The sequence below is a fragment of the Carica papaya genome, chromosome 2 (assembly GCF_054855325.1).
Source record: "Carica papaya isolate Zhongbai chromosome 2, ASM5485532v1, whole genome shotgun sequence".
NCBI lineage: Eukaryota > Viridiplantae > Streptophyta > Magnoliopsida > Brassicales > Caricaceae > Carica > Carica papaya.
The window spans coordinates 32,175,497-32,226,159 of record NC_142310.1 but is presented as its reverse complement, the minus strand read 5'-3'; the positions used below and the strand labels follow the sequence as shown (position 1 = coordinate 32,226,159).

Below are 50,663 nucleotides of genomic sequence, written 5' to 3'. Positions count from 1 at the left end.
AACGGAAAGAACCATCCAAACATTAGAAGATATGCATAGGGCTTGTGCATTAGAGATGAGAGGAAATTGGAACGACCATCTATCATTGATTGAATTCACCTATAAAAATAGCTATCAGTCTAGTATTAGTGCAGCTTCATATGAAGTACTTTATGACAGACTCTGTAGATCTCCTATGTGTTGGGAAAAAATTGGGGACAAAAAAATTTATTGGACCTGAATTAATTGAAGAAACTACCTCCAAGATTATCCTGATTAAGAAAAATCTTTAAACTGTCCAAAATAGACAGAAAAGTTATGCGGATAACCGTAGAAGGAGTTTGGAATTTGAAACAGGGGATCATGTATTCTTAAAAGTGTCGCCAATGAGGGCCTTATAAGATTTGGAAAGAAAGACAAATTGAGTCCTCGTTTCATTAGACCATTTGAAATACTGGAGATAATTGGATCTACTGCTTATCGATTGGTATTGCCACCAGAATTGGCTAACATTTATGATGTATTTTATATGTCCATGTTACGTAAATACTATCCTGATCCATCACATATAATTCAATATGATGAGATTCTTATTGAAGAAGATATGTTTTATCAGAAAATACCCATAAAAATATTGAACAAACATGAGCAAGTATTGAGGAATAAGACTATTCTGATAGTTAAGGTACTCTAGCGACACCATTCGCCAGCGGAAGCTATTTAGGAAACTGAAGATTCGATACGAGCTCGATTTCCTCACCTACTGTAAAGACATATCAAATTTGGAGGACCAAATTTTTATAAGAAGTAGAGAATTATAATATCAACTCAAGATAAAAAAATATAAAAAAATAAACTTTGGAGTTTGGATGTAAATGAAAGAAAATTTTAAAATTTGAGGCTTTTAATTAATTTCAGGGACCTAAATAAAAGTGACTAAAAAAAGGGAGCAAAAACATAAATAAGCAGAAGTGGAACGGGGTAAAGAAAATTAGGAGAATGGACGGCCCAGATCGGACTGCTTGAGGAGACCGGATTGAGGAGATTTAAAAGAAAACGAACGGCCCAGATTGAGTCATGAAGATTTAATGGTTGAGGAAACGGATAGAAAATGGGAAGAGATTAGGGTTTTTATTCATTTTGACAGGAGAAACCAAAAAGAGGAAGGGAGAAAGAGAGAGAGAGGCAATTGGGGAGAGAAGGAAGAAGACGATCGTGCGGGGAAGTCGAGAGAGAATAAAGAAAGAGAGAAAAGAAAGAGGGAGACCGGAGAAGGAGAAAAAGAAGGAGAAAAAAAGGAAGTGGTCGAGCGGAAAGAAGGGCAGCCGAGAACAGTTACGCAAGGGGAGAAGAGAGAGATAAAATTGCGAAAAAGAAAGAAGAAGAAAGGGAATCGCGACCGAGGAGCACCGTGTGACAGTAGAATCCTAACCCAAGGCTATTCAGGTTTTCGAGCACCGCACCCAAGTTAGGTACGTTCTTTTTCTTCTTTCAATTTGTGTTTTTGACCAAACGAGTGTTCATGTGTGTGTGTGTGTGTGTGTGCAGGTTTAGGAGCTAAAAGACTGCAGGGTGATCGAGATAAGGCAACGGGGAGCCAAGCCGAGGCCAAATCGCCCACGCTGAAAGGTAAAATGATTTTTTTCAAGTTTTGGGGTGGTTGAGCGGCGGTGGAATGGGGCTGGTGTCAGGCTGGCCACATGAGCTCGGCCGAGCCACCCACCCCCATAAGAACCGAGGAGGCTTCCTCGGGAATATGAAAAGCTGACCCATTCAGGAAGCTAAAGGGTCTTCCTCAATCATGGGAGCCCGGTCCACCATTTTGGGGTTTCAATTTATTGTCCGAAAAGTTGAAAAGTCTTTCTTGAAAAACAAGAATCTGATTTGCTATCCGGGAAGCTGAAAAACCTTTCTCAGAAAATGGAAATTTGATTCGCCGAACAGAGAGCTGAAAGATTTTTCGGGTACGGATCTTGATAATTTTGAATATTTTGTTGGGTGGTCGTTGAAACTTGTAATTTGATTAAATTAATTTTTAGTATTTTAAAGTATTTTAATTAATTATGTCGTGTGTATAGAAAGATTTGGACATTCAAGAGGACACGTAGGAGAGTAAGTATTTCTAAATTTCAACGGGGTTTGAATTTCAAAAAGTGCATTCATTTCATTAAATTATGAATTTTAAAATTTGAATGGATATTGACCTAATTTTTAATGAAAAATAGAACCCAAACTATGATAGTAAATCTAATCAATTAGAACCCTATAAGGAGACGAAACTAGAAAGCAGACCCAATGGACTAAGAGTTATTTGAACTGATAAAATATGAAATTAAAAAGAAAAATTCTCAATTAAGGAAAAATTTAAAAGGAAAAAGAAATAAAATAAAAAGGTAAAAATAGAAGAAAAAAAAAATTGAGGTTAAGAAATGATCATTTAAATAAATTAAAAATTTTGGAATGAGAGGATAGAAGTGAATAGGGTAAGGACCCTAAATACCTTCTCGTTTAATCTGAATCGATGAGAGAAATGTGTGTGTATGGCTGAAGTTCAGTGGGTATGGTGAACCTGCACATGGATAGAGTTTAAAATCTAATCCAAATGTGGATAAGCATTTGTATGAATATGGGTCACTTAGCAAATGTACCTACTATGGTCATTGTGTGATTTGTGTGTGTGTGCTATCAATGCGATAGGGGATCCATTTCGTCTTTCCTCGATTATGACATAAACTGTATCGCGTGATGAAGCCATAGAAATGATCTTTCGAGTCTATCTGTGATCGTTTGTGTGTATGTGATTATATTTCGAGACGATGAATAATATTCGAGTATATCTATATTTTTTCGAGAGTATGATAATATATATTTGAGATTTGTATATAATATTCGAGAGAATTCATCAGATCGATCAGGAACGTACAAAATAGTAAAAATAAGAACATAAATTTTTCGCTGAAAAATTTTTACTGTTTTTGTTTCTTACCGTGTGTTTTGCATGAAATTTTATCTGAGTTGAGAGAACGGGAATACTTATTGAGTTGGTGAAACTTATTAAATTTCACCTTGATATTTTTCAGAGGAGAATGAAGTGGCAGCACCACTGTCAGACGAGTAGAATCTGTAAAATGGTTCTTGTTTTGATATATTTTGTGCATATTCGAAAAGTTTTATTTTGTTATATTAGACTATAAATTCTGATATCATGTTTTGTATATACAGTTACTGTACATATGATATAGGAGGGTAGATTGTATTATAAATTTTTTATCTACGCATGTATATATTTTATGGGTCCATTACATAAAATAATATGAGTAAAAATTTTACCTTATATCTAGTATTGAGGCGTAAAAAAAAAATAATAGTATTTTTTATTATATTTTTATTTTTAGCGGTAAATCATCTAATTATTAAAATATATAAAAAAAATTAAAAAAAAAACTTCGTATTTAAAAATTTTATTAACTTAACAATCAATAACATGTAAATTACACATTTCTTTTAGAATATTTTAGACTAAAAATAAATATATATTTTCTTGTTTATTTTTATTTTTCCTAATAAAAATTTTTAAAAAATAATAAAAAAATTTTAAAAAAAAATACATAAGAAACCTATCAATTCCGTCCTTTTACCCTGTTTGTTTTTTGCACACCAATAACACCATTAGTTTTCAACTTTTTTTCATGTTAGATTTACCCATACCAAGAGTTACGTGTCTCATAGGAGATCACAAAACAAAAGTTACAAACAGAGACTGATTTAACATTACGTGATAGCCCCCAGATAAACATGACAGACTTAATATAAATATAAATTTTTTTTTTTAGATATTCCAATGTAAGTTCATAACTTAAATTGTAGATATTACAATCTCCTAATCGTAAAATAATAATATAAAAATTAAATGGAAATTATAGCAACTGAAATGTGGCGCATGAGAATACAGTAGGCTTAATTATGGGTTGAATTGTCGCAGATGTTACGCGCATCTGCTGTCACGTTGTTCTGCGGGAACAAGTAGGCAAATACACTTGGAGACAGTTGAAAGTTTCATTACAAATCTGAGACAACAAAAGAATGTTTATGCTCGATGCATGACACAACATAAAATCAAGAGACGTTCACATCAGATAAACAAAATGCTTGTATGTGATAAGAAAAATTCCCCCCCCGCTCCCCCCCGCCCTCCTTCAAAAGTTTAGTTGGATCCTGCTCTATGACTCTTATGAATTCTACCTGGCAAGTAACTTCTGATTAGGCCCTCTTCAACCATATTGAATTCCAGATGATTTTTTGCCTCAGCGAATCATGACTTCGACAACAATTAATTAAACCACCAAAGCCAAAACAAGAATTCGTGAAGCTGAAGCAGCACAGCGGTCACTTGCCCATGAGAGCTCTTGAATCTGCATGGAATGTGGTGTATCAAATGTTCAAGGATTTAGATGGACCTCTCATCTGAATCACCACTAACTGCAAATAATCAGATAACCTGGTTTTGGCCTTGTTCTCTATTGACCAATTAAAGAGCAGAAGATCCAAGTAAAAAGTGGCCCTCTTATTATTTCGTCAAATTACCGAGGGGATATCAGCACCCTTCAAGGTTGAGATGTAAACAGAGTTTAAAAAAAGCAACCATCGAATGGGGAGCTTTTCCAATTGCCAGATGAGGAGGTTTTTGTGAATAAAAAATACAAGAATTTTAATCCTCAGGTGCACTTCATTACTTTATTATTGATTTATGACAGATGCAACACTGGTTCTATCATGGCGTATATCCTTCCACGACTTCCAAGCATTCCGGACCTCATCCAATTCCACATCTGGGATTCCAGTATTCTCATCCAATTGCTCAACCCATTCCTTCCAAGGAGATTCCAGAGGATCCAAAAATTTTGAAACCTGAGGCAGCATAACTGATGCGTAGAATTCATCTACTGCCCTCAGAATTTCTTCTGATTCTACCATGGTCTGCATTTCGGGCCTTGTTACAGTGCCAGGTAGCTTTCTTATTTGAAAACTGTTTCCCCTCAAAATCAGTACTTCAGATGGAGCAAGCGGTAGGACAATCCGTGAGAACTTAATTAGTGACAATGTCAAAATATCCCTCGGGAGTAACTTGCGTTTTATTGCTACAGCAGTCCCCACCATTTTGCGGATCTGATTAAGACCAAAATAATTATTGTAACAAACTTTGTTAAAATCAGTGGCAAAGCATCAAGAGGGAATAATCATTTTTCATTGAATTTGTTTCTGGTGATGGAATAAGCAAAATGGCAGCAAGCAACAATCCGCAGTGACTTCTTGTCTGTAAGAAATAGACTATAGCTCAAGATAATTGTTAATTATTTTATGTGAGAACAGGATTTGGTAGTAATAAACTTCAGTTTCACAGATTTCAAGATGATCAAACATCAGATTTAGTGTTATAAATACTAGAAGGATGGTCACCGTTAAGTTCTAGTTTTCAACTCGATAAAGCTGCTAGAATTGCATGATTGCTTATCTATAACATTTTCACCAGTGAAAAGGGAGGAATATGTGATGTAATGGGAATACAAATTATGGGGATTTAGTTTCATTACTGGAACAAATTAATATTTAAAATGCCGTAGGAGTACGTCATTTTATTTGGATTCCCTCAGTGCAGATTGAGAATGAAGCAAACACAAAGTAGGCTATCTGTAGAAATATATATTTGGATGAGAAGGTCAACAAGCCAGTGAGAGTAACTGTCTAAGAAGTAGGTAATTTTATTTGGATTTCCTGTGAGCAGACAGAGAATCAAGCAAACACAAACTGGCGATCTCTATGTATTTGCATGAGAAGGTCAGCAAGCCCGTGAGAGTAACTACGAGAGAGATAGACAATGCCTGTAGATATCTCTACGTCAAGTATAACTAAAGTGCATGTTATAAAGGCTATGCAGTATGCCCATACTTTCTTTTGCCTGTGCATCTAAAATTAGATTTCTCAAATGGAACGTACAACAGAAAGTATACCACGTGAACTGAGTTCTCAAGCAAACAGAAAAGAGAATATGCACAACAGAATAAAAAAAACAGATAGTTATCAAACTGCTTTAAGATATTTACCTGATGTAACATAAAAGACTCTCCCCATATAGAGATTTCAACATAACTAAATCCAAGTGATTTCTGCAGCTTTCCAGAAGAACAGCGAAAAATCTTTCTGAAGTGGGAAGCAGTTATTCTGTCTGTTTCATCAGGTTCATATAGCCATCTTGCATGAAAAACTAAACTGGAACTCTGAACCTTGAAGCTATTTCCATGCTGGTCAAGAGCATGAGTAGTATGTTCATCAAAATCACTAGAGTATGTAGAATCTTGATTTACTTCTCCATCATCTAGTGCAACAACCACATCATTGCCTGAATCTTCTTCCTTATCACTTTCCTCAAACTCAGAGATCCGTGCTTGAGATGACTTTGCTCTTCTTGATAATTGTCTTGGAGAAACTTTTCTTCTGTACTTGGACCGTTGTGTATAATTATGGAAAGGGTGTTCTCCCTATAACACGATTTTAACATTGAAACTTAACAATTACATCAGACCTCATACGCTATAACCTAAAAAAATTATTGGCCACGTTCTCCAAAAAGGGCAAAAAAAAAATTACCACCATTATAAACTAGCACTCAAAAAGAGCGCATAAATCTCCCATATCAATTGCAAAATAAACCTCATCACAAAGGTGCTGATAGTTATTTTTCTCAGCTCAAGGTAACTTCAATTCCCGCCCAAAACTGGGGGGGAGACCGAAGAAAAAGACAAAATCTAAGGAAAAACCTCGTTTCCATTCTATATAGTAAAAACAAGGATTTAAAAAAGGATAACACCTAAAAAGGAATATATGTGACATGTCAACTGAAGACTATCTAAAATTCACATTGTCTCCAATCATCGCAGTTAGATACCAGCAAGAATTGACACCAATAACCAGAGATGAAAGGAAAACAAAATTCAGTCAAAATAAGAGGATAAACAGAGAAAAGAATGCCACACCTCAAATGAATTTAATATATCATTGAAGTCTGAAATATGATAATCAACTTCAGCTGCAGTAAAGTGACTTTTGATACCAATGACATCAACCGGAAGGAGGTAGGAATATTTCCGTAGAGTACACTCCCTTCTGGGATCAAAGCTCCTAAGAAAAGGTTACAATTGAAGGGGAAAAGAAATGTTATAAACCAGAATTGGCCAGTCAATCTCTGAAATTTCACATAAAGTGCACAAAACTTTTTGAGAAAAAAGTGTCCCTATACTCACTTTTGTGAAGGCAAAATAGTGAAAACCCTGATATTTTCTGGAAGATAAGAAGTTATGCATTTGGCAAGAGCAGTGCCATTAGGGTCTTCTTTCCATGCATTTTCAGGAATTTCCATTTTCAAGGATATCATTGTTGCCAATGAATGAACCTAAAAAATTGAGTTAGATGAAAATGTTAATTCGTACAAGTGTGTAAATCATCAAACACAAGCATCATTGTTAATTTAACTAGCAGAGAAGACTCATAGTGCAATTAATTAACTCACTCCTTTATCAGTCCGACTACTTCTTGCCCATGCAATTTTGTGTAAATTCCCATAGTTACTATCACGGATTCCACCAGCCTTATATATAGCAGTCTCCAGTTCACCTTCAATAGCTACATTTCAAAATTGTAACCCTTTAGCTACTTCCCATCCATGCTAGCTACATTGATTGAAATCCGTAAAGTAGTCAAATTTCTATAAAGATCCAATAAAACTAAATTAATTATCTCAATTCACAAAGAGCATCTTCCTCAAATATAAACTAACCACTGAATGTTATTTATTTTGGCTTGATAGCATCTATATAAGTTGATAAATTTACTGTAAACAACTTTACTTGAGAATTTTTTAAAAAGATTGCAGCATAATCTTCCAAAAGAATCTCGTATTAGTGCATTAATTAAACTGCAAACATCAAATTAAACCAACTTCGGGCTCTTACTTGATAACGCGTGCTCATCTCGTTGCATTTGCAAACCTGAAAATTGAAAAAGAAAAAAAAAAAAGAGAGAGAGAGAGAAAATTGCAAAAATAAATATACTTTTCAAAAAAAGAAAAAGAGATGAAAGATAAAATTGGTGAAAACAGACCTCTATAGTCGGAGCCGACATACCCGACCCGCATAACAACTTTCTTCTTTCGAAACGGATACCATTTTTCGGCGGATAAATGAACGGACGGGTTTGAAGAGGGAGTAGAGGCATGAGAAACGGACGGTGGAGATGGTGAGGGAGAGCAGCAAAGTAGCCTGAGAGGTACTGAAGGGACTGAGAACGTGAATAAAGGAGTTGATGCTTTGAAGAGATGTGGAGAAAGCGGGAATCGCAGAGAAGAAATCGCCATGGCTTACGATTATGTGCGCAAAATGTTGGATGCTAAACCAGGGAACTTGATGGATGGTGCTGAATAACGCCGTTTAGTAATAAGAATTTTAACAGTAAATAAATTAATTGTTATGAAATTTTACATAAAAAATTTAAATATAAAACAACTAATTATAACGTGAGTTTAAAATACGTATTTTACTTTTTATTAACTTAATATGTCGAAAACAAGATTGTAACAAATATGTATTGAAAATATAATATAGTATTTTAATTTCATAGTATTAATATTCGCGTCTATATGAAAGTTATTTTTTATAATAAGTTCTGTAAAATACTATATAATTTTTAACTTAAAATTGCTCTCATTAAATATTATTTTTACAATATTTTTCACATATCACTACACAAATGCTAATAAGACACATATACATACTATTTATTTTAATTATAATAAATAATTTTGGTTATACGTAATCAGGCTATATTATTCCATAATATTTGTATAGAAATTATACTGGTACCTAAAGTTATATGAAAAACTTGTAAAATTCTAGCATCACCTTCACAATATGCTCTATATTGTACTTATTCTTGGGTTTTTTAGTGTAATTAATTATTAGTTTATATACACATAATAATAAGATCATGACTATATTGGTAAAGTAAATGATTACCGTTATATTAAATTTTAAATAAAATAAACTATTGTCATATTTTTTATTTATGAAATAATCATGGACATGTAAAGTAAGTAATATATTGATATAGTGTAACGACTCTGGAAATTCAAAAGAAAATATATAATAACTTAAGTGCGGAAGTAAAATAAAATAATTAAGGTTTACATTCCTTACACAATAACTTGATAATACTAAACAGTATTACGAAATTCATTTTTTGAAAGAAATACGAAAAATAAGGAAACAAATGGAAAATAGAAAAATATCTAACATCTACTCGCAATCTTCTTGCAGATCGAATTCTAGAACCTGGTCTTATTGATATGAAATTATTAAATAAATAATGAGTTACACTAGTCCAGTAAGGATATCACACTATTTCACTGACACATAAGTAAATATTGGTATAAAATCGAAAACCACTAATTGAGCATTAAATTTAGCAAATTCATTTATCAATCATAAAATCATTTCTCGTTTACTTACCATAGTGGAATTGATGAAAACAATCTGTAAAAATAATAATATCATACAAACCAATATATCATGCATAATCAGCCATCGTAGTACATATTATAAATCTATATCCATTATCAATAATCCCAACAATAACTACCACTCTTTTCACCAGCCTGCTGGTATTCATGGGGGTTCATAGGGATGACCTCGCTACATGTGAACTCTCTCATTTATCATTCTCAATTATGGGTTGTCCTCATACCTCGTCCGGTATGAGCGCCAATTTACCAAACCTCAATACCCCGTCCGGTATGATGGTGAAGCGAGCCGTCCCTATACCCCATCCGGTATGAGTGTCAAATTATCATGTCTCCATACCCAGTTTAGTATGAGACAATGTTCATAGTAGGGTTCCCTATGTACCCGATCCGTCCACCATCTCTCAGTATATCCAGTAAGACTATCGTTTCATCTAATTATTTAATCACACAATTTCTGAACCGTTAAAACTTATTTTTTTCTGATTCAGCAGTAAACACATAAAATAAACCATACATGCGTTCTAAGCCATAAAATAAATAAATAAGATACCATCATGCAGGTAAATTGTAAAAAAAATCAACAACAACAGTGGATAATTTCCGGTTCTAGCTCCATTAGCAATCCGTAATTAAGTATGCATGTTTGCTAAAATCGCATAAAATACCGTATTATTAGTTATTTAAACTTCAGTTCTATGATAGAGAATAGAGTGAGGGATCCTTACTCAATTTGACGCCCGAAAAGTTAAACTGTTTACTGCGCCTACATGCGATCCCTAAGTTCCCTGAATTTTTCTCCGGGAACTGAAACGCGCTAATAGTACTTACAAATGTTTTAAATAAACCCAAAATCAGTCCCAATACCCACTCGGTCAATTTCAAAATTTTGGCATGGCTTCGCCGCCCGCGGTGGTGGTCTACCTTGGGTCGGCTGTTTTCGGCCGATTTTGTATCGATTCCTATGAGAAAACATGTTAAAGGGTATCAATTGGCCCAAAAAATACGAAAAATTAAAACTCATCGGCGGCAGGACTCTCTGGTGCGGCGGCTCCTCCGGCTCATGTTGCAATTGGGTGTTTTGCTTCGGTCAATCTATAGAGAAGAAAACGGTGATCACAACGGTGGAAAAATTACGTGAAACAAGAATCAGGAAGGACATCATCGGAGGCATTTTGTGAAATTTCTCATTGCGGTGTCGTCGGGCTTCGCTTGTGTTTTCCGGCCATTGGTCAGTCTTTTTGCTCCGATTTGGCCATGAGTGAGCTTAAAGTTGAATTTCGTGCAAAATGGAAAGTTTTTACATTTTTTGGCAATCGGAAAGGGTTCTGGTGTAGCGGCGAGTGGCGGCAGTCGGCTCCCTGGTGATTGGGTCGTCTTCTCCGGCGAGGGGTTCTGACGGTTAGGGTTCGGGTCTGGTGCGGATGGAGGGTTATTTATATCCATCCGCTTTTGATCTGAGCCGTCCATCGTGTTTGATGTGAACCGTCCAATCGCGATTAAATAGAGAGTATATCTGAACTGTTCATCGCAATCCAATCTGTGTCATCCATCGCGATTCACTTTATATCGTCCAATCGCATTTGAATCTGGCTGTTGGATCGCGTTTGGGAGGGAGCGCATCCAGGTCGTCCGTGCGCGCGGGAACAAATCTCAGTCGTTCGATCGCAGGTACGCGGATCGCCCACGTAGCCTCCCGTGTGGCCTCCCGCGTCAGCGTCTCTGCCACTTTGCACGTCCTGGTTGGTTAGAGCTGCTGACCGAGAGTCTGACGTGGTAAAATTTCTCAAAATTACGTTTTTGCCCCTGTTTTCTGAATTTTTTTTCAAAAATACTTCAAGAACCCAAATTTTAACTCATTTTCCGCAAAATTGTTTTCAATTAAATCCCACATCAATTTTATTTCATTTTTTTACTCTAAATAAAAATAAAAATTGAAAAATTATTTTATTACATTTAGAATAAAATCCTAAATTACAAAAAAAAATTCGGGTGTTACATATAGTATTTACTAAAATTTATAATAAGAAAGCACGTACTTTATTTTAAAAGTTAATCTATATCAAGTAAAAAAAGAAAAATAAAAAACTCACGAATCTCTTAAAAATACAATTGAGAAACCAATAGGCAAATAGCTTTTCTAGATAAGCCATTGGTTACAAAATTATAGCTTATAAGTTTCCAAACTAATTGAAAATAAATAAATTGATAATAAATATTATTAAATTACATCAATTAATAGGAAATAGGATATTGCTAAATTAATAATAAATATTGAAATAATAAAAAATCACACGCGAACATAAAAATAATAATTATTATAATTACTAAAATAATATTAATTAATTTGTTTAAAAAATATTATAATAATTTAAATTATTTACTTTAATCTAATTGTTCTATTTATTATGCAAATACAAATATAATCTCAAATCGTCATTATTTCATTATTGAAGAATTTTAAATAATGATAAATATAAACTATTATTATATCATATTTTTAAATATTAAATTATTAGATTAATAAAACATAAAGTAATATATATTTATTAAAAACATAATTAAACACCTGCAATATAAACTATATATTAGAACGATATATTTTAAATTTTTAATTTCATATTTATCAAATTTTAAAAACATATTAGACTTTTATTTTGAAAATATTTGTAATATTTAATGCAAAGACCCAAAATTTAATTGAATAAAAATGTTGAATTAATAAAATATAAGCGGAAGTAATTAAAAATTTAGAGTTTACATTTCTTATACAATTAAATCAGAATGTCTAATAGAGTTATGTAAATATCTCTTAAAGGATATTAAAATAATATAAATAAAATGTGACTAGAAACCATATGGTCGACCTCCACAGTACAACTGGTAGAAAATCGGAGACAACCTTTAATCGCTAACTTTATTGATGTTCATGTAAAGGCCCCAGAAATTCAAAAGGAAATATATATAATAATATGAGTGCGGAAGCGAAATAAAATATTAAGATTAACATCCCTTACACAATAACTTAAAAGTACTAAACAATATCACGGAATAAGTTCTCTAAAAGAAATACGAGAAATGAGAAAAATAAAGAAAACTATAAAGCATCTAGCATCTACTCGCCGTCTTCTTGTGGATCGGGCTCGGGAACTAGGTTCTCATGATCTGAAATAGTTAAATAAGGAATGAACTACACTAACCCAATAAGGACATCACACTATATCACCGTCACAGAAATAAAGGTTGGTAGAAAACTAAAAACAACCAATGGAGCACAAATTTTAAACCAATACAATTATTTAAAATAAAACCACTTACCTTTTTTCTTACCATTGAAGAACCTGTGAAAACAACCTATAAAGACAATAATATCATACAGATAATAATTTCATGCATAATCAGTAACATAAAACATATCATAAATTCGTATTCATTAACAATAATTGATTATCACCGTTTCTCGTTTTTACCAGCCCACTAATATCCATAGGGATCCATAGGGGTGTCCCCGCTACACGTGAACCCTTCTTCTTAACAGTCTTAATTCTAAGGCCGTCCCCATACCCCGTCCAGTATGAGTACCAAGACATTAAACATCAATACTTCGTACGGTATGAGGGTGAAGCAGGTCGTCCCCATACCTCGTCTGGTATGAGCGCCAAATGACCAAGTCTCCATACCCCGTCCGGTATGAGACGACGTTTACGGTAGGGTTCCCTATGAACCCAGTCCGTCCACCATCTCCCAAGATATCTAGTGAGGTTGTTACCTTATCTGTTTTCCCTTAGTCTTCGTTACCAAGTTGAACATAATCATATAAATAATAAACATGCACCCGGTAATACAATCATATCTTAAATTCTAAAATCACACAGTGGTCAAGTGAGACAGTAACACATGCATTTAAAACTATAGAATAGATAGACCAGATACCATAATGTATTTAAACTGTAAAATAAATCAATCAGGAATCGACAGAGAATAATGTCCGGTTCGGACTCCATTAGTAACCCTAATTAATTATGCATATCTATTTAATTTGTACAGAATTCAGTATTATCATTTATTCAAACTTCAATTCCATGATAGAAAATAGGGTGATGGGTTCTTACTTGATTTGACGCCGAAAACTAGATTGTTACTGCACCTACGGGCGGTCCTTAAGCTTCCTGAATTTTTTATTGGGAACTAAAACGCACTTATAGTACCTACACATGTTTTAAATAACCCAAAATTCAGACCCAGGGCCTACTCGGCCAATTTAAGAATTCTGGCACGACAGTTTTGCTGTGCTCCGGCGACGGCGCCGCTGCTCACGATGGTGATCCGCCTTGGGTTGGCTATTATCGGTCGTTTTTGGCTGAATTCAGCCAAACTTGCATCGATTCCTGTGAGAAAACACACTTAGGGCCCTCGGTAGGTTGAAAAACGTAGAAAACTGAAACTCACCGGCGGTGGGGCTCTTTGGTGCGGGGCTCCTCCGACTCACATTGCGGTTGAGTATTTTGCTACAGTCAACCTGTAGAGGAGGAAACAGTAATCACAAAGGTGGAAAAATCACATCGAACGGGAATCGGGAAGGGCCTCATCGGAGGCAAAACTCGAAACACCCCGCGACGGTGCCACTAAGTTTTGGCGGCGTTTTTCGGTCAATTGGCTGGTGATTTTGCTCTGATTTAGCCATAGGTGGGTTTAGAATCAAATTCTGAGCAAATAGTAGAATTTTTACGTCATTTAGCAACCGAAAATTGCTCCGGTACAGCGGCAGGTGGCGGCGGTTGTCTCCCCGGCTGCTGGGCTGTCTTCTCTGACGAGGGGCTCTGGCGACTAGGGTTAGGGTTTGGGTGCGGATGAGGATATTTATACCCATCCACTTTTGATCTGAGCCGTCAATTGCTTTTAATCTGAACCGTCTGATTGCAATTAAATAAGGAGTGAAACTGGACCGTTCATCGCAATTCAATCTAGGCCGTCCGTGCGTGATTCGATCTGAGCCGTCTGTGCGCGATGCAATCTGGGCCATCCATGCGCATTTTTGATCTGGGTTGTCCATGCACGCGGGAACAGATCTTAGCCGTTCGATCACGCGCACGCAGATCGCCCACGTGGCTCATTCCTACGTGGCCTCCCGCATCAGCATCTCTGCCACCTGGCACGTCTTGGTTGGTCGGGGCTGCTGATCGGGCAGCTAACATGGCACAACTTTTTTAAATTACGTTTTGACTCCCTGGTTTCTGATTTTTCTTTCAAAAATACCCCCAAAACTTAAATTTTCACCCATTTTTTTCAAAGTTATTTTCAATTAAATTCCTAAACAAGTTTTACCTCTTTTTATTATTATTTTCATTAAAATAAATTAAATTCAATTCAATTCAATTAATACATATTTTATATTTATATAAAATTAATAAAAATAAAATAAAAATAATGAAAATAGTTAGATGTTATAACTCTCCCCCCTTAAAAAGAAACTTGGTCCCTCAAATTTGCCTTTTACTCTCGATCGAACAAGTGGGGGTACTGGGCTCTAAAGTTTGATTCTAGCTCTCATGTAGCCCTTGGTGTGTGGTTCTGCCATATAACTCTTACAAATAATATTTTCTGGTTGCGGAATCTTTCGATCCGTAATGTCGACTGGTACTTCCTCGTAGGATAAATCCTCCTAGAGTGGGAGAGGTTCGTAGGCCAAGACATGAGAGGGGTCTGGATTGTACTTGCATAGCATGGACACATAAAACACATTGTGGACCTTATAAAGCTTTAGAGACAGTGCTAGTCTGTAGGCGGTGGTACTAATTTTGTTTAAGACTTCAAATGGTCCAATAAATCGGGAGTTCAATTTTTCCCTCATGGCGAACCTATTAATTCTCTTGAAAGGAGTGACCTTAAGGAACACCCGGTCGCCTTTCTTAAACGGTAAATCTTTCCTCCGGGTGTCCGCATAACTCTTCTGTCTGCTCTGAGCTGTCTGAATGTTATTACTGTATTAACTATCTTAGATGTAGTCTCCTCTACCAGCTCCAGGACGAACAAATTTTCTATCGCCTATTTCTTCCCAACAAATCGGCGATTTGCATGGGCGCCCATATAACGCCTCATATGGAGCCATGCCAATGCTCGCTTGATAGCTGTTGTTGTAGGCAAACTCTATATGGGGTAGATGGTCGTTCCAATGGCCCCCAGAGTTAAGGACACAAGCTCGGAGCATATCCTCAAGTGTACGGATTGTCTTTTCTAACTGTCCATCAGTCTGAGGGTGGAAGGCAGTACTGAGGGACAGCTTCGTTTCTATAGCTTGCTGAAAACTATTCCAAAACCGAGAATTGAACTTGGGGTCCCTATCGGACACCACTGTCACTGGGACTCTATGCAATCTGACTATTTTCTGGGTATACATTCTTGTCAACTTGTCCAATGGATCAGTCATCTAATGGCTAAGAAGTGGAAAGACTTGGTAAACCGATCAACAACTACCCAGATGGCATCATGTCCTAAGCGTGCCTTAGGTAACCCTGTCACGAAATCAATGGTGATATGTTCCCACTTCCACTCTGGAATCGGTAAAGTCTGAAGTAACCCGCCTGGGCGCTGATGTTCTGCCTTAACCTATTGACATACCAAGGATTTAGATACAAAGTCAGCTATGTCTCTTTTCATCCCATTCCATCAAAATCAGGATCACATGCTTTGGTACATTTTAGTGCTTCCGGGATGCATTGCAAACTTTGAGCTATGGGCCTCTATCATGATGTCTCTCTTTAACTTGCTGTCACCTGGAATACACACCCTGTTTTGAAATTGGAGTAATCCATCAGCGGAGACTCGGAATTCTGAGCTAACTCCTTCTTCTGCATTGTTCTTGAGGGCTACTAAGGCAGCATCAGCTGACTGAGTTTCCCTTATTCTCTATATTAACTCAGGCTGGACGGTTAGATGACCCAAATATGTGACTCTTCTCAAGTCCTGAAGTCGAACCTATTGTGTGGCCCCAATTTGCCTGCATTCTGATACTATCAAATGGATTAAGATACCTGCACTTTTTCTGCTGAGTGTATCGGCTACCATGTTGCCCTTATCCGGATGGTACAAAATGTCATAATCATAGTCTTTAAGAAGTTCTATCCACCTTCTCTAATGGATGTTGAGATTCTTTTGAGTGAATATGTGTTTCAAACTCTTGTGATCGGTATAGATCTGAAAGGTCTCTCCATAATAATAATGGTGCCAAGTCTTTAAGGCATATATGATTGCGACGAGCTCTAAGTCATGGGTGGAATAATTTTTCTCATGACTCTTTAACTGTATGGACCCATAGGCAATGACCTTTCCATGCTGCATTAGAACACAACCTAAGCCTAGATATGAGGCATCACTGTAAACTGTATATCCCCCCGATCCACTCAGTAAGGCCAGCACAGGTGCAGTAGTCAGCCGCTTCTTTAGTTCTGAAAAAAACTTATTTCACAGTTCTCATTCCACTCAAACTTGGTATTCTTCTTTGTGAGTCGGGTTAGGGGAGCCACTAGACTAGAAAATCCTTCAACGAACCTGCGGTAATACCCCATTATTCCCAGAAAGCTACAGATTTCTTTAACTGATGTCAATTTCTCCCAGCCGAGCACCGCTTCAACCTTTTCAGAATTCACCGATACTTCATCCTTTGAGATAATGTGTCCCAGAAGGTGGTCTGCTCAAGCCAGAATCTACACTTACTCAACTTTACATACAACTTTTTTTTCTTGAGAACCTGCAAAACCTGAGCTAGATGGTGAACATATTCCTCTCTGCTTTTTGAATAGACCAGGATGTCATCGATGAACACGATAACAAATTGATCTAAGAATTGTCTGAAAACCCTGTTCATCAGATCCATAAAGATGGTTGGGGCGTTGGTTAGTCCAAATGGCATGATCAGGAACTCATAATGTATGTACCTGGTTCGAAAAGCCGTCTTGGGGATGTCTTCTGTCCTTATTTTCACCTGATGGTAACCTGATCTCAAGTCTATTTTGAAGAAGACCTGCGCACCCTGCAACTGATCGAAGAGGTCATCAATCTTGGAAAGGGAATACTTGTTCTTGATTGTAGCCCTGTTCAATCCTCTGTAATCAATACATATTCTCAACGTTCCATTTCCCTTTCTGGAAAAAGTGACTCCGGCATCCCAAGGGGACACACTAAGTCTAATAAAACCACTGTCTTGTAATTCAGTGATATGTTTTTTCAGCTCCTCCATCTCAACGCGACTCATACAGTAAGGAGCAATCGATATAGGCTAGGTGTCTAGCTGTAGATCTATGGTGAAATCAACTTCTCTGTCCACTGGCAGTTCGGGTAGTTCATCCGGAAACACATCTGGAAAGTCTCGGACTACCAGAATCTCTTGAATACAATTCTTTTTATTGGGTTTGCCTAATTAGAGAAAATAGCAAGGTTAAGGTACTCGACAAAGAAGAAAACTTGTCATTAAGGAATAAGTATTAAATGATTTTATTAATTTACAAATGACTCCTCATTAGGAGGGTTGAATACAATCTTCTTGCTAAAACAATCTACGGTGGCGTGATACGCCGCTAGTCAATTTATTCCTAAGATTACATTAAAATCCCCTATGTCTAATTCTATTAGGTCTACACTCAATTTCCTATTTGCTATCTCCACGGTATAAGTCCTGTAGACAACTTTTTCCAATAGTATTACGCTCCCAGCAGTAGACACAAATAACATTGAATCAAGTTTATCGGGTAATACATTAAAATTGTATGCAAAAATAGGTGAAACAAATGAATGCGATGCACCAGTGTCAATTAAAACATGACCAAGATGATTACAGATAATATACATACCCTGTACCACGTCCGGGTCGGCTTCGGCATTCTGCTAGGTGAGGTTGTAAGCCTCATCCTAGATAGGAGGTCTTCTTTGATTCTAGTTCCTTGGGCACTCTCTCGCATAGTTTTGGGCACTACCACATATGCGACAGGTGTTGTTGATGCGGTAGCATGGTCGGTCCCCTATGATCCTTGCCACAATGCTGACAGATCTTACCACGTCTTGCCACTAGAGCCTGAGGGGGAGCCTGGATCACCTGTCTGGGCCTCTTGTTCTGTTGGACAGACGCAGTAGGTGCTGGTCTGGGGGTGGAGCTGAGGGTTTGTGGTTCCCTACTAACTGAGGGAGGGTGTGGAGGCTCTTTTCCACTAACTGTGCCTTAGCTAGAACGGCCGAGTAAGTCCCCGAGCTCTAGTATAAATAAATGCTACTTGATCTCTGGGTGGAGGCCCCACTGGAACCTCCTAGCCTTCCTGTCCTCATCCATCAACGTCTCAGGGGAGTATCGGCCCAACTCCAGGAACTTACGAGCATATTCTAACACCGTCATATTTCCCTGGACCAATTAGATAAACTTCATCTCCTTCAGATGTCGGATGTGCTCTGGGAAGTACTCTGCATAAAAGGCTGCTAGGAATTGTTCATAAGTAACTAGAACAGGCAGGGTGGTCTGCTTGAGTTCCCACCAGCGGTCTGCTTCTCCCACCAGCATGTAAGTAGCAAGGGTGACCCTCTACTCGGGAGTCACCCCCAAGGTCTTGAAGGCCTTCTCCGTCTTTGTCAACCAGTACTAGGCATCTTCAAAAGAGAATTCTCTTGCAAAAGTAGATGGGTTCAGTCTCCTGTACCTCTCTATGTAGCATTGGTCAATCATGGAAGGAGCTGGGTCCCACGGAAGAGGGACTAGGCCAGGCTGAGGATAGACTTGGGGGCCCTATGGTGGTACTTGCTGATATGGTGGGGGCACTGGATTATACTGTGGCGGTGCCGGGTAGTACTGTAGCTGGGGCACCAGATTATACTGCGGCGGTGGCACTAGGTGGTACTGTAGAGAAGCAGGGTCATACCGAGGTGGCTCAAGATCCTCTCGCTGCAGTGGTGGTTCAACCTGTGGCAGCGGGGAGGGTCAGGTAGCTCCCTCATCTCCTCTCGGCCCTGCTGGGCTGCAATGAGTCTTTCTAACATCTCAAATATCCTATCCACGTCTTCCCTGAGCGAACCCTCCCGGGCTGCCCAGTTTATTGGGGGTCTTCCTCTTCTCATCTCTTTATACATGCATTTCACAAGGAAGAGTTGAGTGATAATTCATTATTTGGTGTTTCTCTAAGTATTATTGTGTAAGGGACGAGTCCGATGAATGCGGCTCTAATACCAACTGTAACGGCCCCAGAAATTCAAAAGGAAATACATATAATAATCTAAGTGCGGAAGCGAAATGAAAGATTAAGGTTAACATCCCTTACACAATAACTTAAAAGTACTAAACAATATCACGGAATAAGTTCTCTAAAAGAAATACGAGAAATGAGAAAAATAAATGAAACTATAAAGCATCTAGCATCTACTCGCCGTCTTTTTGTGGATCGGGCTCGGGAACCAAGTCCTCCTGATCTGAAATAGTTAAATAAGGAATGAGTTACACTAACCAAGTAAGGATATCATACTATATTACCGTCACATAAGCAAAGGTTGCTAGAAAACCAAAAAATAACCAATGGAGCACAAATTTTAAACCAATACAATTATTTAAAATAAAATCACTTATCCTTCTTCTTACCCTTTGAGAACCTGTGAAAATAATCTATAAAGACAATAACATCATACAGATAACAATTTCATGCATAATCAGTAACATAAAACATATCATAAATCCGTATTCATTAACAATAACTTATTATCACCGTTTCTCGTTTTCATAGCCTACTAATATCCATGGGGATCCATAGGGGTGTTCTTGCTACACGTGAACCCTTCTTCTTAACAATCTTAATTTCAGGACCGTCTCCATACCCCGTCTGGTATGAGCACCAAGACATTAAACCTTAATACTCCGTTCGGTATGAGGGTGAAGCGAGCCGTCCTCATAGCCCGTTCGGTATGAATGCCAAATAACCAAGTCTTCATACCCCGTCCGGTATAAGATGACGTTCACGGTAGGGTTCTCTATGAACCCGGTCCGTCCACCATCTCCCAAGATATCAAGTGAGGCTGTCACCTTATCTATTTTTCCTTAGTCTCTATTACCAAGTTGAACATAATCACATAAACAATAAACATGCACCCGGTAATACAATCATATCTTAAATTCCAAAATCACACAGTGGTCAAGTGAAACAGTAACACATGCATTTAAAACCATAGAATAGATAGACGATATACCATAATGTATTTAAACTGTAAAATAAATCAAGCAGGAATCGAGAGAGAATAATGTCTGGTTCGGGCTCAATTAGCAACCGTAATTAATTATGCATATCTATTTAATTTGTACAGAATCTAGTATTATCATTTATTCAAACTTCAATTCCATGATAGAAAATAGGGTGAGGGGTCCTTACTTGATTTGACACCGAAAACTAGATTGTCACTGCGCCTACGGGCGGTCCTTGGGTTCTCTGAATGTTTCATCGGGAACTGAAACGCACTTACGGTACCTACATATGTCCCAAATAACCCAAAAATCAAACCCAAGGCCTACTCGGCCAATTTCAGAATTCCAGTATGGCGGCTCTGCCGTGCTCCGGTGTCGGTGCCGCCGCTCGCGGCGGCGATTCACCTTGGTCGAATTCAGCCAAACTTGCATAAGTTCCTGTGAGAAAACATACTTAGGGCCCTCGGTGGGCCGAAAAAAATTAAAAAACTGAAATTCACCGGTGGGGCTCTTTGGTGCGGCGGCTCCTCCGGCTCACGTTGCAGTTGGGTGTTTTGCTTCGGTCAACCTGTAGAGGAGGAAACGATGATCATAACGGTGAAAAAATCACATCGAACGGGAATCGAGAAGGGTCTCATCAGAGGCAAAAATCGAAACACCCAGCGGCGGTGCCGCTGAGCTTTGACAGTGTTTTTCGGTGAATTGGCTGGTGCTTTCGCTCCTATTTGGCCATAGGTGTATTTAGAATCAAATTTTGAGCAAAGAATAGAATTTTTATCTCGTTTGGCAGTCGAAAATTGCTTCGATACGGCGGTGGGTGGCGGCGGTTGGTTCTTCGGTGGCTGGGCTGTCTTCTCCGGCGAGGGGCTCTGGCGGTTAGGGTTAGGGTTTGGGTGCGGATGAGGTTATTTATACCCATCCGCTTTTGATCTGAGCCGTCAATCGCTTTTAATCTGGATCGTCCGATCGCGATTAAATAGGGAGTGAATTTGGACTGTTCATCGCGATTCAATCTGGACCATCTGTGCACGATTCAATCTAGGTCGTCCGTGCGCTATGTAATTTGGGCTATCCGTGCGCGCGAGAATGGATCTCAGTCGTTCGATTGCGCGCATGCGGATCGCCCACGTGACTCCCTCCTGCGTGGCCTCCCGCGTCAGCGTCTCTGCCACCTGGCGCATCCTGGTTGGTCGGGTCTGCTGACCAGGCAGCTGACGTGAGACAATTTTTCTAAATTACGTTTTGACCCCCCCAATTTTCGATTTTTCTTTCAAAAATACCTTAGAACCCAAATTTTCACCCATTTTTTCCAAAATTATTTTCAATTAAATCCCTAAACAATTTTTACCACTTATTATTATTATTATTATTATTATTATTTTCATTAAATTAAATTAAATTCAATTAATACATATTTTATATTTATATAGAATTAATAAAAATAAAATAAAATAAAAATAATGAAAATAGTTGGGTGTTACAGTTCAGAATTCGAATTTTGGTCATTTTAATATGAAATAGTTAAATAAGAGGAATGAATTATACTAAACTAATAAGAATATCAACACCTAACAACCGATACGGAAAATCAAATGTGGATAAAAATCACAAAACAACCAACAGAGTCATCTTTCTTTTTAGGTAAATTCATTTAATTTTAAAAACATAGTTTTATACTCACATTTTATGTTCTCAAATACAACTTGTGAAGATAATAATCAATATAATAATTTATTAAATATTCTAAGTAATAATAATAATCAAACTTTACATTTTTATTTACTTACTTGTATCTCTCATGGTTCATAGGGGTTCCCACTATACGTGGACCCAAAATTCAATATATTCAATAACTGGTCGTCCCTATACTCCGTATGGTAATGAACGTCAAACGTACCACTACCTCAATACCCCGTTCGGTATGAGGGTGAACAAATACTTCTTAATCCCTTATGATATAGTACTTTCAACTCCGTTCAACTGAGATAATGTCCATGGTAGGGTTCGTCTTATGTGCCGGGCCCGTACACCATTTCTCATGACACCAGGTAAGTCTTCCACATACATATCCTTATCATTGACTAGCCATCAATTATATACAAAAATTTTATTTAATAATTGCAGAACAACAGACAATATTTAAATAGACAATATAATTTGATATTTAAATAACTAAGAAAATCATAGTCAGGAAATTTATTTCAAACCAATCATCAGATAAGAATAAACAGTTAGGTAAACTAAGGAACAAAAAGACAATTAAAATCAATCAATTAAAGTACACAATGTAGCAATAAGCAACTGAGACAATATAAAAGTAAATAAGCAGTACATATCAATTATACACTGACCAGTTATTGACTCTATTTGTGACATATATTAAATTAATAAAAAGTTGCTAACATTCAGAAATTTTACTGGTTATTATTATTTAAACTTTAATTGATCGTAATGGGAGAAAAGATGAGGGATTCTTACTCTAGGTTGGTGTTCAAAACACCACCTTTTTCACTGCACTTTCTGGCGGTTCCTTGATTTTTTGAATTTTTCTATAAAAATTGAAAACACACGTCACATATCTTAAAATACTTAAAAAAGATCAAAGATAAGGTTTTTAGAATTTTTCGGCTAGTTTAGGGTTCCGGCATGGCGGCACTGCTGCCTACGGTGGTGTCTCCTCTCAGTCTGGCCAGTTTCGGCCGGTCTTATGCAAAACCTACAAAATTCGAGGTTAAGTGGCATCTGTTGACCGAAAAAAGGAAAAAAATTGAAGTTTATCGGCAGCTGTTGATGTGACAATCCTACGTGATATGTTTTCGTAATTTGTACTTTTGCTCTAGTTTTTTAATTTTATTTTTAAATAGATCATTTTTTATTTGCAGTTTGGCTCTAACTTTTGAAAATTATTTTTAAATGCGCCATAAAATATAATTTTCTTCAAAATTTTAGTTAAAAATTAAAAATTAATTTTTTTTAAATTATTTATTATTATAATTTAATTATTCCGGACTTAAATTCTGATAGATATCGGATATTACATTTAACATTTAATAAAATTATTTATTTAAAACATAAAAATATAAATAAAAACTCGAACAAATAAGTATCATTAATATCTTACTTAATTTATTAAATTCTTACTAAATATAAATACTGATATAACGAGCATGACATAAATTTAGATTGATCCATCTCTTACTCCGTCATCCTTTTTCATCACCGCCTTATACTTGGAATGAGTAAAATATTTTTTAGCTTATTCTCATCCCGTAAGTAAGGCTTAACTACATTACTTGCTCTACACTCACTCGATATTTAATTTATAATTTTTATTTAATTATACAAAGTATTTCTAATTTAATGTATAACTTTTTTATTTGATATATTTTTATGTTATCTACTAAACTTAGGATATATCTTATTAACGTATGCATATTATCAATAATCACTTTTATGGTTAATCATATAATAATGATAAATTAAAATTAACTTAACACAAAAATGAAAATTTTTATAATGAGAAATAGTTATTTCTTTGAATATTATTGATTGAACTATACAATTTTTAATGTAAATTCTTAGCAAATAGTTTAGTTTTTGATGTAATATCATATAATTGATGGCAAAATTAGCACAAGAAGATCATAGTTTTATTTTAACATTATACATACATGTTTTTATGTTTTTATATGATACTTCAACTAATTATTAATTTTTATCATGTGATATGAATATCTTTAATTTTTTAATTCGATTAATAATTAAATTATAAACTGAAAATTTCTAAAGTCAATAAATTAATATATAAATTTTAATGATAAGATTACTAAATTGAATTATATTTGTAATTTAAAATTACCAAAAAATAATATAGTTCTAATAAATAATATTAAAAGAAAATTAGTTATAAATCCTCGAAGTAATTTAATTTTACAGCCCGGCCTCGATTTCTTCAGTGCGGAGCAGCAAATTACCCGAATCGAGCATGAGGTCACAGGTTCCATTCCAAGCGTCGTAAAATTCAACTCGCACATATATAACTTCATGGACAAAAGCTCTGGTTTATTCTTTACTTCTAAGATCTATTTAACTGCTTAGGTTACGAGCACCACAACTTTGGGGTTTCTCCATTCTAGCTTCTTAAGCAAGCACGGTCTTCTTCCTCGTCGCTTTAGTTTGCGCCAGCTCGTCTCCCTCTCGGCTGGACGAATTCTTCACCGTTGTCACCTCGCTAGGTTCGCCAATCACTGTGAGTGTCCCTTGCTTACAACTTGATTTTAGGTTTAAGATCGTAAAAACTTGAATTTACATCCCAGTTTTGAACTTACTCAGAGTTCGCTCAGTCTCGCTAATTTTCAGTTTTACTTTCGATTTGCAAAGATTAAAATCATTAAGAAGAAATGGAACTAGAAATGAATACTTTATTTTTGAGATTTCAGGCCTTAATTTTTTTTTTTTTGAAATAAGGATTTCGGGCCTTAATTTATTTAGTTTGTTTGTATTGTTATCTGGTGGGCATGTTTGTAAGCATGTTCTCTCCATGTCTCCTTTACTCGCTCTCCATACAGGGTACTGTTTGGCAATTTTTGTACTCTAAATTTTGTTGTTAGCTGCTTAACTTAATCTTCAAGTACTTATCCCTTGTTAAATTCTTTATGTTGGGTCTTGGTTGCCGAAAAGGGACAACAACTTTAGTAAATAATGGAGTTTGTATGATAGAAATTGTATTGTTATTTTAGTAAATGTAGGTTTATTGGAGTCAATGAAAATATATATACACACATGTTTTATGGAATTTAATCCGGTGATTCATGACCAGGAAAGCCTATTTCGTTCTATCTTTGTTGACAAGAATGGCTCCGGATCCAAACAGCAATGGTGGTGCTGGCAGTGGCAAACGAGAAGAAACCTCGATTAAGGTTCCATCCAAGGATCTCAAAAAGAAGGACGAGAAGAAGGATGAAGATCTGGTAAGCTTGTTGTTATTTTGATTTTCTTTTTTGCGGAAATTTTTTAGCTTAGTTTGTTAAACCTTTGCTTGGTTGGTGAGAAAGTTAGGACTTTTGTTTTAGTTTCTTCCTTTTTTGGATAGAAAAAGAGGACAGAAAATTTAATAGTAGGTGCTTATGTACAAAAAATTTAAAAGAGGACCATTGTCAATGTGTTGGGCCTGTGAACTAAATTTCATGTGCAATTACTTGGAAAATCCTGCGGAAAACACTAATGAGGAACTTGTTTATGTTGGAGGTTTGGCTTGATTTATATTGTGTTTATTTGTTGAGAAAATTACAGCAAGTGAATAGTTTGTGTTATTGTCTGTTTTAGCTTGTCTTAAAGTTGAACAAAGAATTACCTTTACACCAGAGTAGCTTGAGTTACTTGTTTAAAGTTTGGAATCTGAGGACACTGTGTGAATTCAAAATGGTTTTTCTTACATTGGGATTCATCAAGCAGTTTGCACGACGTTCTATGGGCAGTGGGTTATTTGCGTGTTCTTTTGTCTGTAAAGCAGGATGTGAATTTTGTTAATCTGGATTTCTTTTACTTGCAGTCAGATGAAGACCTAGCGCTGAAGCAGCAGTTGGAGCTATATGTGGAAAGGGTTCAGGACCCTGATCCTGGCCTCCAGAAAGTTGCTCTTGAGAGCATGAGGTAGCATCCAGTTCTTTCAGTTGTTGCATGTTATTTATTATTGTGGGGACTGAACCTCTTTTACCAGTGTCTTACACAATGGCTTGGTTTGCCCAATAGCTATTGGCTGAATTATTGTTGTTGAGCTTGATCAATGGTAACTAGTGACCTTGGCATTTTTTCAATAACTACTATTTATTCTCGTGGGTCATGCAATTAACTGAGTAAAAATTTTTTGTGGTTTTCGTCTTTGCCTTCGGTTGTGTCTTTGTTTTTGTTTTTTTTTTTGTTTTTCAAAACTCTGCTTTGCTTTTAGAAATTAGTGTTTGGTGATGCATTCCTTCTTTTTTCTTTCCAGAACTTTATAATTAGAAAAAAATAAGCATTGATTGCTTTGTGAATTAACTATAAACTTACTTCCTCAAAATGACAATTTTTTTTTTTTTTTGTGGGAGAAAGCGAGGAATTCAATTGAATGAATTTTATGTTTGTTTCCAAATACTGCCAATAATCTTTGAAAAGATTTAAGGGGGTATATAAATATATAGAATATTGTAAAAATAGTCTATATGTTGTATCGATCTAATTTAGATTTATCTTTTTGTTTAAATTTTTCCATTTTTTTACGAGTTTGTCACTTTTTACTAAATTTAGAGGACTGTTGTTGAATGTAAATGGTTTTGTGTTAACATTTTGTTGAACTTGAATCCAATTGGTGAAGAACTTTAAGGTGTGAAGAATTATTTTGTTATTTTGGTTAAGAAAATAGGCACGTGTTTTAAGTAGTTAAGAAATAGGTATGGCTATGGATAAAAACATTCTCCAGTAATAACTAGAAAGTTAGGAAAGTATAAATGAATTCTCTTCCTCTTATGTAATAGACAGTCATATTATATTTCCATAGTGTTTGCAGAACAGTGTAACCACACACCAATATTTGGTATGAGACTTTTCACAATATTTCATGAAGGATAGGTTTTTGAACACTATACTTGCTTCTGAACACAAGTTTTAACCATAGGAACTTAAAGCAATTCTAATAGAAGCTTTTTTCCCTCTGCACAACCGAATGGAGCCTTTTTCTTTGATTTGGTAAATTTACATGTGGATATGGGGGGTGGACTGTTACCCCATGGGCTAGAAGTATAAATTTGAATATTACTATGTATTACATAACCTAAATGCCTAGTATTTTATGTTTTTTTTGAGACATCTAATATTTTGTAAGTTGAACATGCATTGTTATTATTGTTTTTCTCTACTCCTTGATCCTCTTGTGTAATAGACAGTCATATTATATTTCCATAGTGTTTGCAGAACAGTGTAACCACACACCAATATTTGGTATGAGACTTTTCACAATATTTCATGAAGGATAGGTTTTTGAACACTATACTTGCTTCTGAACACAAGTTTTAACCATAGGAACTTAAAGCAATTCTAATAGAAGCTTTTTTCCCTCTGCACAACCGAATGGAGCCTTTTTCTTTGATTTGGTAAATTTACATGTGGATATGGGGGGTGGACTGTTACCCCATGGGCTAGAAGTATAAATTTGAATATTACTATGTATTACATAACCTAAATGCCTAGTATTTTATGTTTTTTTTGAGACATCTAATATTTTGTAAGTTGAACATGCATTGTTATTATTGTTTTTCTCTACTCCTTGATCCTCTTGCAGATATTGAAAATAATGTCTATATATATATATTAGCTTTTGCTGCTTCCATTTATGGTCTAAGCGTTTCAGTTACATTATTTTATAGTTTGGTGTGACTGCATGAGACTATCTTCTTGTAGGCAAGAAATTCGAACTGCTACAAGTTCCATGACTTCAGTTCCTAAGCCATTGAAATTTCTTCGTCCGCATTATGGGGCTCTAAAGGCATTCTATGAGACGATGAAAGATTCAGATCTGAAGGTGAAACTTCTCTTTCCTTGTTGAGTGTTTTGTTCCATAAGATATTATCCATGATAACCTGAGCAAGTTACTTAATCTTATTTGTAGAAATACTTGGCAGATATTCTTTCTGTCTTGGCCTTAACAATGTCAGCTGAGGGAGAACGGGTATGTTTTGCTACTTCTGGACCAAAAGATTAACCCTTTTTTTGTTGTCTTTAATTTGATTTTGATTTAGTTACATAATGGGCATAAAACCAGTTTTGAATCTAGTCTAAAGTCTCCTTCTTGACAAAACCAATATATGTTCCAAGAGTGCTTTTTTATTTTTTTATTTTTTTAAATTTGTCTTCAGGAGAGCTTAAAGTACAGATTACTGGGTTCAGAAGCTGACATTGGCTCATGGGGCCACGAGTATGTGAGGTAATTATCTTTATTGAGAGATTTTGTTTAGTCTTGGTGCTCCATTACATATATGGTCAAAACTGTTAAACTATTGTGACCTCTTTCATGATCATATTAACATCGACCGTTTGATCTCTCATTTAAATTATTAGCTTTTGAAGGTTTTTGATGCTCCTTTAGCTAATAATCAGTGGTTTCCTTAATTGCTGCAAGGAAATTGATTTAATGAGAATTCAGTGCAATTCTGAACTACAAAAAGAAAAATAATAGCTCTTAGTCTTTCTAATTTTATAGATGTTGCAAAATGTTTTTAACCTGTTTTATGTATTAATGATATATTGGACAAACAAGTTTGGGCTGTTATGGGTCTTAACATTATACCTTTCACCATTTGAGATATGTAACAAACAGTCAATCAAATATTTGAATGTCTGTCTCTTCGTCTTCAAACTAGTTTTGAATTCTTTTTTAAATGTTTGATGATATAATCATAATGGAATCATCTTTTACTAGTTCTTACTTCTCCTATTTTCATAATTATACTATCCAAAAGGTCTATATGGATAATGTTGCCCTCATTGGTGATTCTTTTATTATTATTCAGGAACTTGGCTGGGGAGATTGCCCAAGAGTATGCAAAACGCCAGGTTAGGGATCTTTAAATATATTGTGATTACCCTGGTTACATGCATGATGCATCTAGAATCTATCATGATGTGCATGCTTGGTGATGGCACATAGGAATAACAGTCATTTGTTACTTAAGAATTATATTTTTTAGGTCATTTTTTGCTTCCCAATTTATTTATTTTTAATTTTTCTATCTTTAGTAGGAGTAATGTATTCTATTTTTATTGTACTGTAATTTCTTAATCTTATCCTATTCAGGAAAAGATGACTTGATACTCTATAAATACCTTCACAATCTCCTTTGAGGTCATCATTCAGTTATTCAATAATATATTTTGAGAATTTTTTAATATTTGATTGGGTGATTCTACTCACTTTTATTTTAAAAAAAAAATATTTGATTGTGTGATTTGAATCTTAGACATTATGTTTAAGAACTTTAGGCGTGATGTATAAGTTTTATCCAAATTCTTAAGTGAAACAAATAAGCTCTAATTTGTCCTAGATCAACTGATATTAGAGCTAAAAAAATCTTACACCAAACAGTCCTAAACCTGTTAGCCAAAAAAAAAAAAATCGTCAAAGACTACAAAGCCTAAACACTCCAAATGACTGTTAGTTGTTCATCAACCACAACTAGTAGTTATCCGAAGAACTACTAGTGAGGGAAATATTATCCATCTATTTTTTGCTAATGACACACTCATTTTCTGTCAACCTGATATCCGCTTCTTAATATTCCTGCAATGTGTCTTAGTTTGCTTCCAGGCGGTATCAGGACTGAAAGTAAATCTATACAAATCTGAATTAGTGGTTTTGGACATCTCCTCCAGTGATATACTTGCCCGTTTTTTAGGCTGTAAGTTATCTCATCTCCCCATTACTTATCTTGGTACTCCTCTTGGTGCTAAATTCAAAGATAAAAATTGTTGGGACCCAATAATTGATATGTTCCTTATCCAAGGGAGGCAAACTTACACTCATCAAAAGCACACTCTCAAACCTTCCCATCTACGTCTTATCTGTACTTAATATTTCGAGCAATGTTGCCAACAAATTAGAGGCCATACAATGCAATTTTCTTTGGGATGATAGTGATAACAATAACAAAAAACTTCATCTTGTGAATTGGAAAGAAATCAAGAAACCATTCAAAGAAGGTGACTGAGTCTGAGATCAATTGACAAATTGAATAAAGCTCTACTTGGAAAATAGATATGGAGATTCTGGAATGGCCAATAGTTTTTGGAAATCAATCATTATTAGTAAATGGTTCAATGGTGACTGCAATGCTTTAAAATAAAAAAACAGCAATTATGGTTCTAGCCTATGTATTTGGAATCTAGACGACCTTATTTTTCATAATTCTAGGTGGAACATCGACAATGACACCAAAATTCGTTTCTGGAAAGATATTTAGCATGATAGAGAAGTATTCCAATCAAGATTTTCAATAATTTATGCGATTGCTAGATACAAACACATATTAGTAAAAGATGCTGTCAAACTAAATCAATGGCAGGTGATAGTGTGTAGAAACTTGTAAGATTGGGAAATTGAGGAATATGAACATTTTATCCACACTCTATCTAACATCCACCTAACTGACAGCAATGACAAACTCATCTGGTAACAGACCAAATTTGGTAATTTCTCCGTTAAGTTCTTATATAAGATTTTGGTCGGCAAATTCCACAAGAACAGACGAAATTTTCAGCTAATATAATTTGAAAATCGGGTGTCACTCCAAGAATTTCTTTTTTTGCATGGGAAGCAGTAAAGAGGCGCATTTTTACACTAGATAATTTAATAAAAAGAGGCTTTACAATCGTCAATTGATATTTTTTCTGCAAAAACAGCACTGAAATGTGTAATCACCTACTCCTGTGATGTCCGGTCTCTCACAGCCTCTATTCTACTATTCTTGGCCTCATGGGACTATCTTGGGTCAAACATAAATCAATTTTGGATGAGCTACTTGCATGGGAAGGATTGAGCTGTCACAAGAAAACTTTTAGAATTGTCCCTATATTTTAGGTCATTTGGAAGGAAAAAAACAATTGTGCTTTCGAAGGAAAAGAAGTCGTCTTCAGAATCATCACTGATAACTGGTTTCATTACTTCGGGTCTACTATTTTAGGACATGAAATTGAGTGCTTTGATGATCTCGGCTCTATAGTCGATTGTTTAATCGATTTGTAAATTTTTTGTAAATGGGCCGTGCCTCCTTGGCACCTTTACTTCAATTCAATTTTATACTTTTATTTCAAAAAAAAAAAATCAACCACAGCTAATAGTGGTACTCATTATCCCTACCAATAGCCTCAAAAGGCCCCAATCAGCAAAATTCCTAAATCTTGTCTTGAAACTTCATGAAAAGGCATGCCACTTGCCTCTACAAGTTCTCTTAGCTGGTGCCTATCATGTTCCCATTCTTTCATGCAACTCTATCTCGTACTGATCTCTAAACTGTGATCCTCATTGGTAATTGAGTTGACTAAATAAAAGCCTGCTGTCATCCAGTAAATAGAATCTAACACATGAACAAAACGTATGCCATAGCCAACACGTGAACAACATGTATGTCCTACCGCATGTTAGACATGCTCGATATCACCTTTCTTGACTTCCCTAACCTCCGAGTTTGTCCAAATCAATTCACTTGGCTGTTCCCAGCTCAAACTTTCCGATCTAACGGTAGTTCAAGAAAATTTCAGTTATATCAATGGTGACTAACATTGAATTGAATGCTAGGCAGGATGCCTATGAGACAAACAAAAAAACTAGATCCGAAACAATACAAAAAGTGATTTCAGCAATTTCATAGGAACTGAGGCACTTAGGTGCACAAATAGCCCACCCATGCAGAACCTGCGAGTTGCACAATCTGTTGCCCTTGGTATGAGGCATGTTGAAAATAATGCCGCAGACATTACCAAGAAGGTGAAAGTTGACGTTCTTGATTTTGATGGAAGAAGAGATCTTCATTTCTTTCTTGATTGCGTTGGTTTAATGGACAAGACAGATGTCTTGTTGCTTTACCAAGAAATATTGACTTTATATTAGGGATCTGTCTCTATATAATGCTCCTCATTGCTTACCAGTCACTACAAATTTCGAGGACCAGCCAGAAGATATTGTTGACTATCAAGTGTTAACTTCAAGGAGAGGTACTTATCACAAGTTTTTAGTGAAGTGGAAGAGATGTCTTCAAATTCACTGCACTTGGATTATAAAAGCTAATCTCAAGAGGCTCAACCCTGTGTTAATTTTTTTTTGGTTGAGATAAACCGTGTTAAAGTTGAGGGAGCTGAGTTTTTCCTACCCGAGGAAAGTTGATGGCATATACGCGTAGAAGTAATTTACTATCTAGAATTACATCATTTTAGGTTATTTTTATGTTCTCAAGATTATTTATGTTTTATGTTTCTATCTTTATTAGGTGTAGTTTTTCTAATTTTCTTAATATCAGTTTTTTTTTTAGTGATTACATGACATTCTAGAAATGCTTCTGTTATTTCTTTTAAGATCATTATTAGGTTATTCAATAAAATACTTTGAGAATTTAATCAAATATCAGGCGTGATTCCTAAGAATTCTAGGTTGTGATAACTAGCTATATTCCAGATGTCTAAGTAAGCAAATTAATCTTAATTTGTCCTATATTACTCTGGCTTGGGCTTTTTTGACATATTGAACTATTCTTCTTTGAGTTCTTGATTCCTGATTGTTTTGGTGGGTAATGTAGTAAATTATTTCTTTTTTAATGCCGTTCCACATTTTGTTTGCTATTACAGAGTGAAGAGGCGCCCATTGATGATCTAATGGATCTCGTTCAACAAATTGTGGCTTTTCATATGAAGGTAAGTCCTGGCTCATGTTTATGGCAGTGTACTCCATATAATATTGATCCGAGAATTACTTTGGATGTTTTATAACAAACAGGAATGAGTTGGAACATTTTCCTGAAGTACATACTGTTTATGTTTCCTGAGATACATTCTTGGTGGTCTTCTTTTTAATTTATAGTTTATTGCATTACAGCACAATGCTGAACCTGAGGCTGTTGATTTGTTGATGGAAGTTGAAGACCTTGATCTCTTACTTGAGCATGTTGACAGTACAAATTTCAAAAGGACATGTTTATACCTCACAAGTGCAGCAAGGTTAATTGATTCTCTCTATAGTTCTACAGTTTAGGTTAATCATTTATTTTAGTATGTAATTTTTCATTTTAGTTACTAAGAAAAGAATTTCTCAGCTATGGTAGTCACTTTAGGCACAAATTAAAAAATTGAATTTTTTTGACTGCTTATCCTATGCAACAGAATAAAAATATTGGAAAATGTTCCATGCCTTGTATTGCTTTCATTATTAGAGATTCACTGTCCTAAAGTTTCCAAAGACTTCAAAGGATTACTGTGGTGTTTAATTTTTATTCTGAGTCTTTGTCTGCGAGTCTCTTATCCCTGCATCTGTCATGTTGAAATGGTCTATCTGTCTTTAATCTCTATATTTATGATATTTGCTACCTGTCTGATGATGCCAGTCCATTATGATGTTCTAATTTATGATACTGCAGATATCTCCCTGGGCCAGATGACATGTTAGTTCTAGATATTGCTTACATGATCTATGTCAAATTTGAGGAGTATACAAATGCACTTCAGATAGCGCTATTTCTTGACAACTTGCAGGTTTGTATCTGTAATGATGTTGAACTCCCTGGCTTCTTTTAATCCTTTTGTTTCTTTTCCATAGAAGTAGTTGAAAACTCACCTTTTTGCTTTTTTTTTTTCGTCTATGGATTGCTGGGTGCGAGAGGGCCAGTGATTGGCACTAGTCTCTTTTTCTGCTGCAATTTCTGTTTCAGTCTAGAACATATTCAATGCTCATTTTTTTCTGAAACAACATATTCAATGCTCATTTTTTTCTGAAACAACATATTCAATGCTCATGCTTGGTACTTCCTGCTTTGGTTCTTACAAAAATTTTATTTTGGCAGTACGTGAAGCAGGTCTTTACATCGTGCGATGACTTGTCACGAAAGAAACAGTTCTGCTACATCCTTGCCCGACATGTAAGTCCAAGTTTTTATTATTTAAGTTGCATATTCTCTTTCTTTATTTCTGTTTTGTTTATATGAGACAGTGTAACTTTCCAAAGCATTAGTGCATGCATGATTCTAAACTGATATACAAGTCTAGTTCCTTTAAGGTTGTTTTTCATGGTTATTGTATTTTATGATCATGGTATATTTGAGCTATGATCTCCAAGATCATCAATGACCAATTTGTAAATTTTTTTTTCTGTGCTTTGTGAGAAAGTTTAAAGTTTTTAGGGACTGTTTCCAACTTCCACTGCTGCTTTGGGATAGATTTTTTCTTGGGGCTTAGGGCTTGCTAATGCTCACAGTCTTGGATGTTTCTTTAGCTATTTTGCTAGGTCATCGGGCAGCTGTTTTTTGTTGGTTATTTCTGCAAACTATTTTTTTCTTTTTCTGTTTAGGTGGATCTTGTGTGCTCCTGTTCATGTTTTTTTCCTTCTCTCTTTCTAATAATATTCTTTATCCAAAAAAATATTTGTTCTCCTAAGCTCGACACCTTACTCTGTTCTGCAATTTTCCTGGTATATTTTACAAGAGATTTTGTTTAAAATAATTGGTGGGCCCCTGTTGTTCTGTTTATTTCTAGGGATTGCCATACGCTCGTCGCTGACAGATATCAGTATTTTTTTTGTTTGTTGATGAATAATTTGTGCTTGATGTTTTCTTCATGCAGGGCACTACCTTCGAGCTAGATGATGATATGGTGGTAGAGGATGATGATAGAGAAGCACTACAGGATATCATAAATAATGCTAAACTTAGTGAAGGTTATCTTACCCTTGCTCGTGATATTGAGGTTATGGAGCCAAAGTCTCCTGAAGATATCTATAAGGTTTGAAGTTCGCATCTTCTTAGTGTGTGTGGACGGTAGGAAGTGGGATTTACGATATTTATAGTAGTTATATCTGATGGTGGTTTTATTTCCTGAACCCTGTTTCTGTTGCAGAGTACAATTATTCTTTTGTGCTTGGCGGGCATATTTTACTTGTTTTTGTGCATAAACTTTTGTTAGTTTGGTTGTAATTCTTACTCTTACTCCTGTTAATTGTATTGGAACTGTCTGAGGAAGTTTAAAGAGAAGAAAGAGGTTGACCTACTCACGTTATTTAGAGAAATTGTATTGGAGGCTTCTATTAAACATTCAAATTCTGTTTACATTTTGTTTCAATAATTTGAGTTCTCTAAAAATTTGTTTTTTTTTTTTTTTGGAAATCTCTTTTTGTAAAGATTTAGTTTCAGTTGATCAAAGGTCCACACAATTATACACTGTTGGCATTCTGTCCACTGGCTAGTTGATGTTTCACTAGAGGCATGTGCCTTAATAGTTTAAGTTGACATTCTTTACTTCGCTAATCTGCTTCACTGATTTCACAGGCTCACTTGCTTGATGGCCGGGCTAGTGCTGGTGCAAGTGTTGATTCAGCCAGACAGAACTTGGCTGCTACCTTTGTTAATGCATTTGTAAATGCTGGTTTTGGTCAGGTAAAAATGAGCAAAATTTTTATGCATGTTGAACATTATGTGGGTTTACCTTTCTTAATTATTATTAATTATTTTTGGTTTAGGATAAGCTGATGACGGTCCCATCTGACTCCTCGAGTGGTTCTTCGGGAAATTGGCTCTTCAAAAATAAAGAGCATGGCAAGGCCAGTGCTGCAGCCAGTCTGGTATGTGTTCTCCTTTCATGTATATTATACTTTGTGAAGTTAATTTTTATGTTGTAGTCTCATTGTGTTTCCTCGTATCAGGGAATGATTTTGTTGTGGGATGTTGACTCCGGTCTAGCTCAAATTGATAAATATTTCCATAGCAGTGACAATCATGTGATTGCTGGCGCGTTATTAGGAGTTGGAATTGTAAATTGCAGCATAAAGAATGATTGCGATCCAGTGAGTGCTTGTTTTACCATATCTTATTTCTGCTTACAATTCATGATTTTTTGGGAGGTGTAAATCTTCTTTTTTTCTTTTCTCAGGCACTGGCTCTTCTAGGTGATTACGTTGATAAAGAAGATTCATCTATCCGAATTGGTGCAATAATGGGCCTGGGAATTACATATGCTGGTTCTCAGAATGAGCAGGTGTAGTATCTTGATAATCAACTAATTTTTAGCAGCAATCTGTCCAACCTGATTGGCTTGTACAGAGTTTATAGTTTTCTCTATTATATATGTTCAAAATAACCTGTTTCAGAAAGAAATATGGTGTTTACTAGAGAACTCTTGGTTTTACAGATACGGAGCAAGTTGTCTCCTATTCTAAATGATGCAAAAGCCCCACTTGATGTTATTGCATTTACAGCAATCTCGTTAGGATTGGTATATGTGGGTTCCTGCAATGAGGAAGTTGCACAGGCTATAATATTTGCATTAATGGATCGTAGTGAGTCAGAATTGAATGAGCCGCTAACAAGGCTTTTGCCTCTTGGTCTTGGTCTTCTATACCTTGGGAAACAGGTAACACTATCTTCCAGCTTTAAGGCTTATAAGATTTTAATTTTGCACCTGTAATTTCAGAGTTTATTAAAGATTATTGTCATTTATCTGGTTAAGTATTCTTCTAGGATATCTGATCTGACTCCTCCAATCCCTTACTGATTGTCTAATAGGAGAGTGTGGAGGCTACAGCTGAAGTTTCAAAGACTTTTAATGAAAAGATAAGAAAATACTGTGACATGATATTGCTTTCCTGTGCCTATGCTGGGACTGGGAATGTCCTGAAGGTATTTCATGAAAACTAATCAGTTGCAATTTAAAAACCTGCTAGTTGACATTATGGAGTTGCTGATTCACTTAGAAAACTGAGAAACTGATTGGTTACCAGGATTAGTTTCTGATTCTTTATTTATGCAGGTTCAAAACCTTCTAGGTCATTGTGCACAACATCTTGAGAAAGGAGAAACCCACCAAGGACCTGCCGTGCTTGGAATTGCTATGGTGGCCATGGCTGAAGAATTGGGTCTTGAAATGGCAATTCGGTCGTTGGAGCACCTTTTGCAGTATGGGGAGCAAAATATTCGTAGAGCAGTTCCTTTGGCTCTTGGACTTCTTTGTATATCAAATCCGAAGGTAATGATCTCTGTACTTTGAGCTTAATGGCTGAACACTAGCTGGAAAACTGTGTAGGTGTAAAAATGACAGGCCCAATTTGACCGACAACCTGGTTTGATCAGGCTGGAGTGGGTGGGCCCGTCAATTGTTATGAAGACTGGCCTGGCCGAAACACAGTATTCCTTTTGAGCTGGTTCACTCAGTCAGAGGCCCATCAATTTTATTATTAAATATATTAGTTTATTGATATTTTGATTATCTTGATTAATTTTGGTTATTATTTTTATTAGTTTTGTTATTATTTTCCTTATTTTTGTTAATTTTTAATTTTTAAAGTTTCTTCAGCTGGGCCAAGCTCTTGCTAAGGCCAGCTGGGCTTGGTGCTTGTTTGTCCTGTTTCGCTTGGCCCAGCCTGTCCTATTGATTGGGCCCAAAAGGTGGGATGCCATGTCTTGTACAATTAGCAGTCTGAATTGTCGCTATATCCATATTTTACTGTTTTGATTTCGTGATGATTCTATATCAATGCTAGTAAATTTGCTCTGATGATTTAAACGGAATATTGGAGTTCTTTTTATGGCTCATTGATTCTCCAATATGGCTTTCCTAGGTTAATGTAATGGACACCTTAAGCAGATTGAGCCATGATACAGATTCAGACGTTGCGATGGTAAGATAATGGTTGTTGTCTTCGAATCCATCCTTGTAGTTATTTCATCTGTTACTTATCGGACTGAAAAATTGTTTGTTTGGATGCAACAGGCGGCAGTCATATCCTTGGGTCTAATAGGGGCTGGGACCAACAATGCTCGAATTGCTGGCATGCTTCGCAATCTTTCAAGCTATTACTACAAAGATGCCTGTCTTCTTTTCTGTGTAATGTGTTTTTGGAACTTGTCTCTTCTAGCTTTTTCCACACCATTTTCTTTGTCGGAAATCAAGGAATTTCCTTCTGCTTGTGCAGGTAAGAATTGCGCAAGGTCTTGTACATTTGGGGAAGGGCCTCCTAACCCTTAACCCTTATCATTCTGATCGCTTCTTGCTGTCACAGTGAGTAAAATTGCATAAGTAAAGTTTGGTTATTAATTGTTTATGTTGGCTTCTTTAAATTCCCTTTGTGTTCTTTCCTTATAGGACTGCACTTGCTGGGTTAATTACCATGTTGCATGCATGTCTTGATATGAAGGCTATCATATTAGGGAAATACCACTATGTTCTCTACTTCCTTGTCTTGGCAATGCAGGTATTTTTCTCCTCCCTTAGTTTGTTGGTCTTTTGTTTATATCCATTAGAACTGCTCAGCTTTCTTATTAATTTATTTGTCCTCATTTATTGTCTTTTTCCTGTTATTTTTCATTGCAGCCAAGAATGTTGATGACGGTTGATGAGAACCTTAAGCCTCTGTCTGTGCCTGTTCGGGTTGGACAAGCTGTCGATGTGGTAGGTCAGGCAGGTCGGCCTAAAACAATCACTGGCTTCCAGACTCATTCAACCCCAGTTCTCTTGGCAGCGGGAGACAGAGCTGAACTTGCAACAGAGAAGTGAGATATTATCTTTTTTTCCCTCAAGGTCTCAATTTGACGTTGTTTTATTGACGGGACTGCATGCTAATGGGTTCTTTTTTCCTGGTGTAGATATGTCCCCCTATCACCCATTTTGGAAGGATTTGTCATATTAAAAGAGAATCCAGAGTACAGAGAGGATTAAATTTTTGTCACGCGGTCTTCCTTGCCAGCAAAGAAAACATACAACTAAAATTAATTATCACGAGGAAAGGGAAACTTTGTTTGTCTTAGTTTGAAATTGAGTTAGTTTTTGTATAATGTGAGTTAGTGATTTATAACTTTTTGCAACTTGTGTACATTTTCTCTTTCCGAAACGAATGCAGCCCGGAGAAGAATTATTTCCTTTTTTGGCTGATTACACGTAATTTATTTTTGGTCACCAATAGGCTTGAACCTATCCCACTAAATATGAAAGAGGATGGAACTAATCACTAAGCCAATAGCTGTTGCACGGGCATCAAGTTTATTTAGTTGCTTCTATTGTTCGATTATCACTTTTTTACCAAAAAATTACGAATTGAACTGCAAGATTGATCTAATTGTTAATTTCTGTTTCGGAAAAAGAAAAAACTGTGGACTGAATGAAATTTTCTTTTGGTCAATTTAAATTCAAATTATTTTTAATATATATTTAATGTTATTATTTTCTATATAGCAATGAAAAGTTTTATTTCTTATAAAAATTTTATAATTTATAAATTAAATTCACTCAGGAAAATAAAAAATTTAAATTTACAACTTAATTAGATTCAATCTTTTACACCTATTATATATTGTTTTTTGAGGACTGTTTCCAAACCCCTCTGCTGCTTTGTGATGGATTGTTCTTCCAAGCTTCTCTTTGGGGTAAGGGGGTTGGCTAATAGGCAGCTGGTTTCTTATTGATTATTGTTTCTTCAAACTTTTTTTCCTTTTTCTGTTTAGATGGATCTCTTATACTCCTATATTTGTGTTCCTTTTTCTTCCCTCTTTCTAGTAATATTTTTTTTTTCTCCGAAAATATTTGTTCTTCTATGCTTGATTTCTTGCTTTTTCCCACAATTTACATGGTATAATTTGCAAGAGATTTTGTTGAAGTAATTGTTTATATGAAAAAAAATATGGATATACAGTCCATCGTGAATTATATTCTGGTAATATTTACCATCAAGCTAGTTGATATTTCACCAGAGGCATATGCCTTAGTAGTTGAAGTTGACTGCTGTCTTCATTACTGCATTTATAAAAGCTGGTCTTCGACAGGTTAAATGAGCAAAATTTTTATGTATGCAAAACATCATGTGGCTTCACCTTTCTTAATTATTACTATTTTCGCTTCAGGATAAGCTGATGAAAGTCCCATCTGACTACCCAAGTGGTGCAGCAAGTCTGGTATGCGTTCCCTTATCAATGTGTATTATACTCTGTGAAGTTGATTATTATGTTGTAGTCTCATTGTGTTTCCTCGTATTATTGTGTTCACAGTAATCTCATTAGGATTGATATATGTGAAGTTGCACAGACTATAATATTTGCTTTGATGGATCCAAGTCTGTCAGAATTTAGTGAGACTCTAACATGGCTTTAGCCTCTTCGTCTTGCTCTTGGTCTTCTATACCTTGACAAACCTACAAAGGGCCTGCTGTGCTTGGAATTGCTCGGCTGTTAGAGCACCTTTTTGCAGTATGAGGAGAAAAATATTTCTTCCAGCAGTTCTTTTGCCCCTCGGACTTCTTTGTATATCAAATCCTTACGGTAGTGATCTCTATGGTGTGAGCTTAATAGCTGAACACTAGCTGGAGAATGGTACAGGTGTTAACACGGGCGGTCCCAATTTGACCAGCAACCTAGTTTGATCAGGCTGGAATTGGCGAGCCCAGGTGTAAAAATGCATAGATAGATAAAAATTGGAAGTTGGATGTGCTTTTTTTTATATAAGACGATTGACTAGAAGATCTGAATTGGACAAATTAAGTAGATAGAGGATTTGCAAATCAACCTAATATATTCAATGTAATGAAATTATGCACCAAATAAAACCTTCCGCTCTCACCCTTCTCTTCATTTACCAGTTAATTGATAAATCAATTTTGATGTACAAGATCATTGCTGGTGAATGTTGCGGATAGCTGCATTGATATTCCTACAGTCAAAATCCATTATCTTCATCCAGTTCTCAAAGTCTCCAATTTCCTAAACACAAAACAAGCAGAAGTTGATATCTGCACTTGTTTGCTGGAAAGAAAACTGACATATCGTACAGACTGAAAAGAAAGAAATGAATTTATATGTGAAGGCTTCCCAGATTTTAAATTCAAATGGGATTTATTTATGCTGGATTTTCTCCCTCTAGAACATATAGACAATAAGTATTTCCAGGTTCTGATATACTGATTTATTCACAATCAACATTGTGCTCAGGTTTATCTTTGGTCAACTAGTATGATTGCAGCTTTCATCTGCCAATTTACAAATGCAGAGATGTTAACTATATCATATATAATGCAATATGAAATGCACAGTTCTGCCAATATCATATGAAACTGCCAATTACACAACAATTCCATTGCTCTCTATCTTGATTATTGAAATCTTTCTAGGCCAATCTATTGGAAATGCAAGCGAAAAAACCAGAAAAAAAACCAGAGAAGAAAAAGAAAATTGAAGCAAAAAACCAGAATTTTCTGCTTCATTCATCGCCTTAAAAGTAGACATGCTCTACTATCCAAGACAGCATCTTTGATGCTAAAAGAAAAGATACTATTGTTACTCTCTTGAGCAACTTTAAACATACCAAAACTAGATTATACACTAGCACAAGCCTCTTACAACTAAAAAACTAAAGGATATATAACATATAAATTAGGATAAAACAAAAAACCTCTCTGGCTGACAAAAAAATTGCCAGCCCTTCAAGACTCCTCCTTACCAATTTTACTAACAATACTAACCATCTTTCTTAAAGACTTCAAGTCTGTGCTTGGGAAGTGGGTTGGTAACTATCAGCTACCTGCTCTTCGGATAGCAATGTTGTAACCGAACTTCTTCTTTCTTTGCTTCTCTCACAAATGATATCCAATCTTGGTGTGTTTGGTCTTGCCATGAAACACAAGATTTTTGGCAATGGCTGCAGCTGACTGGTTGTCACAAAATATGATTGTAGGCTCATTTTGCTCCTGACCAAGTCATTAGGCACCTTCCTAAGCCAGATGACCTAATTCACTGCACTTGCTGCAGCCATATACTCTACTTCTAACTGTATATTGTGCTACTATTTTTTGTTTCTTTAAACCAGCTTATTATACCTGATCCAAGGTGAAAAAGATGACCAAAAATGCTCTTCATGTCATCCATAGAACTTCCCCAATCACTACTACTGAGCCCTATCAACTTCAAAATTTCTTCCATAATAAATTCAATAGTCAAAGGAACCTCAACAACCTCTTCCCGGCCTTGAATCTTGAGAGTAAACTAGCTGCATACATGATGTCTGGCTGAATGGGTATTAAGTAATGCAAACAGCCTACCAAGCTTCTGTACACATTTGTATCTATTTTCACTGCTCCATCTTTCTTGCTTATTTTCCATGTTGAGCTACGAAACTGCAAATTGACTTGCACTTTTCCATTCCAAATTTCCTAAGAACGTCTCTTGCATATTTTCCTTGGTTGACAAACACTCCATCCTCCCACTGGCGTATTTCCATTCCATGGAAATAAGACATTTCCCCCAAATCTGTCATTTCAAATTCTTTCTTCATTTTTTTCTTAAATCTGTCCACTAATTCTGTTTCGTTTCAAGTCACAAGAAGATCATCCACATATGATAAAACAATCAAAACAATCATCTTCTTCATGTTTGCGCTTATAAGGTGTCTTCTTTTTTTTTTCTTTTAAAAAATAAAAAGTATGGTATGTATCACCAATTTACAAGCACTAATGGGATGCCAATTCATGTACAAAAGTATTTATATGTCAATCAAGATATCAATAAAATTCCCAAGGCCCTCCATAGAATAAAGAGTATCACCTATAACCAAAAACCCAATGGTATGTAACCATCTATCTCTAATCCTCTCAAACTCATCTCCCACCCCTTCAAAAGCTCTCTTGTTTCTTTCTTTCCACATTACTCAAAATATAGCCAAGGGAATGAGACCCACATATTTCCTTGTGACTAACATGTAAACCAACAAATATCCCTATCAATCTCAATCATAAACTAGGATTGATAGAAGAGGATAAACCAGTAAATAAGGAGATATATTAGAAATTAGTTGGAAGACAAATATATCTGTCACATACAAGACCCAACATTGCCTATGTGGTAACTGTTATAAGTCAATTCATATTTAAAGAAATATACTTACAAATAGCCTATAAAGTGTTGTATTACCTAAAAGGGTCATCTGCAAAAAAAATCATATTTAAAAAGAATGACAAGTTGCTTTAAAAGGCTATATAGATGCAGACTACACAAGGTCAATGGTAGACAAAAGACTTACTACAGGTTTTTGTACTTTCCTTGGGAGTAACCTAATTATATAGAGGAGTAAGAAACAGACATAATTGCAAGGTCGAGTGCAAAATCAGAATTCTAAACAATGACTCAAGGAATATGTGAGTTACTATACCCAAAAAGAACCTTAGAATATTTGAAAATCAAGCGGGACAACTCCGTGCGTTTATATTGTAACAGTAAATCGGCTATAAGCATTGCCCATAATCCAATGCAACATGACATAATAAAATATATTGAAATTGACAAATATTTCATAAAAGAAAAGCTAGTAGTGACTTAATATGTACTCCATACTTGTCAACCAGCTCACAGCTTGCATATACGTTAACTAAATACCTGACCAATCCAACATTCTAGACTATCATTGGCAAGTTGACGATAAAAAATATATATTCTCTGCCTTAGAGAGAGAATGTTAACAAGATTATACAATTAGGTTAAAGGACATTAGGGTAAAATACATAATGTAATTAATGTAATAATGATTCAGTTCTGTTTCTATTATAGATAGTTTATATATATAGGGGTGTAATATTCAATAAAATTCACATTCAACCATTCATCACAAGTCCTCCCACCATGTGTTCTACAATCGAGGGAAAAAGCTGGGAAGAACAGAAAAACCTCTGTTCTCTACTTCATTTCCAGAATGCAAACACAATGGCTACAAGAATCTACATTACCTAAGAAATGTGTCTAAAAGAACCTTGGATTCTCGATTTGGGACTAAGTTATGCCTTTTTTATCTTAAAATTTGGCCCGTGCATGTGCTTTTTCTTTCTCCTTGGCCGGGTTTACTCATCTGCCATAATTTTAATCTGACCTGATCGCTAGATTGTACCCTCCAAGAGTGAAACCAAGAACCAGACTCTAATACCAATTGTATTAAAAACTTAATTTGTCTGTTTGAAGCCTGAAATCATTTTCAATTTATCTCAAATTTTATATTTGAAAGTACCATAAAGAGGACGCTTACATGACCAAAACTCTCTTCATGAGAGATATAACCTAAATGGCAAAAACTACCATGTAAGTTCTTCGTCTAACAAAAATTAAACTAATAGAATTATACACTAATCAGCTCATAATTGAAATGTACATATATCTACTATGTAAAACTCTGTTCATGAGAAAAATAACCTTAATGGCAGTGTTGATGGCATGGGTAGCAGCGAGCCACTGATCCGTCTGCCTCATGAATCGAGTGATTGTGGAAGCCAAAGCTCGAATTTCCATCTCGATTCGCTTCTCGTTTAAGAAGCACTCTTGCACTCCTCCATTCACGGCATCCACCAACAGATCGGATACACGCACCGCGTTTCTGATCGCGTCCTTCTTCGCTTTCTCTTTTACATATCTCGTAAACATAAGTTTCGTTCTTTTTAATTTCTTGAAATCAAAAGAACAAAGAAAAAAAAAAGAGAAGAGAAGGAAGGAATTTCCTTCTTTTTTCTTTTTTTTTTTTCATTTTCTTGGGAACCAAACAGGGGATGGAAGAAAAAAAAGCATCAACACACCTGTGTTCTCGCGGAGCCTGAGAGAGTTCTTTTGGTGATCTTGCAAGAGTTTGAGGAGAGAAGAATCGAGGTCCCCAGATTCGGATTTGGATTTCTCCATCTCCGGCAGTGCGCACCCACGACGGTGAATACAGTCTGTTCGGCGTGTGTTTGTGTCGCGGCGGTGTCTGTTTTTTTGTCTCTTGGAATTCAGTTTGGTTCTAGCGTCATTGCATCTACTTTTTCTCTTCTGGATGTAGTGACGTGGAACTCGATGGGGAGTCGGTAGATTTTGCCACGTAAGCAGACGGTGGGCCCACAGCTGAAAGAAATCTACCGTGATGAGTTGTCCCATTTCTACAGTTTACGTTATAATGGATTTTGAATTTTGAGAAGATTATAATTGGGTTTATTATATTAATTTGTTTTGATACGTCTCGCAATTAACTCTTAACAAATTAATCATAGTCAATATAGTTATCGTAAACATATAAATTACTCCTAAACAAAATATAGAAATTTCTTTAGTAAAAATACAAGAATTGATTAAAATAACAATGATAAAACTGAATCATTTGTTCAAAATACGTATATTTTAATATATATATATATATATTTTTTTTTACTAACGAAACATAATTTTAATTAATCCACAAATTAAAAAGACTTCATACAGTACACAATAACGAAAATACATTAAACAGTATATCTAACCTTCATTTAAATAACAGTAGGCTACTAATTCCAAATGGCTTTTGGTGACCCATTATGCAAAAGACAAAGATTTGTATATAAAAACAAGACACTAGACCTAAACATTTTGGGTTTTGAAATTTCACTTCATACCGAAAGAGATGGCCCGCGGCATATGTGCATGCCACCTTTTTTAATGACACCCAATATCGTTTTCTTTTCTCATCAAAATTTACATCTTCACAAACATATTTTCTTGACATGTACATAAAGCCGCCAACAATTTGGAATTTTGCGAAATCTACATGCATGCATCAACACCATACCTGTTTTTTATTTTCTTTTGTATATAAATAATTTTTCACTATCATGGATATCGAATCTTGCACTGATATGACATGACGATTTCTAAAGAACAAATACCCTCAAATTCTTCTTGCTTTGTTGAGGAAAAAAAAAAAGGTGTTAATATATATATATATATATATATTTTATAAGATGTAAGTAGTTTCGAGTTGAATTGTGTTTGTATTAAAAAATTATTTTTGTTGTGTTTAATTTATATTTATTAATAAATATATAAATCTCTATTAAAGAACAAAAAAGAGTTAACTCAGGAATATTATTGAATTCTATGGTAAGCTTAGTTAGAGGACAAAATATTGTTTGCTTAATTAATTATGTTGGATCACACATAATTATGGAAGATGTTGATTTTCAAGTTTGTAGATATATAATAAATTAAGCAAAAATTTGCTAATTAATTTACTAATATGGTAACTGAATTATTTGAGATTTTTGTTAAAACCCAATGAAATTTCAATCTTTATTTTATTTTTTTAATGTATAGTTAAAATAGAAATTAAGATTCCAAAACTACTATTTCTTGCTCCCCAGCTTCAGTAAAATGGCATGACATGAAACTGTGCATAAAGTTCCGTAGCAGCATTTTCCTTTAATAAATAATAACTTGTATATAATGGTCTTACTCTTCGTACCTAATAATTTTTTTAGTCTTCACTGATTTATTAATTTATGTATATATATATATATATATATATACAATGACTCTTTGATCATTATTATTTTTGTTTTGATTAAACTTCTCGAAATAGTTTATGAAATTAATTATTTTTAAAAAATTCTCATTAATTTGAAAAGAATCAATATTCAGAAACTAAAGCAGCAGTATTCATATATATATATGGATAAAAGATACTTAGGCGGTCTAGTACGAGATGAATAAGTCAATATTAACGTGGATCAATTCAGATATAAATTTGTGTTGGATGCTTATATTTTTATACTAATAATTCATTAATTATGAAACCATCAATAATGTAATGCTTGTTGACCTTATCTTTTCAAATAAGACTTCCTTAGCCAGCCAGCCTGCATTTTTTAACCATTTCATCTTCAACATGCATGCCTACTCAGGTTTGGCAACCAAATACCTCCAACCCCCTCCCCCCATCTCTCTCTATATATATCGACCCCACTCCTCATCGGACTCCATATCTCCAACTCTCTCATATACTTACTCGTCAACTTTACTCGTACAACAATTGTAACCATATACATATACATAAACAACAAGCAAATGGCTTCTTCTTCTTCTTCTTCTTCTTTTAGACCCATTATTGTAATTGTAACGTTAACGTTTCTTGTATTCTTCATGGGCGCCTCCCATGCTCAGCTCTCTAAAAACTTCTACGCTAAAACTTGTCCTCAAGCCCTCGCCGCTGTTAAGTATGTTGTTCGAGCTGCCGTCGCCAAAGAGCTCCGCATGGGCGCCTCTCTACTTCGCATGCACTTTCACGACTGTTTTGTCAATGTAAATATTCTTTTCTCTTTCTCTCTCTCTCTCTCTCTCTCTCTGTTATATACATATAAAATATGTGTGCGCTTTTTCCTTATTATTGCATATGTGATATATATGTTGTTGATAAAATTGTTGATAAATATGATATACAAAAGAATGGAGAAAGCCAGTGTCATTATGACCAAAAAGGATAGCTATCTACTTTAATTATTAGACGACTCTGTGTTTGCATTATATATATATAGATAGATAGTTACGTATAAAGAAAATTATAAATGACTTCATTAAATGGGACGTGTGGTTCCCATACTATTGAAAATTATGCGTACTTAGTATAATCTTCATTCAAGGGCCACAGTAATATGAAGGACACTAGTCCATTCAGAATGGCTTACCTGATACATATGCAAACCAAATTAACAACAAAAACCCAAATCAAATACAAACCTTATATATATATATATATATATCATGTCAACTTCTATTTTTATTTTCCTGCCTACTTCTTTCCCTTTTTTATTTAAATAAAATAACGTCATAAACAATTTAAACTCATAACCATAATGATGTGATTTCATAACTTATAAATGTTTTGTGACTTATAGGGTTGTGATGCATCGGTCCTCTTAGATGACACTCCTACATTTATTGGAGAAAAAACTGCACTTCCTAATAACAATTCTTTAAGAGGATTTGAAGTTGTTGATGCTATCAAAGCTAAGGTGGAGAAATTGTGTCCTGGAGTTGTTTCATGTGCTGATATTTTAACTATAGCAGCTCGTGATTCTGTTGAACTTGTAAGTTAATTTTCGTTAATCTTACTTAAATAAATTATTTATTTTTAATTAAAATTTATTTTTTAATAGAATATATATTTTCTATTATTGATTAATTCTTAATTTATATTGTAGCTTGGAGGGCCTAGTTGGACAGTTAAATTAGGAAGAAGGGATGCCAAGACAACTAGCCTTGCCGCTGCCAACAGTGGTGTCATTCCTCCTCCAACAGCTACACTTGACCAACTTATCACAAGATTTCGAGCTCAAGGTCTCTCTCCTAGAGACTTGGTTGCATTATCTGGTATAAATTTTTACACTTTTCAAAATTCATATATATACATATTTATAAGATTTAACTTTATTGAATCAATAAATATTTAATGAGATATATATCTATATGTGTTTTATAGGTGCGCATACAATTGGAAAGATAAGATGTTTGCTTTTTAGGGATCGTATATATAATGAGACCAACATCGATCCATTATTTGCCAAGCTTAGACAAAAGACTTGTCCGAGAACTGTCGGAGTGGGAGATGATAATTTAGCACCTTTTGACTTCAAAACTCCTACTACTTTTGATAACCAATATTATAAGAATCTTTTGAACCAACAGGGTCTTCTTCACTCTGATCAAATACTATTTAATGGTGACTCTGCAGATTCTTTAGTTAAAAAATACAGCAACAATCCTAATATCTTTATTTCTGATTTTGTCAAGGCAATGATAAGGATGGGAGATAACAAACTACTTACCGGATCAAATGGTGAGATTAGGAAAAATTGTAGGAGGCCCAATTAAGTAATTTATTATTATTTCTCTCTATTTGCAATAAAATGAAAACTATTGTTGAACTAAAATATGTAATATACTTTTCATTTGGTTTCTTTCAAAATTCTAAATTGTATTTAATAATTTGAAGGCGTTCATTATTTCAAGTGTGGTATTGTAATTTAATTATAAACTGTAATATACTGTATCCTTCCAATGAATAAGAACTTATATTTGTGTTGCAAAAAATGTTTATCTATCTTTTCATTTATAATTAATAACTTATATATGCTATTTCAATTTTTCTTTTTGAAGTTTTTATTGGCCCTTTTTTACAATAAAAAATTTTTTCTTACTCCTTTGGTTCTTTGCCCAAGATTATCTTGTTCTCCATGCAATAGTAAGAATTAGATAACATTGCGTCCAAAAAATTACTGAAAAATGAAGTTTATACTAATTATGGAAAAATGGACTACATCAATGACTTCACTATGAAAATAGAGTTTCTTAGAAATTTTATATGAACAAAATTGACAAATGGTTAACTTTCATTTTGTTTTGCCTTTTGGATTAGAGGAAAGATGTGTATGCAAAATGAACCTAAAAATGCCTCATTTGTTTGAAAAATGTCGTAGTTAAGAATATTTTATAAAGTATTCAAAATTTGAACTTTGTAAGGTAAGTGCAAGAAAACTTCTCCACTTCTATTTAGTTCTTCTCTTGCCTAATAATCTAATTATCAAGAAGAAATAACAACTAATTGAGATTCAACAATGGGTTAAAGCTAAATAAAATATTCATGATTTTATTTGGTATTTCTGATCTAATTAAGATAGTAGTTTGGAAGAATATTTAGAAATCAAAGCCTTCTTAATGCCACTTCTTTTGGGATAACTTGAATTAAAAGTATATGCTTGAGTGTTGGGCAAGGCTGACCACATGAAAACTGAGTACATTTTGATAGATGATTCAAAGGACTTTCTGGCTTTATTTTAATTATAAGGCAATCACATAAGGATGTGATAAAGTATGATAATGTGATAGTATTGTTTCAATTGTAAAACTTTAACTATTAACAAAGACGATTTTCTTTTATTAGAGCTACTATGTAATTATTTGAAGAATTTATTTTGTTCTTTCATGGTAAGATATCGTTAAGAATCTTGAGAAGAACTTTAGTTTATGGTAAAGATCACAAAAATATAAACCAAATATGCAACTTAGAAATTTTTTAATATTAGGTCATACACTTAGAACGTTTGCTAGTAGTTTAAATTGGTACTACTATACTCATTAAAAGTAATGTGATTTATTTTATTAATTACTTGTATAATTGGTACAAGATCAAGTTTGTATGACTTGATCCGCATAGACCATTAGCATGAGAACTTACTTGTCAAGCACATGAATTATGAAATTTGTGCACTTTAGTCTTTGGACTTCTGGTTACTATTGCCAACTTGTGAATATTCTACTATGATTTGGTAATACTAACTCATTGGCGTCTTTTGTACCACACAAACTTAATTATTTGGATATGGTTTGAAGTTCATAAAGGCGT

General features: G+C 35.1%; 4 protein-coding genes across 4 annotated transcripts; 2 read left to right on the top strand and 2 right to left on the bottom strand.

The window, feature by feature from the left end:
* Window positions 1-3,860: 3,860 nt before the first annotated feature.
* LOC110825623 (Pseudouridine synthase family protein) lies at window positions 3,861-8,450 on the bottom strand. The gene is made up of 7 exons (XM_088214113.1): window positions 8,134-8,450; window positions 7,986-8,021; window positions 7,544-7,656; window positions 7,278-7,426; window positions 7,011-7,155; window positions 6,081-6,515; window positions 3,861-5,145 (listed from the first exon to the last, which is right to left on the bottom strand). The coding sequence occupies exons 1-7, from the start codon at window positions 8,384-8,386 to the stop codon at window positions 4,717-4,719; spliced, it is 1,560 nt and encodes a 519-aa protein (XP_088070239.1). The 5' UTR covers window positions 8,387-8,450; the 3' UTR covers window positions 3,861-4,716.
* A 16,360-nt stretch (window positions 8,451-24,810) lies between these two features.
* LOC110825757 (26S proteasome non-ATPase regulatory subunit 2 homolog A) lies at window positions 24,811-39,383 on the top strand. The gene is made up of 25 exons (XM_088214111.1): window positions 24,811-24,999; window positions 25,570-25,720; window positions 26,302-26,402; window positions 28,185-28,305; window positions 28,393-28,452; window positions 28,640-28,707; window positions 29,294-29,336; window positions 33,117-33,182; window positions 33,364-33,485; window positions 33,902-34,016; window positions 34,325-34,399; window positions 35,100-35,258; window positions 35,801-35,908; window positions 35,992-36,093; window positions 36,175-36,315; window positions 36,402-36,506; window positions 36,660-36,881; window positions 37,034-37,147; window positions 37,278-37,493; window positions 38,086-38,145; window positions 38,238-38,351; window positions 38,440-38,525; window positions 38,610-38,718; window positions 38,838-39,016; window positions 39,110-39,383. Exons 2-25 carry the CDS (start codon window positions 25,604-25,606, stop codon window positions 39,180-39,182), a joined length of 2,676 nt encoding a protein of 891 aa, XP_088070237.1. The 5' UTR covers window positions 24,811-24,999; window positions 25,570-25,603; the 3' UTR covers window positions 39,183-39,383.
* Window positions 39,384-40,926: 1,543 nt separating this feature from the next.
* Window positions 40,927-45,268, bottom strand: BLOS1 (GCN5L1 family protein). The gene is made up of 3 exons (XM_088214112.1): window positions 45,058-45,268; window positions 44,681-44,886; window positions 40,927-41,212 (listed from the first exon to the last, which is right to left on the bottom strand). Exons 1-3 carry the CDS (start codon window positions 45,155-45,157, stop codon window positions 41,123-41,125), a joined length of 396 nt encoding a protein of 131 aa, XP_088070238.1. The 5' UTR covers window positions 45,158-45,268; the 3' UTR covers window positions 40,927-41,122.
* A 1,897-nt stretch (window positions 45,269-47,165) lies between these two features.
* On the top strand, window positions 47,166-49,269 carry LOC110823792 (peroxidase 4-like). Its single transcript, XM_022054269.2, has 4 exons — window positions 47,166-47,563; window positions 48,157-48,348; window positions 48,463-48,631; window positions 48,741-49,269. Exons 1-4 carry the CDS (start codon window positions 47,330-47,332, stop codon window positions 49,130-49,132), a joined length of 987 nt encoding a protein of 328 aa, XP_021909961.2. The 5' UTR covers window positions 47,166-47,329; the 3' UTR covers window positions 49,133-49,269.
* Window positions 49,270-50,663: the final 1,394 nt, after the last annotated feature.

Coding starts and splice junctions, on each gene's coding strand:
- LOC110825623 (XM_088214113.1), bottom strand. CDS start 8,386: ATGGCGATTTCTTCTCTGCGATTCCCGCTTTCTCCACATCTCTTCAAA. Junction 8,022..8,133: donor TGTCGGCTCCGACTATAGAG/GTCTGTTTTCAC, acceptor TTCAATTTTCAG/GTTTGCAAATGCAACGAGAT. Junction 7,427..7,543: donor GTAGTCGGACTGATAAAGGA/GTGAGTTAATTA, acceptor TCAATTTTTTAG/GTTCATTCATTGGCAACAAT.
- LOC110825757 (XM_088214111.1), top strand. CDS start 25,604: ATGGCTCCGGATCCAAACAGCAATGGTGGTGCTGGCAGTGGCAAACGA. Junction 28,708..29,293: donor TGGGGCCACGAGTATGTGAG/GTAATTATCTTT, acceptor ATTATTATTCAG/GAACTTGGCTGGGGAGATTG. Junction 35,259..35,800: donor CTCCTGAAGATATCTATAAG/GTTTGAAGTTCG, acceptor CTGATTTCACAG/GCTCACTTGCTTGATGGCCG.
- BLOS1 (XM_088214112.1), bottom strand. CDS start 45,157: ATGGAGAAATCCAAATCCGAATCTGGGGACCTCGATTCTTCTCTCCTC. Junction 44,887..45,057: donor CAGGCTCCGCGAGAACACAG/GTGTGTTGATGC, acceptor GATATGTAAAAG/AGAAAGCGAAGAAGGACGCG. Junction 41,213..44,680: donor CCATCAACACTGCCATTAAG/GTTATTTTTCTC, acceptor TTTTGTGTTTAG/GAAATTGGAGACTTTGAGAA.
- LOC110823792 (XM_022054269.2), top strand. CDS start 47,330: ATGGCTTCTTCTTCTTCTTCTTCTTCTTTTAGACCCATTATTGTAATT. Junction 47,564..48,156: donor TTCACGACTGTTTTGTCAAT/GTAAATATTCTT, acceptor TGTGACTTATAG/GGTTGTGATGCATCGGTCCT. Junction 48,632..48,740: donor AGACTTGGTTGCATTATCTG/GTATAAATTTTT, acceptor TGTGTTTTATAG/GTGCGCATACAATTGGAAAG.